The sequence below is a fragment of the Nicotiana tomentosiformis genome, chromosome 1 (genome assembly GCF_000390325.3).
Source record: "Nicotiana tomentosiformis chromosome 1, ASM39032v3, whole genome shotgun sequence".
Taxonomy (NCBI): domain Eukaryota; kingdom Viridiplantae; phylum Streptophyta; class Magnoliopsida; order Solanales; family Solanaceae; genus Nicotiana; species Nicotiana tomentosiformis.
The window spans coordinates 84,552,288-84,624,376 of NC_090812.1; the positions used below are offsets into that span (position 1 = coordinate 84,552,288).

Here is a 72,089-nt window from a genome sequence, read left to right on the forward strand (position 1 = left end):
CGATTTGTTACTTGAAGAAGTTGGAAAATAGCTAAAGAAAGGTTATCATGTTTTCCACCTGAAAATTCTCCAAAGCTGATTTGAGTTATAAATATCAGCATCCTCATCCTTTTTTTTTTAGAACAAAAGGTTCTTCAATCCCAATTTTTGCTCACATGTTGAGCTTTTTCTTTATTATTTTTTTGCTCATACTCCAGCTTCCTGTTTATTCTATAAAATAAAATGTGGTTTATTCACTTTTTTCAATTGTCAAATGGAAGAGCACAGGAGATAAATTGCCCCTACAACTGTGGGGGTTCTTTTTTTCAAAATTTTAGTTGGGATTTGTTTCACCAATTTATATTTATAGTCATTTATACATACAACCGTTTATCTTTGCCAATTGATTCTTGCTATTTGTGTACAGTGTGTTTTTGAAAATCACTAATGTATCATGTGTGGGGTGTCTAGAGGAAGAAGAAGCAATGAAAATCGGCAAAGTGAAGAGAGGAGTGGCAGTAGGTAAGTGAAGAAATGACAAATGTATTTGCACCGTTAAGTTTAACATTATTTAACTTTTATACCGTTAGTTTTAGGGCATGAGACCAAAAATATCCACTCTTTACATACATTAAGGATCATTTCCGTTAAGGGGCATATATCAAGGACCAAAACTGTCCGACTCCTATACATTAAGGACTATTTTGATCATTTCCTCAATTAAGGAGTACTGATTTGTTTATCTTTGGCTGACTTTTTATGCCAAGTAGCTATGACTAGGAATCTAGCATTTGATAAGACTGTTTATTTTAAGCTGGCATGTTTGACCTTGTTTTAAACTATAGTTGAGTAATGAATCACGAAAGTAAAAACGTGTTTTTTTCTAAAATCTATAGTTGAACAACATAATTTTATATATTTTAATAGTTGAACTAGCATAATTTGGATTGTATGTTTGTTGTATACAGCAGGAAAACAAAGGTAAATTCCCCCATACTTAGCCTTGTGTTTTGTTTACCCACAAATCCAAATCGTTACTATGGGCTTTGGAATTAGGGATTGTTACACAAAAAAACCAGCAAGATTCAATGTTTACATTTTTTTTTTATTTTGGGAGAAATTCAAAAATAGTCAAATTTACAAGTGGTAATTAAAAAGTAGCTATAATTTCAAAAGTAATCGAAATTTTAGCCACTTTTCTTGTAAAGATAAATTGAACGAAAACACTGTTCAAAATCCGAAAAATATTGTATATTATGCTGGAACTTTTTGCTTGTTGGAGTTCCAGCATATTAATACACATGTGCACCAATCTCCAGTATATTATGCTGGACCAGTCCGTGTTGCAGTAAAATAGTGGCTATTTTTCAATAACTTTGCAAACGCTGGCTATTTTTGAATTACCAGTCTGAAAACTGGCTAGCCCGTGCTATTTTTACACTTTTTTTAGCCTAAGCTCCAAAGGCTTATTTTAATGGGTTTTTTTTCACTTTTAGCAAGTGCCAAAAATTATTTACATTGATAGCCGAAAAATGTATAAGATTTGTATATTTTTGTATATAACATACAATATATATATATTTCGGTTATTATTTTGCGAGGGGCTATACAGTGTCATATTCCCTTTTAATTTCAGAAATATGATTTTGTTCCCATTTTCTTTTCAAAAATTCTGGGGCACATTTTAAAAGAAAAATAAGCTGAATAGTAGATAAATTTCATTTACACCATACGAATTCATATTTTGTATCTTAGAGTTGTGAAATTGTGGTGATAAATTTTCTTTATATTGCATAATCCAAATCCAAGCTCAAGAAATTTTCTTTAAACTTATTTTATAATTAAATCAACAATGCATAATTGTTTACTGAATAACTTTAATCAGGACGTGCCTTGTGATTTTATTTGGGAAATTGAGAATTAAATATTTAAAATTTTAAAATGAAGAATAGGAGCAGGGAAAAAAAAAAAAGAAGATGCCACGTGGCAGAAGGCTTTGGATTGCGTGAGGAGAAGAGAGGGTAATAGCTTCTTGAAGTGAGAGAAGCCCAATGAATGCTACATTACTCCTATTTGCATAAAATAGTGAAAGTCCTCAGCTTAGGATCCTCGATACGTTCGATATCTCAAGAACAGGCGGAGGAACGATTCTATTGATACTATTATTTTCAAAAAGAATAGATAGAGACTATGAATATGAATAAGCTAAAAACATCAAGCTCCGAATTGGACTTGGATCGACCCAATCTCGAAGATTATCTTCCAACTGGATCCATCCCAGAACCCCATGGCAAGCTTCGCCTGTAAACCCCCCTCCACCCTTTCCTCTTCCTTTTTCCTTTTTCACATGTTCCTAGTTTTGATTTGCTTCATTAATATATATTTCAGGCGTGATTTAATTGATATTTCTCCCACCCTAACTGAGGCTGCTGGTGCCATTGTTGACGTGAGTTCCCTCTTCATTTCCCTTTTGATTTACACTGCAAACTTACTGATTGTTGCACTTCCATTGAATAAAAAAAATTGGGCTCTACTTCTTTTGTTGGTTTTGGAGCTTGTCCTTATTGTCAGTTGCTGAATTATGCAATGACCGTGACTTCAAAATTGCAGACTCTTCAACTAACAAACAACAATTCGACCTCTACTTCGTTTGGATTTTGCCATAAACTTTATTTTGGAGCTTGCCTTTTCAGTTTAAGGAAGTTTACTTGTACCCATTTTCATTTAGTTACACTCATTCTCATATTCTTTTTTGGCAGGATTCTTTCACCAGATGCTTCAAGTCAAATCCACCAGAGCCTTGGAACTGGAACATTTATTTGTTCCCTTTATGGTGCTTGGGGGTTGTTGTTAGATATGGGATTCTTTTCCCTATAAGGTTTAGCTTCTTTCATTTCTTTTATTTTTCCTCATTTGGGTCCTAATCATGAACTAACTTTAATCACCTACCATGGCCGTGATAAGTGCACTTCCTCTATATGTAGAAGATGGAAAGTTGTTCACTACCCCATTGAAAGAAGCTCACTTTTGTCGTCCTTTGCTTCTAATGCAATTGCAGAGTTATTGTCTTGACAATAGGATGGATAATATTCCTCTCTTGCTATATCCCGGTGCATTTCCTGCTGAAAGGACACGATAAGTTCAGGAAAAAGCTTGAGGTATCTCTCTTGCTATCTGGTTACTTCAATTTTCTCTTTTATCTGCACTAGTTAAGGACTACGGGTTGGCATTTTCTCAGACTCTACAAGGTAATGTTTGCCTTTATCCGTTGTCTTACTGTGGAGAAAGATTATATTCATCGACATTGAGACAAACATCACTTCACCAGGAGTATGATAAATTGGCAATATGTTTGGATATTCTCTGCTATGAATAAAATGTCTAGACTTGCTTCTGTTGCACTTTTGTTATTCTCTTGAAGAGTGTATACATATTAAGGTTTCTAACATCCTTGGCTTGGTTAATTTTTTCCAGAGATGTCTGGTGGAGCTGATATGCAGTTTCTTTGTTGCATCTTGGACTGGGGTTGTCAAATACCATGGTCCACGGCCTAGCATACGACCTAAGCAGGTATGTCTGCCACCACAATTTATATTTCATATGTGAACCATCTTCTCTGATACATCTCAAGTTGACTTATGCATGTTATTGACAGGTTTTTGTGGCGAATCACACGTCAATGATAGATTTTATTGTCCTAGAGCAGATGACTGCATTTGCAGTGATCATGCAGAAGCATCCTGGATGGGTTGGTAAGATTTTATTGTATTTGCATTGGTTGCTCTTTCATTTTGTCTCTCTGTCAAAAGTTGCTGAGCCTTGATATGAAGACATGTATATTAACAACCAGACCTTAATATACCATCACGCCATGGAGCATTTCTGAAAGTTAAGGCCTAATTACACCTTCAACAGTTTAACTTCAAGTTTTTGGATTAGAACGTATAATTCAGTTAATGATTCAGGACCAGGGTGTTGGATAGGAATTTTGCAGATCTTGATATGATAAATGCATAAGCTAATTACCAAAAGTTTGGTGCAGAGTGAGTGCATTGATCTGAATTGGAGTTGAACTTGGTTTGCTAGTAAAAAATATATGGAAGACAAATATTGAATCTTAGCATAACTATAAGTTGGCTATGTAAACCCTCTAACTTCTTGCCATGCCAATTGGACCACTTTTTAGAAAAAAATGATTCTTCTAAGGTAGGAGTTTGTGGATGTTGTTCTGCTAACTGCTTTAGGTAATAGCAAAAGTTTGGTGCAAACTGAGTGCATTTGATGTGGAATTAGAGTTGACTTGATTTGCTGGTGAAAGAATTTATCGATGGCAAATATTGAAGCCTAGGGTAACTATAATTTGCCTGCCTATACCTTCTAATTGCTGTCGTGCTATTTGGCTTTCAACCAACAAAACCAGATTTTTTTTTGATTAGTACACATAAATAGAACTCAAATCTAAAACTACCAAGGACAGATGGTAGCCATGTCTGGACATTGGGTACATCTTCAATGCCACCTCCGCCAGATGCAGCAACATTAGCTCCAAGATCTGCACGCAAGGTGTAGAAGTGTAGTATGAGTACAACCGATCCCGTGAACTCAGTAAGTAACAAATCTAATCTCAGGTTGAAACCAGTGACAAGCTCGGAAGAAGGTCAGTGTCCGACACTAGTAATCAATAATGACAAATGTTGACGACCAATTTTGACCCTCCATTTTAGAATTTATTTATTTATTCTTAATAATTTATAATCAATGTTTTGAAAATATTTTCAATAAAAATACTTATTTTAACAAAATTAATTTAGTATTAGTGGTTTTGAAATTGATAGTTGAATGTTATAATTATAATTATAAATATACCATGCTCACTATTTTTAGATTATTAAAATAATTTTTATGTACGTCACATAGTCTTTATAATTAATGTAATGAATTATTCCTTAATTTCTAATTAATTAGATTATTATGCTAATAATTCGAAATTAGTGTTACAATTTAGAAAACAGTATTTTATAAATAATTAATTACAATATTTAGTAGTATATTTGTTAAATATAATTTTACTACATTTTATTGAAAATAATTAAGTTTGTTCAAATTAATTTCAAAAGGGTTAAAATCCAAAAGGCTATAATCGCCGTTCTTAATTAAACATGGATTGGCCATCCTTTAAAATTAACTTTGGCCAAAATACAGAGATCCCAGTCCGAAAATACCCAACCCAAACAACCCCTTTAATCCCTGTAATCTAGGGGTGTTCAAAACCGAACCGAAACCGAAAACCAAACCGAAACCGAAGCTTAATGGCTTATTGGTATCGGGTTAACGGTTTAACAGACGGGGAACGGATTGAAATTTTTTTATTAACGGCTTATCAGTTTGGGGGCAGATTATTCAATTTTCTAAACGGATAATCCGTTAACCCACTAAGAATATATATATTTATATATCCTAATGATATAGCTTCTGTCAAGTGTCAAGTATCAATTCCCAATTTCCCATTAACAAGTGTTGGTATTGGTAGACAAAATACATGCCTTTTGTTTTCTATTTTTCCCGGTTAGTGCCTTAGTGGTCATCTCTCACCATTGTATTAAATATAGAGAAAAAGATGTATAGTACAATTTACTCTATTAGAAATTTAGAATTTAGAAACCCTAAAATCTAGACTTCCCAATTTCTCCAGCCGCTGCCTCTCGCTCTCTCCTCCCATTCTCTTCTCAAGGGTCTTTCCTCCATAGCTCTATAGCTCTTATATCAACTCTAGATCTCAGACTCTCAGTTATGGCCATAGTCAGAGCATCAGATGATAAGTTTCTTTCTTCTCATTTTCGAATTTTTACTTGATGGTCGAATCTTTAGTTCTGCTATTGATAAAATAGACCAAATCTATGTAAAAATTTGGGAAAATGTCAAAATTATTCTAGGGATTAAAAGAGGAAATTTGTGCCAGAAGAATGTCATTTTCCTCGTCATACTTTGTCAGGAAATTAATTTACTTTCTAATTCGATTTCGATTCAGTTCTAATATATCTGGTAAGAATTCGAACACTAGCAAGCTAGCCTGCTACCTCTTTTTTGTTGCTATTTTGTTTTTCGAACACTAGTTTTTTTTATTTGGTTTTCCTAAAGCTTAAGTGAGGATCAGCCTAAACCAACTCACAAAGTGAAAAACAGAATTTAGTTAGTTCTGTAGTTGTTTTATACTGTTAATTAAGGTAATAATGCATCTCATTAATTCGGTGGATGAATCAGTAACAATTCCAGTCAAGTCACTAAACATCTAATTGCATAATTGTTTTTCTAAAAGTCAAAAGAATATCATATGCATCTCCAGGAAAATATGTAAACATACATAGAAGATATATAAATAGACCGATAAACCGCCCGATAATAGCTAAACCGATACCAATCCGCCTGATATCTTATCGGGTGACTAGTAGATTAATACATTTAAAAGCCGATAACCGATAAGCCGAACCGTTAGGCGTAAATAACTGCCCGATCCGCCCGATAAGCAGCCCTACTGTAATCCTTGCCATCTCTTTTAAGCTAATCACGACCTGCCACATCACCCGTCTCATCCTCTCACAAAACAAACACATATAATCTTAGACGTTGATCCATATTATTAATGGATCAAATTTAATCCCGCTTTTCTGTTTATTTTAAAGGGCGAGTCACGTTTTATCTCCGCCGTTGGATCACAAGAATTCAACGGCCATCGATTTTCCTAGTTTAATTATTTAGAAATCCCTAATTATCAAAGCAATCAGAGCTTTTGATTAACAGATCCAATGGCTCTCGTTCCATCTCCCATTTTTAACTCCGAGATACCCCCCAATCCTAGCTCATTCATTGCCAAAACAACCGCCCTAGTTTTCCTTTTCTCTCTTCCGTCTCTCAAACCCCATCAACCCTAATCAATAACAAACCTTGCACCAATTTGTGCAAGGTCACAAATTCAGTCTTCAAATCATCCCCTTCCCCCTACATTCGCTAATCTAGCCGATTTCCCCATTTCTATCATTAAATTTAAAAGCCCCAATTTGAAACCCTATACCTAAAAGATGAAACTTCAACTCGTCTGATTTTTCCTTCGTCCTTGCAAATCTATGGCATGCATGGCTATATCTTTAGTGTTATCATCATTATTCTTGGTCCAGAGATCATGCATAGCGACCTCTGGACATTGGTGATTTATCCGGTGGCTTTTGATTTCAACGGACAGTTCCCCTATCTTAGGTAAAAACTATCACTTCTCTCACATCTGTCTTCTCTGATTTCACTTGATGTTGCTCACATAATAAGTTCATCGTCACTCTCCATTACCATTACTTGAATCTATTGAAACCCTAAGGCTCAATGGCCACTATAAATAGCAGCCTTCAATGCTCTCAACAAGAACACACCAACACCTAACATCTGAGAAATTAATACAGTATAGTGTTGTTTAGGAATTTTCGATTTAAGTTCGAGTTCTTACTCAATCTATGCTTTTCTCTCTCTTTCTGGTTCTTAGTTTGTTACTGGTTGAAAGCTTAATCTTTTGGCTACCTAAACGGCTATTTTGAATACCCGTTTGGTTTGGTGCTCCAAAGGAGGTTAGCAAAACCTCGATCCTATTCTTCTTTTGTTAGTTTGAATTTTCGAGCATAAATTGTGCTATTACCTCTTGCTGAATGATGTCGTTAACAATGTGTTCATTCTTGACTATTTTATGTGTTTATTAATGACTGTTAAATAGATTCTGAGATCATGAACTTCCTTTAGTTATAGAAATTAAATTATGTATTGTTCCTAATGGCATTTGATAACCTACCTTTCTTGTAAGTATTAAAAATAGCCTAAAAACTCCCAAGGCCTCCTGATATTTAGTTTCTAATGTTCTTTTAATAATACAATGACAGTTATGCTAATCTGCCTCGAGTGTTAATTGCATTTCGTGATGGTTCACTTAATAACCTAGACTTAAACAAAGTGTGTACTTGTTTAGTGGGGAAAACCAGATTGTTATCTTAGTTTAGGTACACTGGCTCATGACCTTTAAGCTAGTTTTATCTCTTTGAAATGTCTTTGTGGTTCTGTTGATTTTAGAAGCTTATTAATCATCTGATTGAACTCATGACTGCTCATGTAAGCATGCCCTAAGAAGGTTGGATCTTTGTATCACTTTTATGTATATTCTGAGATTGTTATACACTTAGCTTAAGCTATACGGTATGGATAAGATTTTTTATGTTATGATATCATATTAGTTAAGGTAAAGTGTTGCTGTTAAGTTCCACTATACTTGAAACCCCTTACTTGACATGCTTAAAATATTTCCCCAATATGATGATACCTCTACCCGTTTCCTAAAGCTCATATGATGACACTGTTAGCTTGATGATGATAATTCTTTCATTTTGAAATACTATGACACATGCTAAATGTCCCCTGTGTGTTCTTGTGATGCTGCACTTATCTTGATTCTTCAATACTTCTACTTGCCTTCCATAGCCATGTATATGTCTATGTTGTCCTTAGAATTTCACCAAACTTATATGAATGATGGTTATAAGAGTTTTAGCTTGACTAAACTCTAGGTTATCTTGTATGGCTACCTCTCATCTCCTTACCTTTCTTTTACTGGGCAAGCAAATCTTGTTAGTGTCCTGTACAGGCAGAATTAAAACCTCCTCTCATCTCCTTACCTTTCTTTTACTGGGCAAGCAAATCTTGTTAGTGTCCTGTACAGGCAGAATTAAAACCTTGTTTATACGTGACTAGACTCTAGCTAAGACACTTTGCCAGCTCATATTTTGGTAAAGTGGTTATTCCTGTGATTTAGAATCTTGTATGCATCGAGTCTTGTTAAATCGCCGGGCCAATTATAAAAACAAGATACCCTTTTCATCTTTGCTGCCCTGCTGGTACAGTCTAGGCCAAAGTTTAGTCTAACTTGCTTATCACTAGCTTAATTTCTAGCACCCCATTTGCTTAAGTAACCATAGGATTATAAGGTGCTATACCCATCCCCGCTGAAGTGGGTCAACAGGGGCGAAACAAGTATGTCTTCTTGTACTGTCCTTCACCTTGTCATTAATGATGGGGTGTCATTCGATTGTTTCAAAGTATTTGAATTGTGTGGCTCAACGTCATCTGCATTATTAGTTGCCACCTTTAAGGGTGTTAAAGTCACCTTTCTATGGGCACTTGAGAAGAGAAATGACACGCATATTTAGGGAACTTTGGGCTGCAAACCTGTCTTTGTATAACTTCAAGGCAAAATTTATGAAATTGTATGTAGCCTGTTCGGTACATTAATTTCTCATTAATTTTAAATATTTGCAGGACTACTGCAGAGTACCATTTTAGAAGGTGTTGGATGTATCTGGTTCAACCGCTCAGAAGCCAAGGATCGTGAAATTGTAGCACGAAAGTACGTGATGTCAGAAGAATCATTCTGGACATCTCATTTTCTACTGTTTTTCTTACAGATTTTAATTTTCAGGTTGAGGCAACATGTTGAAGGGGCCGATAACAACCCTCTTCTTATATTCCCCGAGGGAACTTGCGTAAATAACCACTACACTGTCATGTTCAAAAAGGTTGGTCCAATGAATTCACTCGTTATATAGAATTTTAAAAGGTTGAGCTCTCCTTGACCCAAATTATAGGTCTTTTTTGAGTATTCCCCCTTCAACTGTTAGGAGTTCTTTCTTGTGAGTAAGTGGTTATAGAGTGAAGCTGAAAAGTAAATTTTGTGGTGTTTCTAGTCTTCAGTATTATTTTAGTATCTTTAGGGTAAAAAGGGTGCGATTACAAGTTCTCTTTTTCTTTTTCCCCAAGTGTTTAAACTAATGGTTTTGATGCCTCTATCCTTTTTCTTGCATGATGAATAGGGAGCATTTGAACTCGGTTGCACTGTTTGTCCTGTTGCAATCAAGTACAACAAAATTTTTGTTGACGCCTTTTGGAATAGTAGAAAGTAAGGTTTTCTTAATGCCAAATTGCTTATCTGGTGTATTTGGTGATATTCATCTCGTTATATTCTCCTCTCCTGTTTTCTGTTTGCTAGTTTGAAGTATGACTTTCTTCTATTAATTGCAGACAATCCTTCACAATGCACCTCTTGCAGCTCATGACATCTTGGGCTGTTGTCTGTGATGTTTGGTACCTGGAGCCTCAGAACATAAGACCTGGGGAGACTCCAATCGAGTTTGCAGAGAGGTAAATTTACCATTGGGAAAAGCAGTAACCACTGTTCTAACAGGGGCATTTATCTTATTAGATTTGAGATATTAACTTTTGGATAGTACTCCTATTTAAGGAATCCTTGGCAATCTTCTCTTTTCAGGGTGAGGGACATCATTTCTGCTAGAGCAGGTCTTAAAAAGGTTCCTTGGGATGGATATTTAAAATACTCTCGTCCTAGCCCCAAGCATCGAGAGAGGAAGTACGTTTCCTATATCCCCCCCGAAGTAGCATAGATGTAATACTTTGTGTCGCTTTGTGCTGTTTACGTTTACTTTGATTTGTGGTAGTAACAGATCTAATACTTTACCTGCTATGGTTCCTGTCTTAAATTGTTCTCTTGATCATTTTACATATTTTTTTAATCATGTTTGTGTGTATTCTTTTATCTGCGGATGATGGTAGCTAAATCTAAGTTAATCTCTCTCTCTCTCTCTCTCTCATATATGATGTTCCCAGGACTTTTATGTTGATGGTGTTACTGTCTACTATCCTTTTTCTTATTCTTCTAAAAGCCAGTTCCGTAGTTCTCCTGCCACTGACATTGTTGTCTTTGTTTGAATTTTCTTTAGGCAAGCTCTAGTGATACTAAAGTTGCAACTCAAGCATTTAGAGGTTATGTAAGTTTGAAGTCGCTGCTTGTTTGTTTTGTGTCTGCAGGCAACAGAGTTTTGCAGAATCAGTGCTGCGTCGCCTGGAAGAGAAGTAGAGAATTGGATGTATGCTTTGTCTCCATGTTCACTTTAACTTTGAGTTTGATTTTATTCGTAAGTTTAATTTTTCCTGTGGCCTGTAGCCGTTCAATTTGGAATAGTTGACATACTATTCTTCTCAACTTAACATTTTGGCTTTCATCATTTTCATTAACCACAGTTAAGAGAATATTAGTACAAAGTTGGCAGCAATTGTCTATGAAGCCCGTAGTCTTATTGGTTTATACTTTGGATGTCCACGAATATACAATATTGTTTCTTGAGGCTGTTCAAAGTGTTAAAACTTCCAGTCTCTTTTTTACTCTTATGCACACTATAGAAGCCCTTTTGAGTGGTGTGTGGAGGAGTTGTTTATTGGATGTAGGGACTGATATTTTAACGTTTTCCAAACTTTGAACGGGCAGATATCAGCCATTCTGAAGAAATTTCTTAAGTGGCGATTACTCTTTTGATGAGAATCTTTTTTGCACTTGTGGAATTTTCCTTTACGAAGAAGAATCATGTTTGGATGGATGACTGCTAAAACATCCGATGAGCCATTTGATAATGGCATAGTACCACTGTACTATGGCAGTATCTCTTTAAAAATAGATTGTATATAAAAGAAAGGCTTATGAACTAGTGGAATTTTTTTTACTGCAGTAGATCCTTCCTATGAAGATTGAGGTTCAAATTCCATTAGACAAATGCTAAGGTAGCAGGTAAGTGATGAATATTCGAGGTGTGCAAGTTGAAAAAAAACAAGCTTAAACCTCGGTGGATAGAACTAACATATTTGAAACAAAAAAAGGAAGTCCTTATTAATAGATTTAGGTGATGCTTAGGTAGCAGGTAAGTGACTGTTACTGTTGCAAAAAACAAAACAAAAAAATTAACGCTGAAATCTCCTGCACGTGGCTATCCCAGTCATTGCGGTTGCCTCCACGTTAGTGAAATTAATTGTTGGCTGCAGATCTTGAGCTACACATGTATTAAGGTATCGGGGGCCTTACAATATAAGGGAATCCGAGAAGAATTATGACCAGAGTTATCTGAATTGATGTGGCCTCAAGTGTTTGTTTCATTTTCGAAGTTTAATATAATTCTTTTTGGTGGGACTATGTTTAATTAATGTGGCTAAGTTTGAAACCCAAGGTAGTCTCTGCCTCGTGTTTTGAAGTGGTAGCTTGTCTTATGCTTGAACTTAGCTGAGCAACAAGCGCTGCAGCCTTTACATTACAAAGGCATTTCTTACTAATTCCAAAGACAAAAAAAAAGCTTGAGGTCCAGGATATGAGTTAGAAGACAACAACGTCCTGGACAGAGGTTGTCGGCTGGTCAAATTTTCACATATGTTTGGCCTTTCACTATTCTGCTAATATTCCAACCTTTTCTGTGTATACGTGTTTGATATTCCATCTTGTATCCTTTCTAAAGTGTGGATTTCCTTTCTTTCCCTAAAAAGTAGTTGTAAATGAGCTTCAATTTTTTTCTGTATCTGGCTCGTGATGTGACACAAGTGCTCTGGCATTTTGTAGGAGAAAGTAATTCGGATTGACCTTTATATATAATCTTTATGATAGCATATTACCACGTTTTGGCTTTCGGTCAGAGGGAAAATTTCAAAATCTCGACAACTTTGTGGCCCTATTTGTACTAGGACTATTGATCTTTTAGAAATTTCATTTCCACGTGAATGTGGGGTTCGTTACATTTTCTTAACGTCTATTGCTCGAATTTAGAATACATAATGTCCCACTCTCTGTCACTATTAAAGAAGGAATTCAATGCAGTTTTATTATCCTATGTTCAAGGGTGGTGGGCTTGGTTGATATTCCCTCTTTCCCATTTTGTTCACTTACGTTACATTTTATTATGTTCAACGGTTTTTGGGTATTTGATAATTTCTTCTCTCATTTTAGTTGACTTTAAATAGTCTATGAAATGATGGTTATTCGAATAATTTAGATTGACAATAATTGAAACAATAGTTGGAATTGTGAAGTAGAGAAAGTTATGAAATGATGACACACTAAATTTGAATTGATCGGAATGAAGTTGCTATTTCAAAAGATATATTGCTATATTTTTCTAAACGGATCAAAACAAAGAATACGCTAAGTATAAATGAAATGTACGTTGTACCTAATTATTATGACGCTTATTCATAAGGAAAGGATAGGGTAAGACGTTATGTGGATAAATAGAAACTATTCAGCTTCACTCTGCATAATTTATCAATGTGCCTGCCCTTGAATGATGATGACCATGACCAAGTGAAAGTTGCTTCTACTATATTATAAATATAAATCTGTTATTTGATTAGAAATGTATTTCTTGAGGAGAAATATAACTTCTAACTAGTGTAAAGATTAAGATGTGAAATGTAAAATTCTAAATATATTACAGTATAAAGAAAGTTAGGTTATTGGGTCTGGCTTTTCCTCATCCAAAGGATCGGAGTAGAATCCAGTCTTCTTCAAGTAATCTGTGGACGTGCGCCGATGCGGAGCCTAGATTTCAAACTGATGTGTTTCGGATGATAGTTCTTTTAAATTATTTTATTTTAAATTAATAATTTATATATTAATAAATTTTTTAAAATAAATTTATGATTTGAACCAAATTTACTGGTGTGGTTCCATATTCAATTTTTCATAAAGAAAAATGAATTTGTGCTGAACTTATTTGTTACTAATATATTATTAATTAATGTGTTAAACACATAAGCGTCTCTTTTGACCCAATCCAAAAAAAGTATTCTTGAAAAATAAATTACTTAAGATTTTTTTTAAAATAACTAATCTATAGTATTTTCCCAATTTCCATAAACCTAATAACTTTTTAAGAGAATGAAGTCTACACTATTCGCACTCCTTTCACTTTCACTCTCCCCATTCTTTGTTCATTCGTTGTGCAGTAAACTGTTTCCTTTTTCGTTTTCTCATATTCAGATTTCAGACCCTACTATTCCTTAGTATTAGCTCCTCATTAATTTCTATCCCCACCCCCACGCAACTATAATACACCCAAACCTCTCTCTACTAGTCATACCTGTAACGCCCACTAATTACACATACATACATACTCTGTAACTCACAGAACAGTTCATTTCTTGCTTTTCCTCTTTCCCTTTTTCCAAGTTAAGCTTCCTCAGTGACAGAGAATACACACAACACAGGAAAAATGGTTTCTTCTTCTAGGCTAACTATTACACTTGCTTCCCTGTTATGCCTTGTTTGGCTGCTCATTGTTTCATCTCCGGCAACAGCTTCCTTCACTTGCCGTTCCGGCGGAACCTGTGACGCCATTATTGACTACACTTTACCCAACGCCACCACCTATAACGCCGTTAAAAAACTGTTCCACGTCAAGAACCTCCGTTCCCTCCTCGGCGTTAACAATCTCCCTGTCGACACCCCTGCTGATCAAAAACTCCCTGCTAATCAAACCATCAAAATCCCCTTTCCTTGTCTCTGTAGAAACGGTACCGGAATATCCAACAAGCGACCCACTTACACCGTCGTCTCCGGCGACTTCCTTACACACATCGCTTTGGATATCTTCGCCGGTTTATTTACCGTTCAGGAACTCCAGACGGTTAACAATATAACCGACCCGAATGTGATACAACCCGGAGATAAGCTGTGGGTCCCACTGCCTTGCAGCTGCGATGACGTTGACGGTGAAAAGGTTGTTCATTATGGTCGCTTGGTGGCCACCGGCAACACCGTCGATGACATTGCTCAGCAGTACAATGTTTCCCAGGATACACTTTTGAAATTAAACGGTTTATCAGATCCTAAAGAACTTATAGCTGGCTCTGTTCTTGATGTTCCCCTTAAAGGTACTCCTTTTTTACTGCTATTGATTTGCCTTTTCATTTCCTGAGCCCCACTTTTATTAATTTGAGAGAGTTGAAGAAAGTAAGAACTTTTTACCTGAGAGTCAGTTTGCTGAAGAAAGGTAAAGACATATTTAACGTGTTTTCAACAACTGAGATAAGCTTCATTTGATTTTCAAAGTGCAATATTTTTTTTTCCAAGTATATTGCTACTGTGCTATTTAGCATTTATTGCCAAATCTAATTGGGAGATGCATGTTCTTCTATTTTATTTGTATTGATTTTGCTGTCTGTTGATATGGGGATAAAAGAATAAGCAAAATCATAAACGTACTTTTCACTTTGGAGGTTTGCTTTAAGTTCTGTGGTTGTCGTTGCATATGTTGGCTAATGTTTATTGCGATTTCTCACTAGTCACTGCCTTGTATTCCCGTAAACTCTGACCAACTCGTAATGTTGGATTGACATATGTAGTAGCAACACAGCTTAGTCATCCTTTTAGTCCCTAGGCTATAGATACTCCTGGACTCTGGAGTTCAAGAACATTGTGGGCTGGTGTCACAGGAGTGTTTCTGATCTGGAAGATCTGACTGACATTTCACATGGCCCATATTCTTAGAAGCATATGCCTAATGAATCATCAAGTATTTTCTGAATGATGGAATAAACTAGTTTGTGCTTTTATTAGTTTTGAAGATGCTTGTTTTCCTATACTTAAGTAATCATCATGCCTTGAAAAGCAGAATAACTGAGTTCAAAAGAAGATACCTATGCATGGATAGAAGACCACGACAAAATGATAAGAGAAGATTGATTATCAAGATTGCTAGTGCTAGTTTTTTATATCATTCATTAACCATATTTTGGAATTTTTTCTGGCTGGGTGCTGCTGCATAGCGGACTAATAGCACGTCTTGTTGAAACATGTTCTCAACAAGCAAATCATGACTCTGTCGAGCCGTAAGCTTAACCAAATCACGGATGTTCCAATAAGAGTATCATAAGACAATAAGTCACATAAGTCGACCCCTCTTTCAGATTGAAGCTATGATATACCGGCTCATTTAGTCAGTGTGTATTACAAGATGAGTACCCTTCTTTTAAGCAGAATTAGATAGTTTTCACGGAAGTGCTTGTGTATTGAAACTACTAATTTTCAACATGCTCATTTGAAAATGGCACACATTGGTCACACAGGGTTAGGTAGTTCTGGTTAAGATAAATAAATTCAGCAATATCTGACCAATTGAATGTTAGATATGCAAGGTTGCATAATAGAGGGAAAATAATGTAAATAAGGTACTTATAAGTTATAATAGCGAAATGAAAATTGCACTTTTCTCCAAGAGTAGAGTCAGGTATAAATCTACTTCCTTTCTGATTTGCAAATCCAAATTGGTCGATTTCAAAATTGTGTGGTTGTGTGTATATTTTCAAGTGTTTTCACTCTTTATTTTTTTTTTTTACTCCTTTGGCCTATACCATGATTACCATGATGTTGAAGTGTTTGATTTGCAGCTTGCCAATCAATGGTGAGCAATACCTCACTGGACTATCCTTTGCTCGTCCCAAATGACACATATGTCTTCACTGCTGCCAATTGTGTAGCATGCAAGTGTGATGCTGCAAGCAACTGGACGTAAGTTGCTGAACTGATGATGTTGATTTTTCACTTCTTTTTACACTTCGACTCCCAGTGATCTAATCTTGTTGCATCATACGTCCTTTTTCCCAACCTGCTTGCTCAGCTTGCAATGCCAACCATCTCAGATAAAGTCCTCTCTTTGGAAATCATGCCCCTCTATGCAGTGCCAAGGTCTGGATAGCGTTAGCATTGGGAATGCCACGTCTTCAGATTGTAATTCCACAGCTTGTGCTTATGCTGGATACAGCAACCAGACCATTTTTACCACAAGCACTCAGTTCACTTGTCCTGGTGAGTTTATACAGTTTCTGAACTGCCCATGACATACTAAAATTTGGTTCATAATAACACTTATGCGCTAAACTGAGAAATGCTTTTGTCGTTTGTACAGCCAATACTGCTTCTTATACGAGGTCAGGGACATGGAGGTGGAATATCATCCTGGTTGCTATCCATCTGGCGTTGCTATCTGCTTCTTATTTGAGATAACTCCCCGGTTTATAGGAGACTCTACATGGTGATGTCTGTGAAAGGGTGTAGTTTTTTTTAGCTTATAGTACTAGCATTTATGCTGCTGGGGACAAATCTTCAGTTCTTCCACGAACATAAGTAGTTCTTCTCTAGTAGACATTATTTAGACAAACCTTTCTCTTCTCCCTACTTTAGACATGGTTCTTCTGCTGTCATTTTGTCTGTCTTCTGGATTTTAACCGTTAAATTTGTCATTTTGTTGCACTAGTATAACTACACAGTTTGATTAAATTTTAAATGAAGTAATTATTAAAACTTAAAAGTTAATATAATAAATATATTATATTAACTCATATTTGACAAAATAAATTCATATTTATAAATATAATATCATAATATTATTCAAATATTTGACAAAATTAATCTATCAATTCTAATAAAAAATGAACAACATGCAATGTGAGCCAATGCTACTAAAAGAAATAAATTGGAACCAAGAATATAATACAATTTCAAAATCCCCCCCCCCCCCCCCCCCCAAAAAAAAAAATATTTTAACATATGACAAATTCCAACCTAACTTTAAGATTAAGGAATATAGTAAGTTTATAATCACATTCAACAACGAAATTATATTTTAATTGCATCACTCATTATATGCCAAATTTATTAATGACTAATTATTTCTAATATTAAGAGGTGTAGTTTCAAAAACTAGAATAATAAAACAAATAACAACATCAACCCAGTAGAAATTCACTAGTGGGCTGGGGAGGGTAGAGTGTACGCAGACCTTACCCCTACCCCGTAGGTAGAGAAACTGTTTCCGGGAGACCCTCGAATCAGAGAGAATAATAAAACAAATAAGAAATTAATATAAGCAATTACATGAAATCACAAGAAGTGAAGGTAGAAAAATAAAAGATAAATAATGTAAAAAAATATACTCCATATTTTAACATTTCAAAAGAAATTTTAAAGTAAAAATAAAATAAGAAAAATATAATAATAGAAATAAAAAGTTATAAAGAAAATAAATTAAAATAAAAATAAAAAGAAAAAAAATTAAAAAGCAACCTTGTAATTACACAGTGTAATTACCGTCAATTATCACCTCCCCTTGAGAATTGGAGAATGTAATTGCACCCCTCTAATTACATCCAATTTTATGGACCAAGTAATTAGTTGGCCAGACAAATATGACAACTGTGTAATTACATCCAACTGCACCCAAATTCAATTTCTAGTGACTTTCCAAACTCTAAGATTTGTCTTTGTTGTTTTAAAATGATTCGATAGACCGTAGTAGGAAACAATTTCTTATTATCGAAGTAAATCGTTGTGTGGCATATACGTGTCTTCTTGAATTTTTTTCAAAACACAATTAGATAGTAACTCACTTTTATTTTCACCAAAAAGAGGAAAAATCAACTAAATGAGTTTGGTGGAAATATAAAATGAAAATTACTTAGTATATCCATATTTAGATAGCAATATTTTTAACATACCTTTTGTTTGAGGAAACTACAAATGAATGCGTGGGTTTTCTTTCTATGTTATTGGGGGAAAAAGAAAAAAGAAGAGGGCAACACTCCTTGTAATTCCCGTATTTCAGAGCTGAACTCAATGTATTAAACTTTTACCTGCTATTTGATCAATAATAATAGGAAAAAAGTATTTAACCTGTGAAATTAAACTAATCGAAGAGAGTGATATTATGATACTAGTAACAGTTGTGTTTTTTGAAAATATTTTGGAATGAAGAAATATATTTCTTTTGCTGAAATCTTTTTCAGTATATTTAAGTTTTTTTGTCATTGAAAATCTTTTTACAAGGAAAATAATTTCGGTCAAAAGGGAGAGAACAATTAATTACTCATCACTTACATATGGAAGTAATTTTCCTTCATAAATTTCTCCACTTATATTACATATCACTAATGTTACCTATTTTTATATCACCAAAACACTAATATATCATACATTATAGTCCACTATATGTTTATCAAACACCTGGAAAAAAGTACTCAAAAAATGAGAGATGTTATGAAAATAATTATATTGTGGATGTTTATTTATTACTCCGCTATAGATAATCTTCCTGAAGAAGATTATCCATTTAGTATTCAGTTGAAGTTTATCTACAAGCAGTTGATGCAGGCAGGTTGCAAGCAGCTCAATGAAATTATTTGCAGCAACTTCTTATTAAACATGCAGGTTGCAAGCAGCTCATACAGACAACTTACAAGCATCTAAAGAAAAGCCTTGCAGCTGCTTCCTGAAAAGCCTCGCAGCTGCTTCCGTTATCAGCACGAGACTCTACCATCTCGAGAAAATACTTTGAAAGTATCAGAGGTACGAACTTTCTTTTTCTAAATAATGTCAAATCTTTTCTAAACTTGAGTTTGTAGTCCTGGATATATCGGGCAAAAGCTACATGTCTTGGGTGCTTGATGCCGAAATTCATCTTGATGTGATGGGTCTGGCAGACACCATCAAAGATAAAAATTAGGCATCAAACCAAGATCGTGCCAAAGCAATGATATTCCCACACCATCACCTTGATGAGGGCCTGAAAATAAAATATCTTACTGTTAAAGATCCAGTCATACTGTGGAATAATTTAAAAGATAGATATGACCACCTGAATATGGTCGTTCTTCCACATGCACGTTATGATTGGACTCATCTAAGGCTACAAGATTTTAAATCTATCAGTGAGTATAATGCTGCTATGTTCAGAATTATTTCTCAATTGAAACTATGTGGTGATAATATTACTGATCATGATATGTTGGAGAAAACTTTCACCACTTTTCATGCCTCGAATATGCTCATACAACAGCAATAACGAGAGATGAGATTCAAAAAGTATTCTGAACTTATCTCACATCTTCTTGTAGCCGAGCAACATAATGGGCTATTAGTGAAAACCCATGAAAACCGACCTACTGGTTCTTGTCTATTCCCTGAATTGAATGAGACGAACTTCCACCAAGCTAAGCGTGGAAGAGGACGTGGACCCAGTTGTGGTCATCGCCGTGGTCGGGGAGGAAACTCTAATCGTGGTAATAACAATACACCAAAGAACCCTCCTCACAACCAGCAGTGGAAAAGGAAGGAACAAAAGCATAAAGCGGTGCAAGCAGCAAAGCCAGAAAATGCATGCTATAGATGTGGAGGAAAAGGGCACTGGTCACGTACATGTTGTACGCCAAAGCACCTGGTAGAGCTGTATCAAGCCTCCCTGAAGAAGACAGAGAAAAATGCTGAAACAAATTTTATTTCTGAAGATAATTTAGACTTCATGCATTTGGATGTAGCTGATTATTTTGCACTCCCAGAAGGAGAAACAAGTCATGTGATCGGTAGTGAATCTGTAGAAATATAAATATTTTAATTTTTGTTGTTTGTAGTAGATAGTATGGTTATGTAATTGTTGTACATAAATAAAAGTTACGCTTTGATAATAATGTTTACTATCATATTTATTTTGTTTATATCATTTTGAAGAATATGAATAATCCTCAAATTATGTTTGGATCAAAGACCAATCATGAAGATATTTGTGTAATTGATAGTGGAACAACTCATGCTATATTCAAAGATCAGAAATACTTTTCTTATTTGCATAAGGAAAAAGCAAATATTTCTATAATTTCTGGTAATATAAGTTTGATTGAAGGCTCCGGAAGAGCTATTGTATTTCTGTCTAAGGGAACAAAACTTATTATAGATAATACATTATTCTCCTCCAAGTCCCGAAGAAACTTGCTGAGTTTTATAGATATCCGCTGAAATGGGTATCATGTTGAGACAATAGATGAAATGAACGTGGAATATCTTTATATTACAAAGAATATTTCTGGCCAGAAATGCATTATAGAAAAGTTACCAATTTTATCTTCTGGCTTATACTATTCAAAGATTAGTACAGTTGAAGCACACTCTATCATAAACCAGAAGTTTACTGATTCAAATTCTTTTGTGCTTTGCATGGCCGTTTGGGCCATCCTGGATCAATAATGATGAGACAAATTACTAAAAGTTCAAATGGGCATCCATTAAAGAACCTGAAGATTCTTACAAATGATGAATTTTCTTGTGATGCTTGTTATCAAGGCAAAATGATCACTAGACCATCACTAATGAAGGTTGACATTGAGTCCCCTGCCTTTTTAGAACGTATACATGGGGATATATGTGGACATATTCACCCACCAAGTGGATTGTTTAGATATTTTATGGTCCTAATAGATGCATCTTCAATATGGTCTCATGTGTGCCTACTATCATCTCGCAACCTGGCGTTTGCAAAGTTATTAGCCCAAATAATTCGATTAAGGGCACAATTCTCAGATTATTCTATAAAGGCTATTCGCCTTGATAATGCTGGAGAATTCTCATCTCAAGCTTTTGATAATTACTGTCTATCAGTTGGAATAAAAGTTGAACATCATGTAGCTTATGTTCATACTCAAAATGGCTTTGCAAAGTCATTTATTAAACGACTGCAATTGATAGCAAGACCATTACTTATGAAAACAAATTTTTTCACTACTGTTTGGGGCCATGCTATCTTGCACGCATCATCACTTATCCGTCTCAGACCAGCACATTATAATAAATATTCTCTGTCACAATTAGTTTTTGGTCATGAAATAAATATTGTCCATCTATAAAATTTTGGATGTATTGTATACGTGCCAGTAGCACCACCACAACGCAGTAAGATCCCCCCCAAAGAAGGTTAGGAATATATATTGGGTTTGAATCATCCTCTATTATTCGCTATCTTGAACCATTAACGGGAGATTTATTTACTGCTCGATTTGCAGATTGTCGATTTGATGAAATAAATTTCCCACGATTAGGGGGAGAGAAAAAGGAAATCAAAAGAGAAATTATGTGAAAAGTTTCATCATTATCTCACTTTGATCCACGTATCCCTATATGTAATCAGGAGGTCCAGAAGATCATCCATTTATAAAATATAGCAAATCAAATGCCAGACGCATTTGCTGATTTGAAAAGGATAACTAAGTCGCATATCCCTGCAGAGAATGTGCCTATCCGAATTGATGTCTCAGCAGGACCATCTACTAGAATGAGAGCTAGTGAACCTAAAGCACGCCTGAAGCGTGGTAGACCTTTGGGTTCTAAGGATCGAAATCCTAGAAAAAGAAAATCGATAAATGATCAAAATGTTATTATGAAGGGATCTCTTGAAGAGACCCAAGATCTGATTAGTTCTGAGGTTTCTGAAAAAATCAATGAACCCGAGACTCAAGTGCGTGAGGAACTTTTAATAAGTTCTACTGGTGATGGGATTCATTTAAATAAATCGATCTGAAATAGTTGTGGATAATATTTTTGCATATAATATTGCACTTAACATTATACAAGATAGTGAGAATCTTGAACCCCGATCTGTCGAAGAATGTCGACAAAGATCCGATTGGCCAAAATAGTAAGAGTCAATTCAATTGGAATTGAAGTCACTTGCTAAAAGAGAGGTCTTTGGACCAGTAGTCCAAACACCTGCTGGTATAAAGCAGTTGGTCATAAATGAGTTTTTGTGCGAAAAAGGAATGATAAAAATGAAGTTGAAAGATACAAGGCTCGCCTTGTTGCACAATGATTCTCACAACGACCTGGAGTCTATTATGAAGAAACATATTTACCAGTTATGGATGTCATAATATTTCGATATCTCATTAGTTTAGCCTTACCTGAAAGGCTTGAAATACATCTAATGGATGTGGTTACAACTTATCTGTACGGGTCACTTGATAATGAAATTTACATGAAAATCCCTGAAGGATTTAAAATGCCTGAAGCATATTCAAAATCTCGGAAAATGTACTCAATCAGATTACAAAGATCTTTGTACTATTTAAAGCAATCTGGGCGCATGTGGTATAATCGCCTCAGTGAATATTTGCTGAAAGAGGGTTACATAAATGTTATTTGTCCATATATTTTTATAAAGAAAATGGCTTCAGAATTTGTTATACTCGCTGTTTATGTTGATGACATAAATCTTGTTGGAACTACAAAAGAGCTCCAAAAGACAATTGAATATCTTAAGAAAGAATTTGAGATGAAAGATCTTGGAAAGACAAAACTTTGTCTTGGTCTGCAAATTGAACATTTAGCAGACGGGATCTTTATTCATCAATCTGCCTATACAGAAAGGGTCTTAAAACGCTTTTACATGGACAAAGCGCACCCATTAAGTACACCAATGGTTGTTCGATCACTTGAAGTGAATACAGATTTGTTCCGACCTCCAGAAGAGGATGAGGAACTCCTTGGTCCCGAAGTACCCTATCTCAGTGCAATTGGTACACTAATGTATCTTGCTAATGCTATAAGGCCTGACATAATATTTTCTGTTAATTTACTTGCAAGATATAGTTGTTCTCCTACACGGAGACATTGGAACGAGATTAAGCATATATTGCGATATTTAAAGGGAACTCTTGATATGGGTTTATTTTATTCTAACAAAGGTAGTGCAGATCTTGTTGGTTATGCAGATGCAAGTTATTTATCTGATCCCCATAAAGCTAGATCTCAAACCGGGTACGTGTTTACATGTGGAGGTAATATCATATCATGGCGCTCCACAAAGCAATCTATTGTTGCTACTTCTTCAAATCATGCTGAAATAATTGCTATTCATGAAGCAAGTAGGGAATGCGTATGGTTAAGATCAATAATTCATTTTATTTGAGAAAAATATGGTTTGGAATGTGAGAAAAGACCTACAATCTTATACGAAGACAATGCTACATGCATAGCCCAATTGAAGGGAGGATTTATAAAAGGAGATAGAAGGAAGCACATTTCACCCAAATTATTCTACACACACGATCTTTAGAAAAATGGTGACATTGATGTGCAACAGATCCGTTCAAGTGACAATGTGGCAGATTTATTCACTAAATCTTTACCAACTTCAACTTTTGAGAATATGGTATACAAGATTGGAATGCGGAGACTCAAATATTTGAAACAAAATTTTTATCGGGAGGAGTAAAATATGCGATGTGCTCTTTTTTCATTACTAAGTTTTTTTTCTACAAGGTTTTCCTTATAATGCGTATTACTAAATATGTGTACTCTTTTTCCTTCACTAGGATTTTTTCCCATAGGGTTTTTTTCGAGTAAGGTTTTAACGAGGCACAATACCTTTTAATGAATATCCAAGGGGGAGTGTTATGAAAATAATTATATTGTGGATGTTCATTTATTACTTTGCTATAGATAATCTTTCTGAAAAAGATTATCTATTTTAAAGTTTATCTATAAGAAACTGATGCAGGCAGGTTGCAAACAGCTCAATGAAATGATTTGCAGCAGCTTCTTATTAAACAGGTAGGTTGCAAGCAGCTCATACAGACAGCTTAGTTAAAGAAAAATCTTGCAGTTGCTTCCTGAAAAGTCTCGCAACTGCTTTCTTTCTTCTATAAATAGAGAAATTTTCGATTCATTATGTACATAAATTTAAAGTTTGAATAATAAATCAGTTTATTCCTTTGCTCTCGAGTGTATTTTTACTTATACGAGGTTTCGTAAGAGGTTTCCCGTCATATCGACAAGGCAGTTAGAAAGCGGTAGGGGAATATTATGGCTACCTAGTACCTAGGCAAACTTGATTTTGCCGCCTCTGCTGCTTCTTCTTCTTCTTCTTCTGTGCCACGTGTGCTACGGTACCCGCCTTCATTGCCTCGTTTTCCGGCGGCACCCCATCTCGCAACCGCCCGCCGACGCACCAGCTATCAGTAATTAATTTCACCTTTACTACTACTTTTTCTGTTTGTTACTGCCTTAACCATATCGGAAGTAATTCCCCCTTTCGCTACTTACTATTCCACTCACACTCGACTCTTTCTTCATACTGCCGTCTAGCTTTTATTATGGAGTATGGGCATAGCTGGGGGTGGTAGAATAAGAATTAGTACGAGTTTTTGTTGAGGGTTCGGTTCGCCTTTTGTTTCTCTGTTTCTTCTGATTACTGAATTTAAGGGGACAAAAAAAATACCCTTTTGCATTTTACTGAAGAAATCATCATAGTTTTTAATTATCACAAAGAAAGAAAAAAGTTGCCACCCTACATTTTTGTGATGGATATCATCCTAATTTGCAAGTCATCAAAAAGAAAAGTAAAAGTTAACATCTTGCTTAGAATTTTACGCTTTAGGGGCTTAGAGCTTCAGGTATCAGCTGTTTTTCAATGTTCTGAAAACTGTACCATTTGTCCTGTCCTTGCATATCAACCTGTTTTTTCCTTCTTATTCTGTTACTGTTGTTAGGTTATAAGGTTCTTCATAAGTTTCCTGATTGGAAAGAAAGGAAAAGCCAACAAAAAGATAGTGCATGTTTTAGGATTGAACACTTAACAATGTTTTTCTCAATTTTCCAAGTTAAAGTGCCCCCTCCCCCCTTCTATGTATTTCTCTCTCCAGTTGCTTATTCATTCTTAAATTTCTGTATGATTATCAGATTCATTGACATTGATAGTGAAGTGAGGGAGGCTAAGTGATAAAAATGACAGCTGCACAATTGACTAGTAAGGCGATATATAATGGGTTTGCTGAATTGGAAGTGAAAGAGGAAATATCCAAAATCTGCTCGTTAAGATATTCGCATCGGGGTCGTAATTCCTTTTCAAGAGTCAGTCAGAATAGCTTGGGATATGTTTATGGTAGCAACAATTGTTCATTATCTATTGAAAGAAGCAAACGTTTTTTAACTCCACCTGTCATTTGCCCAAGGACGCGGAAATTTTTAAGGTTCCGTAATAAGCTCAGTTCAGAGAGTGGTGCAGAAGCTTCTGATTCACGGGATACTACTGCTGTAAAGGGAAATGATTATCTTACAAGCTCGATCGGAGAAGTTTTGTAAGACCCTGGTCTCACTTCAGTTTTCTGCATTCTAGCTTTTTCCTGATGATAGGCAGAATTTAGGTATTGGTCGTATTAGCAGTCATTCCCCATTGTTGTGTGCATTTATAAGTTGTCTTTCACTGAATCCCTTGTCGGGGTCACTTCTTGAATATCTGTGTCTAACTCAGAGCGCGCGTTTCTGTGACTATTAAGTATTGTCTAATTAAGATGCTAGTTAGAATTTGAAAAATAAATCTCAACTAGATATTTTCCTGAGGTAGATTCTTGCAAATGAGTATCTTAGTAGTCTCTGCCAATTACATTGTTAATAGTGTGAAATAGTTGATGCTTTACAAAGCTTCTTGACATTGAAGTGGGCTGCTCGGAAAAGAGAACTCGGTGCTTCCCCTGATGATGTGTCGCAGCACTAACAGAAGTGCACTTTGTTACATCTTATTAAACTTTCATATTACCAATATATCTAGCTTTGGGCTTTCCATTCATGCCGCATGAAAATATTTGCAGTGTTATAACAGGTTATTACCTGTCCAAGATCTTTGTACTTTTGTGAACTTTGGTATCTCAAGTAGTAGAAGGCTCTCCTAGAATGGGCAAGGACAGTGAGTTGTTTGGCTTAATTGCCTGGGTTTGGGAACTCTAGCATCTAAATAAAACATTGGAGTTATGCAGCTCTCACATTTCTTCTCTCTGTGCATACACAGTTTTTTTTTTTGACAAAGGTAACAGTTATGTATTATAAAAAAAGAAACCCAGCACAAAGGTTGTGCTGGTAACCATTTACAGATTCCAAAAGAAGCAAAAACCTATCCTTGTTCTTCTTACAAGGATTCTATGATGTCTAAAATCGATTCTTCATCATTCACATAATTTTCTTTACACCAAAAATGAAACAACAAGATACAGTTCATCTTTAACTTCTGAATAGGACTGCTTCTGTCTTCAAAACACCTGGCATTCCTTTCCTTCCAAACTATCCACCATATGCACACTGGGATCAAATTCCACCAGGTTTTTTGCCTTACACTGCCCTCCTGATTATGCCAGTATCTCAGTAAATCTGTTGTGGTTTTTGGCATAGTCCACCTAAGTCCAATCATGCTGAGAAAAAGTTGCCACAACTGGGAAGTAACTCTACAGTGCAGAAACAAATGGCTATTGCTTTCTGAATCTGTAGAGCACAGATAGCATCTGGAGCTCAGTTGAAATCCTCTTTTCATTAGGTTCTCATGAGTTAGATAGGCCTGCTTAGCAACTAACCATGAAAAGCATACCACTTTGAAGGAGCCTTGGTTTTCCAAATTTGTTTCCAAGGCCAATTGTTGTCTCCCTGTGATTGTTTCCCGATAGTAAGGTGTAAGCTGATTTGACTGTGATTGTCTTCTTGCTAGTCCCCTTCCATATCAAAGAGTCTGTTGTAGTTGTTGTGCCCTGAAATAACTCCAAATGCCTCAATAGCTCAGCTACTCTGTCCATTTCCTAGTCATTTAGAGACCTTCTGGGATTGAAGTTCCACCCCTGCTGACCCCACATCTCCCCAATTGTTGCTTCAGAACTGGATAGTAAGTTGTGTAAGTCAGGAAATAAATCTTTGAGAGGACCGTGCCCAATCCAATTGTCATGCCAGAAAGAAATTCTACTGCCATCACCAATATTGAAGCCACAGTGGGTGATGAAATTGGGCCAAAGAGATCTGATAGCTCTCCAATTACTAATTCCAAAAGTAGCTTTCACATTTTTGGTGCACCAATGGGATAACTGGCCATACACAGTTTTTCCCCCCTAAATGTAACTATTGCAGAGGTTAGGTTCGTTGATGAAACTTAGAGATCTTAACTGAATCTAGTACGTATTCTAAACTTTGAATAGGCCATAATGTGGACTACATCCATTTTTTTATGTTTGTCTGCCACGGGGTGGGGCAAGAGGTGGGAGGGAGGGGTTTTAGAGTCTTTTCTATAAACAGATGTTTAGCATATTAATTGCCTTTGTAGATTTTATGGCTAGCTACAATACATATTTAGGTTATAAATTAATTCTTGGCAAAGTGGCTGCATTACTAATTTGCCTTTTCGATAATTTTCAAGTCAGATCAAGTTGCTACTCCTCATCGTTTTGGTGACATCACGATCATAGTTTTTTTGTTTAATTTTGGTTGTACTGGCAAATATTGTGACAAGTATGAATATTTTACCCTCCACATCCCTTTGCTGATCTAGGTTTCTTTTCCCCCTTCCTTTTGTCACTTTCAGTGAGTTGAATGAGACTGTTCCCATAACAGAAAATGTCGAAAGTGACTCAACAGAGGCTCCTACAAGTTCATCTCGATCTTCCGAGGTCAGGCGTGAGCTTGTGATGCTGTCTTTACCAGCAATTGCTGGACAGGCCATTGACCCTTTGGTACAATTAATGGAGACTGCTTATATTGGGCGCCTGGGTAAGGTGGAAATTTTACACATTAAGCGTTTTTGGAACTTATGCTTATTTAATTGAATTTTACAATCTCCTGAGATCACAGATGAATTGGTATAAACAACCTCCTATTGTTGTGGGTGGGGTGGGGGGTGGGGTGGGGGGGGGACTACCTTTTAGTAGAGCCTGATATTTGAGGATCTTATGTTAGCAATGAGCCTTAATTCTGGTAGCTGGAGTTGATGGTGGTAGTTCAACATATTGGGATCAGTAGTTTGTCTAGCTAGTTGTCATGGTCCTGCATAATGCATTGTGTTTGAATCGATTTCACATATATATCTTAACTATCTATTGTGGCTTTCAGATGTACTTTAGTCTCTATACTGTTAAAATGCATGCCATCCTTCATCTTGTGGAGTAGAAGAAAATAATGTTTTCTTTGCTGTTTTCCTACTTAGAGTACTTTTAATATTTTTGTAGTGTATTATCTGAGTTCAGGTAATGTATATCAGTCGAAATCATCTTTCCTTCTCTTTTCCTTTCTTGATGGGACGGGGTGGGATAGAGTTTTCTTTTAATGTCTTTGTTCCCTCTCAGTGTTCTTTAAAAGGAATTTGATTTTCTTCACTATGTCCAGTTTTCACTGGACTTGGGTCTTTTGGTTTCTTCCAATTTTCCTTTTTGAGGGATACCATGATGGGGTGGAGGAAGTGTTGGTTTCTCTATGTTTACTGTTACTCTCGTGGAACTTAAGAATTGTTTTTGTTTTACAGGTTCAGTGGAGTTAGCTTCAGCGGGTGTCTCCATATCAGTTTTTAACATCATTTCAAAGCTATTTAATGTTCCTCTACTTAGTGTTGCTACATCTTTTGTGGCTGAAGACATTGCCAAGAATGCGACCAAAGTTTACATGTCAGGTAGATGTTGTATTATTTTGTTGTCATTCCTTGCATTGTAATTGCTTAGGCATTCAACTGACCTAGAGTTGAGGGTCCTACTAAGTGCTTTATGATTCGTGCTCTGACTTTTATCACACACATTTATCTTTATGTTGTGCAGAGGAGGCAGAAGGCACCAATGGTAGACTTCCCATAGGGGTAGCAGAAAGGCATCAGTTTTCTTCTGTGTCTACAGCATTATTTTTAGCAGTTGGCATTGGCATCATTGAAGCTTTGGCTTTGGCTTTGGGATCTGAACTACTTCTTGGTTTGATGGGCATATCATCTGTATGACGGCAAATTTATTTTGTCCCTTCCCTGTTTTCCCTCTGGGTTTCTTTGTTTTTGTGCTTGCTTTCATTCTATGAAGTATGTATCCAGAGCATCAGTACACATAGTATCATGAAGAAGGAAAAAAGCGTTAAAGTAAGGCTCATGAGAGGCCATTTCTAGATACATGCTTCTATAACGCCTCATCCTGGCTAATCTAGAACTGATATAACCTTTATGGTTATTTTTCAGTAACAGTATTTGTTTGTTTTTGTCTGTGTGACGTCTTTTTATTTTCATTTTTTTCCGGGAGGTATGGGCCCTTAATAGGGAAAGCAGAAGCAAAATGAGGGGCAGACCTTTATGAAATTTGTACTATACACCACTTGGGTGCAGAATGAAGATGCAATCATTAGGCTAGGTTGCAACTTCAATATCAACCTGTGCAACTTGATGATGTCTACTAATAATCTGATAGTGTGAACAATAATATTGAATTCCCTAATCAAGGAACATAATAATGTTGTCTCAGTTTTTCATTTAGTGAACTCACATTCGCAAATTGAGTTGTTTTTGTTATTTTGATAATCTTAGTTAGTACAACAGTTGTAATTCTTGACAAAGAGAGACCAGGTTTCTTCTTAGCATAACTAGATTCCCATATGGTTTGGAGGAGAAAAACTCCTGATGACCTCTAAAGCAATGTTTTGGGGTAGGAAACTGCGAAAACAGTTACTTGTGGGTTATAAAATATTTCATTGCAATTATCTTCTAGTGCATGCAAGCCCCTCAATGCACAGTTTTGTATGTGTACGTACATAAAGATTTTCCTATGAGTTCTTACTAAGAAAACTGTTTTGTTTATAGACTTCACCTATGAGAGCTCCAGCAAAAAGATTCCTTTCTCTGCGTGCTCTTGGTGCTCCTGCATTTGTAGTTTCCTTGGCCCTTCAAGGCATATTCCGTGGATTTAAGGATACAAAGACTCCAGTCTTCTGTTTAGGCAAGTCTTGAATCCGTTGCTGTTCAAGTGATAATAGTGCTTGCCAAAGATTCTTTCTGCTGGTTTGATTTTTGCAGTTTTGACATATATATTCCAGCTTCTAGGTATCAGTCCATAGAAGCTTCCCTAGTTAAGGGTGGTTCTTGCAGGAATAGGGAAGCAGACAGTTTATGAGTACCTATTTATCTTTTAAGTTGATAGTTGGATCATTATTAGTTAAATTGTATGGTTCTTTTGTGAACACTGCAAGTCGGGGTTATTCTCTCTTAAGAAATCTGCATGCCTGAGTTTCAGGAATTATACCAATTAGTGGAGTGAGTGCTACTACTTCACTGAGAGGATAAATAGACTACCCAATTTATCTCCAAAAGGAGCTATATAAAAACCAACAGGATTATCGTCCAGGCTGAGCTAATCTTTCTTGACAATATGATATAAACGGAGGGAGTAAAATCTAATGCAACGAGAAACTTATCGAGTCCCATATCTAGTCGCTCTTTTGATTGTGAAAGGAGTACTATCTAATCGATGTTTATAGTTACAGAAAGTAATTTGATAGTGAAAAAGGATCTTATGTAAGTGTCCTACGTGACAGATGTCAAAAAGATAAGGTTTCCACTCCTTAAAGTTGTTTGTTAATGCAATTTTATGAATTAACAGTGTGATTCTTTTGTCCTTCCTTGATATGTTAATGGAGCTAAAGTCATACCTTTGTATTGATGTTACATATTAATTTGTGCAGGCATTGGAAACTTTATAGCTATATTTTTGTTTCCCTTACTTATGTATCATTTCGGCTTGGGTGTATCCGGAGCTGCCATATCCACTGTCATTTCACAGTATGTACTTCTCATTGCTCGTTCTAATCATGTTTGCTTTTCTTGTCCACTCTCTATTAGTTTTTTATCAAGTCTCTATATCTTAATATGAATGAATTACTTATGTGCTTCGATTTTTCTAGATACCTGGTGGCCTTTTCTATGATCTGGTATTTAAATCAGAGAGTGATATTATTACCGCCACGATTTGGGGAGCTGCAATTTGGTGGCTATTTAAAATCTGGTGAGTGTTTATTCTTGAGATGGGTATTCCAGGATTAGTCCTATTTGAAACACAAACTCGCCTTTTTGCTTGTACCACAACAATCTCTCCATGCTTGTAGCATTTCATGTCTGTGTATTTTTCATGGCAGTTAAAGAGTTCATCTGATTTTGTAATTTGTATTTGTGTTGCCTTAGGTGGTTTCCTCATTGGAAGAACACTTTCTGTCCTTTTCACAATGACACTTGCTACATCAATGGCTGCCCGTCAAGGTGCTGTAGCGATGGCTGCTCATCAAATATGCTTACAAGTTTGGTTAGCTGTCTCCCTCCTCACAGATGCACTGGCTGCATCTGCACAGGTAAATTGGATATAAATGAAATTATTTTATCCCGTCTGATATGGTTCTGATTCTCCTCGTAACTTCTTTCTTCTCATGTATCTCCTATATCGGAACCTTTCTTGTTTTTGTGCATGTATGTTGCTTCACTGTACTTGCCTCTATTCTTTTTCTTGTTTAGCAAAAAAACCATGTTCGACTTGGCAACAACTTTGGGTGCTTATCGAAGCTTTCGAAGAATATATATCAGATGACATATTATTGGATTTGACCAGTTATAGTTGTCATACATCTTATCACGCTTTTCTCAATTTGACGCAACTATTCCTACTTTGTTTCCAGGCATTGATTGCTAGTTATTTATCAAAAGGCGATTACGTGGTAGTAACCGAAATTACACACTATGTGCTAAAGGTTTGTACTTCCTTTTTTTATCCTGCAAGTTGTGAGACGCTCTACGCTAATTTAATATCGGATTGGACTCATAATTTGCAGATAGGGCTACTTGCTGGTGTGTTTTTGGCAGCTGCATTAGGTGTTTCTTTTGGCTCTTTATCTACTTTATTTACCAAGGATGCTGAAGTGTTAGCTGTGGTTAGTACAGGTGTATTGGTATGTCTCTATACCATTTGGGGAATCTTTCGTTAAAATTGTCGATTTAACATATTTTTCTTATCTTTAACTGATTTTCTGAAGAGTGTGGTTATTGCTAATTAACTAAGTTCAAAACTTAAAATTGCTGCAGTTTGTCAGTGCCAGTCAACCAATAAATGCTCTTGCCTTTATCTTTGATGGCCTCCATTATGGTGTTTCAGACTTCCCTTATGCAGCTCGCTCCATGGTAAGTTTGTAGTGCATTATGATATTAATGCTTACCAAGTATATATTTACACCACGTAAAATCCCTCTTTTAATTCTGCATAAAGATGCTGGTGGGGGCAATATCATCGGGATTTCTGCTTTTTGCTCCTAGACATCTTGGTCTTCCTGGTGTTTGGTTGGGCTTGACCCTGTTCATGGGATTACGCATGATGGCTGGGATTATCAGGTAATGGATATCTTCCATCTTCCTCCCTTTCGCATGCAAACTAAAACTGCATTTTATGGATTTAAGTATGTGGGTCCATGTTTTTCCTGGACAAGATTCTTCTGATGCTCTGTATATTGTTCCTTGTTTGTGGTCTGAGAGGTATTTTCCATTGATTCAGCAATAAATGTTGTTGTTTTAATTGGAGGCTGGAGGTGCTTACTGTCAGATATCCATATTTGTTACAGGAATTCTAGATAAGCAGTGCTTTTGTTAGTGTGTTTGTAGTTTGAGTAACTGAAGTCTTTGAGATTCTTGTAATATTATATACTTTATCACAAGGTATTTTTGCATTCAGGTTACTGTCAAAGAAAAGTCCTTGGTGGTTTCTGCATTGTGACATTAATGAAGCCAAGGTGAGTAGATTTCTCATTTCATAGGTATAACAACTAAGTTTTCCTTAAAAGTTTTTATGGAACTTCTTTATTCCCTGGAAAAACAGTTCCTAAATTATTGTCCCTGCATGACAATTCCTGTATTATAATAGTTCCAAAACTAATCATTTAGGACACCCCTAAAAATATATGATAACCTTGCTTTCGGATGAATTGAACCTAGAACCTCGAAGCCATAGTAATGTCTGCCAAATGGCATAGTAGGTGCAGTTTTGAAGTGGTCTGCTATTTTAGTGCTAAAGCAGTGAATATGTTTCCTGAAAAAGATGATGTGAATGTTTACCCGTGTTAATAATTTTAACTGAATACTTGGTAAATTGAAGTGAAGCAATAAGATGCTTTATATCTACTGGGAAAAAAATATTATTGTCAATTTTGAACTACAGAAATCCTCTTAGAATATAATAACCCATTGGCTTTTTTCATAATTTATTTTAGGTTTACCTTGTCCAAGATTATTAATATGAAATTTGTAAGATAGTCTAGTTCTGCTATTAAGTTGATAAAATTATTTGCTGGTTATTAATTATCTTATTCCGCATTCTCTTTCAGGTAATTAGTTGAGTGGATTCGATTTTCAAGCCTTCTTTGAAACTTATATAAACCTCCTTTTCATATGCTTGATCAACTATCGTTGTTGGATGAGCCTTTTCCTCTAAAAATAGGATTACTGAGCCTCTTTCCTTCAGGGATACTTGCTCACATAGTTATTGCTCTTTTTCTTTTGCTTCCACTATCTTTTTTTGTGGCTCCTATCTTTAGATAGGTTTATACAACTACGGAACAAGTGTACATTGAATTATTTACACTACTTCCCTATGTAAATATGTTGGGCAATATGTTGGATTCTATAATGTTGGGCATCTTGGTTTAAGGAGGCAGCTTGCTGGAACGGAAAGGAATGAAAAAGTTAATTAGCATATCTTGAATTTACTCTCTAGAGTCATTCCTTTAGTTTCTTGAGGTCAATCAATCCCTTTAAGGTCTTGCAAACTTTGTAGCGGAATTATCTTTTCTACAACTTTTTATTAGCAAGACTTTGGATGTATACAAGCTTCGGGGCGTTTTAATTTAATGTTTAAATGTCTATGTTAGTCTAGCTTCTGATTCTTATACCAGCTGCTTGTCATAGATGCCGAGAGATGATTATTGTTGCATAATCTTTCTGCCGAGCTTCTTAAAGTTTTGCCTAGATTAAGAAGAAGAGTATGTATGAATGTCAAGCTGATGTATAAAGCTTTCAGCCCAAATTAGGAAGATCTATAGTGTTTCGAGCAAGTCTCACTTGTCGGCCTTAAATAAGAAAAATCACGCAGCAGAATGTAAGAAAAGCAACAAATTAAAGGGAAATCTTGAATTAGCCGGCGTAGTCCGACGGACCATAAGGTTCGAACCACTCCGCCACGAGACCCTTTATCCTCTTAGGATTCCAACCCATGTCCCAAATATGCAATGCACCAAAGCATGATCTCCTGTAGTACTTGTTGCTGTATCTTTTCTTGTATTTATCCCATTCTGCTATGTCTTTCTCCATCGCCTTGACATTAGGTAGTTTAAACTTCCCATCAAGAAGCTCTGCCAGCCATCGACACCTTATTTCTCAAGTGTATAGGTTTGCCACGCTTTCTGAGAATCCAATTATTGCCAGCTGTGGTGTTTTGGGATGAATGCATTCCCTGATAATAATAATAACAATCCAGAATGTTATATGACAATTAGACACATGGTTAGTTTAGTTCCAAATATACGAAACTAATACAACGTTTGATTTTCCTATTAACTAAATTTTGCATAAGTTATGTATACGGAATTTAATAATGAAAACTAAACTCTGTATTATTGGTTTTGATAAAACTAATCATATGCAAATTCATGTATTATTTTATAAGGGAAAGGTGTATACGTGGAGTATGAGCATAGTGTTTAATTCAGGTCATGAGGTAACAATTCCGCTATTATTAGTTATCGCATAAACAAGTGCTACATTATTATTCACTGCATAAACAATCCTTTCATCCCAAAGAATGTAAGGCTTTTAATTACGTACCTATAGAGAGGAACTGCAGAATGTATTCCTGAAAAACTGTCGATTCAAATACGTTTTTGAGCTTGTCAATTCCCTTCCAGCCAGTAACGAGTATGACCAAGTCCGACTTAATTGGTTCACGATTCCTTCTTTAGTAAATCCAAAACTCTTTGCTTTCTTCAGCTTCAGATGCCCTTCCTCAACTCTGTCTTAGAAGCCCTCAGGCACCGTAGAAACTAAACATGCGCTCAATTCGTTTAAGAAACTATGCTCTGGAACCATTTCATTTTTTGAAAGCTTGAGCTTGTGTTTTATATGGCTTTCCACAAATTTTGAGAATCCCCACCTCTGTAAAATATGATAGTGAGAAATCGATTATGCATTCATGACTCCAACAGCCATATTAATTTTGTGAGTTTATTCCACACGTACGATATATACAGGGAGTAACAATTACCAGAGGTGAAAGAATAGTAGCCACGGGATACAAAAGAAGGCCTTCACTGGGCTTATGCACCATAAGTTCGGAGAATCGACTTAGATAGAGTTTTGCCAGAGGGAACCCCCACGGAAAATAATCTGGAAGGTTCCAGTGTGGCGTCCTGATTATTACTGTGCATGGACGTTCAATCCCTGCAAAATCATTAATTAGTGCAAACAACAACTGGATTTGTTAGGATCAGGAACCCGGGTAGTGCGGAATTTAGCCAAACAATGTTATAATGATAATAACAAAGACAATGCAAGTTGGTAGCAGTGACAATTAAAGCATATAAAGAAGATATCAATTTAACGTGGTTCGGTCAGTGTGACCTACGTCCACAAGCGGAGAAGAGCAATTTCACTATAGCAACAAGAGTACAAAAGAGCATACAAAATTAGAGTAAATACTCTAATTAATCCCAAAATACCCCCAAGAGAATAACCTCACAAGATCACTCCAAAGAAAGGGGATCACACAAGCGTTTCCTAACACTCAACTCTCTTACAAAATACTCTCAATTACTAGACGAGAAGAAACAAGAAATGAATACTCAAGTCTTGTTGGTGTGTTTCAAATGAAAAAAAGTCTTGGCCTCTTAGTTGTAAAAGAAAAGATACAACTTGTGCAAATGATATCCACCACACAATGCAATATTTTTGGGTCTCAAAGAATATTGCCAACAAAGTCTACTTTGCAACTAGGCTTGAGATGGACTCCACTAGCCAAAATATTGACCATAATTATAATTCTCCACCTTGGCCTAATTTTGGCTGATATAGTAAATTTGCTTCACCTTCTCCGCAAAAGTCCCAATGGACATATGTCAAAATTTAATGCCATCAAAATCAGACAAGTTGTCTGATACCAAAACTGTAGTAGGGCATATAACAGTGGATCCCAATAAAGTATACATCGAACCAGATCTCTGTGCTTTCATGATCACAAGAGCACCTTGAAATATTTTTAGAACTCCACCTTCGCCAGTGAATTTGCACCCAAGGGATTCTAAAGTGCCCAAAGAGATGAGCTTTTTCTTCAACTCAGAAACATGTCAAATATCGGTGAGAGTTCTCACCACACCATCGTGCATTCTGATTCGAATTGTACCTTTGCCAATAACGTTACAAGTAACATTGTTACCTAGTTGGACAACTTCACCTTCAACTGAATCATATGTAGAAAATAAGTCCCTGCTAGGACACATATGATATGAACAATCAGAATCTAAAATCCACTCATTGTCTGATCTGAAACTAGTTTCAGTTGCTAAAAATATAGTTCCCTCAATCTCATCAGTTGCTACACTAGCTTCGGCGGTGTAAGTATTTTTGTGCTCATTTTTTCTTTCTTTATGTTTTTCTTTATTTTTTAGTTTATAACATTCAGAGATAATGTGGCCTTTCTTATGACAATAGCGACAAACTAAATTTATTATTTCTGGATATGGAGTCAGATTTGCCCCTAACAAACAAGCTAACTTCCGCTTGAGTTCCACTAGCTTCCCCAGTAATATCAATATCTATCTGTTCTTTTGATTTTAAGATAGATTTAATATCTTTATAAGAGATACTATCCTTTGCATAAAGAATATTATCTCTTATATGCTTAAAAGATGGGGGTAGAGAACAAAGCAGTAACACGGCTTGATCCTCATCTTTAGTTTCAGCATCTATATTACTCAAATCCATAAGAATGGAATCAAAGGTGTCAAGATGAGAGAGAATAGAGGTACCTTCACCCATACGAATTGTATAAAGCTTCTCCTTCAAGTAAAGTCTATTTTTCACCGTTCTCTTCATATACAAGGTTTTTATTTTTTTTCACATGCCTTTGGCTGTGGTTTCTACAGAAACTTCACGAAAAACCTTATTTAAGAGATTTAAGATGATACATGATTGTAACGACCCGACTTGTCGTTATGAAAATTTACGTCCCGTTCAATGACTTAAGGTCTCGAGCAGCTTTGTAATATGTGATATGACTTGCGTACAAGGTCGAGTTTGAAAATTTGGAAATTCATAAGTTTCTTAGGCTTGAATCGATACGCGATTCGTGATTCTAGTATTGTTGGAGGATGTGAGGCCCATCGAATTTCCTATTAGTCCGAGGCCATAAGCACGCTCACAAGTCGCTTAAGTGTCGTCTTGCCTTTCCACGAGAGGTTAAGGACTAGAATAACTTAGATGATCATAATATTAAGTGTAGGAGGTGTATTGGATATTGTTAGGGTCTAAGGAGATCCCTAGAACTAAGACAAACGCATGTAACTACCAACATATAAAGGATTAGGTGGTGATATACCTATCAAATTAAATCCCTTTGAGTCTAGTTTCCAGTGCATCAAACCGTTTGTCATTTCGATGTTTCTATAAAAAGTTATAGGTGTTTTATTAAAGATTATCATGTCAGAAAAATGGGCCGCGTTTTGGGCGCTTATGGGGGCGCCAGGCGCGAATCAAAACGATAAAGTCAGAAGTAAAATTTTTGGGGCGTTTTGGTTGGCGCTGGGCACGGACCGGGACGCCAAAGGTGTGAAATTAAAATAAAAGGGACGGGGAGAGAGAAATAGTCTCATTGTTTAAAGATTAAACCTCCCCTCTCATCCTCAAGTCATCCAAGAGTTCTCATACTACCTAAGTTGAGTTTTTAAGTTTGTTTTTATGATGATTTCACTTCTCAATCACTAGTTACAACAAGGTTTTGATTGGATTCCATAGGATTTCTTCAAAATCTCAAGAACTCCCCAAAAGTTATCTTTTAAATTGGTCTACAAGAGGTATGTCTACCATCTCTAACTAATTCATGGTGATTATTTATGTACGAAATATGTGTTAGGACTTATGAGATGGTGATTGGAAGCAATAAGTGCCCAACCTAGGTGTATTGGTATTGTAGAGATTGTAAAATGAATTAATTGATAAGATTTGTAGGTTGAGAGTGAATTGTTGGACATACATGTGCTAAGGGAAGTTGTGGATGGCCTAGAGACGATTGTGAGGTCAATCATTTGTGTAGAAAGTGGTTGTTAGGTGAAGAAACTCCATTGAAGGAGGTTGTAGAAAAATATGCACATTAGATGTTTGATAAAATGTTTAAATAACTTAAAGTATAGAAATCTTGCTAATATTGGTGCAATTGTATTGCATTGTTATAGATTGAAATTTGTCTAGTGTGGTGGACCATCGTAGTATTATTAAGGGGTGAATTTCAAATTTGAGCCGTCCAGAGGTGGCTTCACTCGCGAAGATCATTTAAAGTATCGTTTTAGTTTCGTCAAGGTAAGTATCTTGCCTAACCTTGGTTGGGAGAATTATCCCTTAGGCATTGAGTCTTATGTGGAAATTGTGTAATTGAAAACCATGTACGCGAGGTAACGAGTACGTACTTGGTTTATATGCGCAAATTATATAGGTTGAAATTCGTAGAGATAATTTCATTATGGATTATTCATTTGCAAATAATTTATTAAATAAATTTAAAAGGAGGCATTAATCTATTTGCCAAAATTTTGGATTAAAGAACGTGTTGTTCCTTGATGAATTACTTTTCAGTTCATATTGTTGAAATTGGTATTGAGTTATAAAGGCCATAAATCATATTGAGGCAAAGTGTTAAATTGTAAAATAATATTTGGTTGAGTTGTTCACTTCCGGATATTTTGTTAAGATTTTGTGCACATTATGGTCGAGTCATGGGCTCCTTATTGTGAAAAATGATGTATTGTTGATTTCTATGGCAAGTTGTAATATTTGAGCACTTGTGGTGCAATATATGATATGTCGTGATATTGTTGGGAGGTTTGTTCGGGTGTTTGCACGAGGTTTTTGCCGTGCTATTGTTACTATTGATATATGCACAAGTGACGTGACAAGGCGGGCTATATATGTGTGGTTTGCGCATGTGGCGAGACAAGGTAGGAATATTATTATGCACGTGCGGCGAGACAAGGTGGGCATATACTTTATTATTGCGCACGTGGCGAGACAAGGTGGGCTATGTCGGGGATTTATTTGTGATGACTTGCGATGGCTTGGGGGCATTGTTGTTTGTTGAAATTTATTTATGATTTGGGACTACGAGGCGGTACCTCGGGAGTGCCCTTTTGTTGATATTTATCTATGGCTGCACTTGCTTTTGGTTATTTTATTTTTCTGTAATATGTAAATTCCTGTGTTCTCCGTGATGTATTATTTGACTTAATATTAAGTGTTTTGTAATTCTTGTAGTATTGTGTTGGCTTTGGCTTTTTCGTACGAGAATCTGAGTGTTTGTATGTCTGGTTTGTACCTGTTCTTGATGATTGAGTTGTTTTAAATAAAAGAAATTACTATTATGTTTTAATTTAATAAGTTGTACATCCAAATCAGTAGCTTATTTGATGCTTTATTTAAATTGAAATGTCATTTTCTTCACTCAAACTATTTCTAAAATAAACTCATTTCTTTATTGAATTCTTACTTGGTTTAAAATATGTAACCTTACTTTATTGAAAATAAATTGATCGTGCGGATTATATATATTGACATATTTGGCACAAGAGTTGTCCGTACGGTTGTAATAAAATATGTGAACGAGGTACCGTGAGAATTTGAAAGAGGGCTGAGACCCATATTTTATGATTATGATATAAGATATTTATTTAAAAGAGTTTTATATTCGAAGGCTATTTATTTGAAGAAATATATTTGGAGGGTATTTATTCCTAAGACTAGGTGCCATCAAGATACCCAAACGGAGGGAAAATTAGGTCGTGACAGAGTTGGTACCAGAGCTCTAAGTTCATAGGTGCTACGAGTCATAAGCGAGTTTAGTAGAGTCTTGCGGATCGGTACAGAGACGTCTGTACTTATCTTCGAGAGGCTACGAGTCTATTAGGACAATCTCACTTCTTTCATTCCTATCGTGCGATTTTATTGATCTCGGACTTTGAACTTTTATCATTCCATTCTCTCATAGATGGTGAGGACACGGGGTGCAGTTATCGACGTCACTGCTCCCGGAGCAGGTATCGCTAGAGGTAGAGGCAGAGGCCGACGAGGAGTAAGTGCCTCAGCCAGAGCACCTATTAGAGCAGCAGTTGAACAGCCGCCAGTAGTTCCAGTTGGGGAGCAGGTACCGTACTTCAGGAAGGCGCCTGTTGTTACCCCTGGACTTCAGGAGACTTTAGCACAGTTCCTGAGCATGTTTGGTACATTGGCTCAGACGGGGTTGATTCCGGTTGCAGCAGCTATTTCACAGACCTGGGGAGGAACCCAGACTCTCGCCGCCCACACGCTAGAGCAGCGAGTTCATGTTGGTCAGGTTCCAGGTGTCATGGCGACACAACCTGTGATTCCAGTTCAGCCCATGGTTAGGGCAGCAACATCTGAGGAAGAGCAGCTTAGACTTGCAAGGTTCAAGAAATATGACCCTCCTACATTTAGTGGTTTGGCTTCAGAGACTGCAGAGGGTTTTCTGGATGAGTGTCACCGCATTCTCCGTACAATGGGTATTGTGGAGACGAGCGGGGTTGCTTTTACTACATTCCAGCTCAGGGGAGCGGCTTATCAGTGGTGGCGGGCATATGAGTTGTGTAGCCCAGCCGAGTTAGCTTCACTTACGTGGGTTCAGTTCTCAGAGATGTTCCTGAGAGAGTTTGTACCTCAGTCTCTTCGAGATGCCTGGCACGCGGAGTTTGAGCGGCTGCGCTAGGGCACTATGTCAGTGTTAGAGTATGTCGTTAGATTCAGTGATTTGGCCAGACATGCACCTGTTTTGGTCGCCACAGTTGGAGAGCGTGTGTGTAGATTCATTGAGGGACTCAGGCATGATATTCAGTTCAGCATGGCTCGGGAGTTAGAGTCAGATGTTTCGTTTCAGCAGGTAGTAGGGATCGCTCACCGTGTAGAGGGTATGTGTGATCAGTAGAGAGAGGACATGCGTGGCCATGAGAGAGAGTACATGCGAGATTAGGAGAGAGAGGGCAAGGAGGCGAGGAAGCCTTGTACACCGGAGAGATCTACTGGTTCTTATTTTGGAGGCAGGTACGACATGGTAGAGGTTTTGTGGGTCAGCCAATTCAGTTTGCACTTCAGGCTTCTCACAGTGTTTCAGGTGCTCATGGGTCTCAGAGTACCCATACCGCACAGTTCCCACAACCACGCTAACAGAGGGGTTGCTTTGAGTGTGGTGATACTAGGCACATTATGAGAGATTGTCCCAGACTTGGGAGGGGTGGATTTTATCAGAACACTCAGACTATGGGCCCCAATGCAGCTACTACCCCACGTGCACATCCAGTTAGGGGTGGAGGACAAACGGGTAGAGGGCGCCTAAGAGGTAGAGGCCCGACCCGTTGATATAATCGCTATGATTTGGCTGAGGCTAATACACCAGATGGTGTCGTTACAGGTACAATCCTGATTTTGTTATAAAAGAATAATTTCCCTTAATTCGATTCGGATCTGATTATTGAGGTGAGTCCTCCTATTATGCTCCGCTTATGTGTGAGCTTCGTAATTTTGTGACCCACTTATATGTTATCCCTGTTGGGAGAATTGAGGATGTGAGCCCGTGTCAGTCATTTTTATTTTGTGCACCATTGAGGGCTATAAGTCCCAAAAGTAAATTTTATTATTCATCACAGTGGGTTTAATGTGTTTTGGAATAATTGATTCCAATTTTTTTTCTTATGAATTATATGCCCTACTGTTGGGATCAAACATACTCACGCAAGTATACGTGGTCGTCAAGTAATAGAGTAGTGAATAGAGTATCGTTCCCACGAGGACTTATGATTAACTTTTGACTAATTCAAACTCAAATAGCTTATCAATTCAATCGATTCCTTATAAAATAGATAATTGTCTAATTTACTACCTAAAGACTATCAAGTAATGGAATACCAGAAATCAACACAACACTTAAATAGTTTTAAATAACAATCAATGGGAGATAATATTCCAGGGTCACGGGTTATTTAACAATCATGTTGCATTCTTAGCTTAAAAATAACTAATTGATTTATCTGGATTGTTGGTTCACAGGGTTGATATTACTCATAAGAGTCTGTCGAGCCCTTACTAGCCTATTCAAGCTAACTTAATACCTATATGTCTATGGAATTAAACTTAACAAGAACGCATGTATAATTCCTGTATTGCAACCGAGCAAGGCAATTAGGTATATGTCTATCCCAATTGCGAATCCTTTCCCCTATGCCCGAGTTTAAGAACTTGCTCTATTTAATTCTATATGCAATCTAGAGTTCCCACTTTCGAGTTCAACTCTAGATTCGTAGATAGTATTTCATTGTTAGCTACTCAGCAAAATAATTGAAAACAGAATTAAATAAACAACCCGATATGATAAAATCAATTTCGTCAATTTACACTTCAAACATCAACATTCAAGTATACCCATGACCCTAGAACAATAGGGTTCTTAGCCACTCATATTCAGGCAATCATCAAAAATTCACAAGAGTGCATAAGAATCAATAAAAGAAAGAGAGAATAGGAACTCAAGACGAATTCTGTGGTTTTAGAACTTTGTTGTGCCTTTTTCCTCTTCTCCAATATGTTAGATGACCTAAAGGAGGCGTTTTTGGCTTATATATTGCGTACAAAAGTCGTGGGCCAAAGCTCTCCTATTCCTAGTCCAAATCGGCTTCAGGGATTGATGCTAAGGTGGATGCGATGCATCCACCTCGTCCTCCATTTCAGTTTTGCCTGCGAAGGTGGATGCGACGCATCCACCTTGTCCTCTGTTTCTCAGCTTTGCATGCGAGGGTGGATGCGTCGATGCGATGCATCCACCTCGTCCTCCATTTCAGTTTTGCCTGCGAAGGTGGATGCGATGCATCCACCTTGTCCTCTATTTCTCAGCTTTGCATGTGAGGGTGGATGCGACGCATCCACCCCTAGTTCCTCCATCTCAGCTTTGCCCAGGTGCGGATGCTATGGCGGATGCTATGAGCTGACTTCACTGCTAAGGGTGCGCGAAATCTGATCTTTTTTCTAGATTGGATGCGACGCATCCAATCTCTCTTCCTCTACCTAGAGCACCTTTTCTTCATATTTTTGCACTCCAAACACCCTAATTCACCACACACAACTCAATTAGTCATAAAACCAATAATTAAACCATGTTGGGCATTTTGAAGATCAAATAACATCAAAAAGCGGTTAAAACATGGGTAAAGTAATATCAACACATATCGAAATATGCCAAACATCACTACCCCACACTTAAACCTTTGTTCGTCCTCGAACAAACCATCCTATAGTAGACGAAACAAAATTAAGCTCTTATCATTCAAAGCACATTGCACCTATGACCATGGTTATTTGCAACAATTAGGCTCTAGACTATGCATCACACACACTTCCCTTTACTTATGCCCTTCTTTAAACATATTCGAACAAAGACAACATGCTCACAACAATCCTAACCTCAAAAACCGACTCAATATCACAATGCACTCATGGCTTGAACAACCAACATCATAGAGAAGTCTAATAATGTTACCTATCCCTCGTGAAACCATGTGCCCTCACAACAAGAACAAGAGAGCGAGCTCAATCCACACATTCGAATCTCATGATCAAATAAATTTTAATGACTCACATATATCAAAGAAAATCGCTCACTCTCACAAAGAAGTCACATGCATGAAATTGGTACCATAGGCTTGCCCTTAATGTAAATCTCTACTAATGTAAGCTTGCTCGATCTAAAATCAATTAGGACTTTTTCATGGTTGTACTGTGGGCTAAGGGACGGGTAGGATATATTTAAGGAATAGTGACTCAACCTCCTAAGCACTTTAACACATCATCAAATAACTTAAGCGCAAATTCTTCAACACCACTTCAATTTCACAAATAATATCACCCCCAATAATATTTCCTCTTTCTTTAAGCACTACTTTAATTCATACCCACTAGCAATAACAAGACAACAATTTATTCCTCTATATTTTTTTTTTCCAATTTCCGCTAGTGGTGTATTATTTTACAAAATAAGTGCACCCTTCTTTCATTCATTGGTTCCACTCAAAAGTCACCCCACACTTAGTCCCTTCTTACTTCTTTTAGCGCTCATCTAACAATTAAAGTGCTTTAAGAGGTAAAAGGATCAAAACAATGTCAATTAAAAATAAAAAGGGTATAGACTTGTAATGTGGGTACAAAATAACAGGTCTACAGGCTCAAAAGGGTTAACTAGGGATAGATTTTATTTGTGATAAGCAATAAGCTCAAAAAGATCAAAGAAAGCCTAAAATCATTTTTCAAACCGAGCATCACCTAAAATTTTGCTTCAACTCACATACCGGGCAAGTTCTAGACACAAGTACAATACATGGACAACACAAAAACCTCACCACACATGGCACATGACTCACTAAGGACGATCATATTCCGACTCTCAAGCAATGCAAGTATTCACGGAGCCACGAGATATTGAGCATTAAGCACAAAGTGAACACAAGTCAAGAAAACGAGAAATAGGTGCCACAAAACATGCTATCCAATTTATAAAGGCTTCATGATCAATTTTAAAATATAGGAAAGGCACTACACATGCCAAAGCCTGAACATGCTATTATCAAACAAGTCAAGAGCCCCTATGAATCTCATATTTCTTCCTCTATTTATTTTCTAAACTATAATCTATTCTCAAAGGAAAGGAAATTTTTTTTTAGTACCCGGTTCAAAATACATCCCATGGAAAAGAACCGATGCACAAAGAAAAACCACAGGGGATTATTACTACCTACACAAAAATTTTACTAATTACTCAAGGCTACTACCCTAAATTTTTTTTTTTTTTTTGTCAATCTCCTAATACTAAACTAATTTCAAGAATCAACTGAGAGTTACTCCATATAGATGAATTTACTACTATTACATGCCATTAATCCTTACAGCCCCCAACATTCAAATTGTAATAGTTTAGTACATTCATCCATACAGAAAAATATGAATAACCTCCACCCCACACTTAGAACTGCGCGTTGTCCCCAATGCACACAAATAAGGTAAAGTAGGGTGAGAAGAAACTCCCTCAAGTCAAGGTGGAAGGCGCATCCGCAGTCTGTGGAAGAGCATCGGCATCCATGGCATTTATCAAGACCCCCTCCGGCCTTGCAACATCATCCTCACGCATAGGGAGAGCTGTCATTGTCCTGTCATCACCAACTGGAGCTGATTCTGTAGCAGGTGGTACATCGACCTCAGTAGGCCTGGTGTGTGGAGCCTCAGGGACTATAGGAGGAACAGGAGTGGATGGTCCGGCAGTGGACGATGCAATCAGCTGTGAGATGTCTATATTTGCACGTTGAACCAGAGCTCTGAGGAGTAATGATATCTCCCTCATCATCGTTGCCTGCTCAGTCTGGACTCGGCTTAGATCCGCATGAGTCTGACTCAACTCATCACTGGTGGCACTCAACTCGACACGAGTCGCTATCAACTCAGCCCTGTTCTCTTGCATATCTGCTTGCATATGCTCAAATAACTGTTGAATGGTGAGCTTAGAAGACCTTCCCTTGTTCGGCTCTAGAACATGAGTGACATCGTATGGTCCTGGAGCTTTAGCCTCAATGTCGTCATTCTCCTTGTCCCATAGTACTCCCATTTCTGTCAAGAAAGCCGATAGGGTATTTGCAAAGAACAACCTCCACTTGTAATTCATCCTGGTGCGCTGCATTTGGTCATGCATGATGGCTCCTAAGTTGAGCGGTATCCCCTCCAATAAAGCATACAATACTAGTGCGCGGTGACGAGGGACATCAGTTTTGTGTTGGCATGGCATCAGGCGGTTGCATATGAAATTTAGAGCCACACGTGCTAATGCACTCATGAATTCCTTGGCTATAGAATGGTACTCCATACTCCCATGCTTCCAATCTGCATCCTTCCTGGTAGGGCATAGGATAGACTTAATGTGTGCATAATCTGGTGTTTTGCCTATGGAGTCAAACCTATCTGTTAGTGTGTGTGGCACCCCTAAGAAATTATTCAGAGCTTCAGCTGACACATTAATATCTATCCCTCTTACTCTCACAATGTTGCCCCTGGCGTGACGCCAATTGGCGTAAAGCTCTCTAACAATAGTGAGGTTGGCTTTGCCGTGACCCTTCAAGATGGGTCCCCATTGTTGCACCTCGCGAATTGATTTCAGAAACTCTGGGTACTTTTTCTTAAGTGTTCCGATGTTGATCGGCTTTTCTGGAATGTACTTCTTTGAACCCAGTATCTTATTATAGGCTCGGAATGCCTTCTCATTAACAAAGTTCTTCTCCCAAGCAACTCGGTCTATGGGTTCACCCTCATCTTCATCACTCATGTCGACATGTAGAAGGTCATTATCCGAATCGGATTCGGACTCAGATTCTGCAGTAATCTTCTCCTTTCCCTTATCAGTCGGATCACTCTTTTTGGAGGCTTTTCTCTGGTATGTCACAGGCTCTCTTATCTCTATCCCTTTGCTTGGTGGATTTAATGATGTTTTTGTAATACCCTTCTTCACTGTCCTCCTGACTAATGGTTCCTCTTCTTCTTGCTCTGAATCATCACTTAACTGCCTAGGCTGCAGTTCCTTTTCCTTCTCCATCCGCTTCCTTTTTTTTGTGGATTTGGGGCACGTGCTGCCTTTCCGGTAGGCTTTTTGGGCGGTTGCTTGTTATTATCTTTGTCTTGTTGCTTGGATGGTTTATTCGTTGCTGCCATTTTACGAACCTAATTACCTGCAATGCAAAGAAATCAACAATTAGTGTATAAAACAGTGAAGTTCAGCTCTAAAACAGTTGCAACAGCTTGCACTTCCAATTATTCGCAGAGTCATGCCATTCAATACTTCATGAAACTATAGCTCATGGCTATATAGATATCATTATGCCCAACATGAGGTTTATCCGAGCGACGCTCACTAACCATGTTCAATTGCACATAGCACCTCACTCGACCCCACACTTATTCTCACGACATATCATTACGCATATCGCTCACACAATGTAAATCGAGTAACACTTTATAATTCAAGATGTCTAGCATGTGCCGGATGTTCAATTCATTTAGACAATATATCATAGGCTCAAAACATTGCTGTACACAATCAACACAAAAAACCTCACACTTATACACAAGCATATACCAATGTTGCTCGGTTATTCAGACTTCACTGGCGCCCAAATTTACCTCACGGTCAATTCATCGAACATGTGATATGCAACAGTTGTGCCTAGTTCATTCTATCAGTTGGGGTGATGCGACTACCCTCCCCAAAATTAACGAGATGAAGGGAATTATAGTTTATCATCTCACAACCACTACAACTAACAAGAATGACAGCCCTAAACCTCAGGCTTTTTCAGTCCCTCTCTTAATCACATGTGTGATATTTGAAATTGGCAAAACCTAACTTGTTGCTACCATTGAGAGAGGGAAGAGAGGAGAATTAGGAGAGAAGAAAAAGAAAGAACGAAGAAGATGATGTGTACCTGTCGCGTTTGGATGCGTCGCAATTGGGATTAAAGAAAGAACGAGGAAGACGGGCTTTTTATGTTAGGGTGTCGTGTTTGTTTTTATGTTTGAATTTTGTTTTTGGCCTAAGATGTGTTAAAATATAGCACTTACCTGTGCGTGCGAGCTTGGACGCGACGCATCCCCTCTGCTTTCTCCAAAAATTGGTTGGACGCGACGCGGACGCGATAGACAGACTTCACTGCCTTGAGCAATTGGTCCATCAATTTTTTTCATGCTGAGAGGGATGCGACGCATCCGCCTCGTTTTCCCATATCTGGATTCCCTTTTTTTTGGACGCGACGCGTCCTAAGTGACTTCTCTGGACGGAACCATTTTTTTTATACATACAAGATCTAATTCCTACAAAATAATGAACTAACTAACTTGGGTGGCCTCCCAAGAAGTGTCTGATTTAACGTCGCGGCACGACGCAACACGTTCTTCATGCCTCCACTAAATCCATCGAGGTCTTGTGACGTGCAATGTCACCACCCCAATAGTGTTTTACTCTCTGGCCATTTACCAAGAATGTCGCATTGGAACCTGTATCACGCAATTCTACCGCACCATGAGGTTTCACACTAACCACTTCAAACGGACCCGACCATCGAGATTTAAGCTTTCCTGGAAAAAGCTTTAGCCTTGAATTAAACAAGAGAACTTCTTGACCTGGCTCAAACTCACGATGTTGGATGTGCTTATCATGCCACCTTTTGGTCTTTTCTTTATACAATTTGGCATTTTCATAAGCATGCAATCGAAACTCATCAAGCTCGTTGAGTTGTAGCAATCTCTTCTCACTGGCCAAGTCTATCTCCATATTTAGCTTTTTAATCGCCCAATATGCTTTGTGTTCAAGCTCGACGGGCAAATGGCATGCCTTCCCATAAACCAACCTGTACGGAGAAGTACCTATGGGGGTCTTGTATGCAGTGCGATACGCCCATAATGCGTCATCTAGCTTCCCGGCCCAGTCCTTTTTATTCCCACTTACTGTTTTTTCCAAAATCTGCTTTACCTCTCTGTTGGAAAATTCTACTTGACCACTCGTTTGGGGATGATAGGCAGTGGAAACCTTGTGCTTAACTCCATATTTTGCAAGAATATTGTTCAGTAATTTGTTACAAAAGTGAGTTCCCCCGTCGCTTATCAACACTCTTGGAGTCCCAAAACGTGTGAAGATATGCTTCTTTACAAAGCTTACCACTACCTTTGCGTCATTAGTAGGAAGAGCAATGGCCTCCACCCACTTAGAAACATAGTCGACCGCCACCAAGATGTACCTGTGCCCATTAGAATATGGGAATGGTCCCATGAAATCAATCCCCCAAACATCAAAAAGCTCTACTGCCAGAATATTTTGCAAGGGCATCTCGTGTTTCCTCGTGATAGTTCCGGTTCTTTGGCATCTATCACAATTTTTAACAAAGGCAATAGAAACCTGATTATAGCACTTTTTGGGCGGTTCTATCCCCGCCGTGATGACCTCCATATGGCGAAGCATGGCAGTCATGCAGTATAGCGTTCATCTCTTCCTCAGGAACACACCTCTCACCAACTGATCTGCGCACTGCCTATATAAGAATGGCTCATCCCACATGTAGCGCCTTACATTATGTAAGAATCTTCTTCTATTGTCAGGTGTCAATTCTAGTGGTGTCACCCCACTTGCAATAAAATTCACATAATCTGCATACCATGGGGCTTCACCTGAGGTGACTGCTAATAATTCCTCATCAGGAAATGTTTCTTTGATTGACCTTCCTTCAGTTACATGGTTCCGACTTTCTAATCTGGACAAATGATCAGCCACTTGATTTTCTGTCCCTTTTTGATCTCGGATCTCTAAGTCAAATTCTTGCAAGAGGAGGACCCAACGAATCAGCCTCGGCTTGGCGTCTTTCTTTTCAAACAAGTATCTGATAGCTGAATGATCTGTGTAGACGATGACTTTGGTTCCCACTAGATAGGATCTGAACTTGTCAAACGCCCACACCACTGCAAGCAACTCCTTTTCAGTAACTGTATAATTCATCTAAGCTGGATTCATAGTTTTGCTCGCATAATAAATGGAGTGAAAGATTTTATCCCTCCTTTGCCCCAAAACCGCTCCGATTGCTATGTCACTTGCATCGCACATCAACTCAAATGGTTGTGCCCAATCTGGGCCAATGATAATTGGTGCAGTCACCAATCTTCCCTTCAGCTCCTCAAATGCTTTCAGACATGCATTATCCAACTTGAAGGTGACATCTTTCTCTAGAAGCCTGCACAAAGGAGAAGAAATTTTTGAAAAATCTTTAATGAAACGACGATAAAAACCTGCATGACCCAAGAAACTGCGAATGCCTTTGACGGATGTCGGTGGGGGCAATTTCTCAATCGTCTCCACCTTTGCTTTATCCACCTGTAGACCATCTTTTGACACCTTGTGCCCCAAAACTATACTTTCACGTACCATGAAATGGCACTTTTCCCAGTTTAACACCAAGTTCGTCTCTTCACACCTAGCAAGCACTTTATCAAGGTTCATCAAGCAATTATCAAAAGAACATCCAAACACAGAAAAATTGTCCATGAATACTTCTACAAATCTTTCAACCATGTCAGTAAAAATAGCCATCATACACCTTTGAAAAGTCGCCGGTGCATTACAAAGACCGAAGGGCATTCTCTTGAACGCATACGTGCCATAAGGACATGTAAATGTAGTTTTATCTTGGTCCTCTGGGGCTATAGCAATCTGATTATACCCCGAATAACCGTCCAGGAAACAGTAGTATTCCTGGCCAGCTAACCTATCAAGCATTTGGTCAATAAAGGGAAGGGGAAAGTGGTCTTTCCGGGTGGCATTGTTCAATTTTCTATAATCTATGCAAATTCTCCATCCAGTGACAGTTCTTGTAGGAATTAAGTCATTATTTTCATTAACTACTACAGTCATCCCCCTTTCTTCGGCACACATTGAACGGGGCTTACCCATTTACTATCAGAGATTGGAAATATAATACCTGCATCAAGCCACTTAATCACTTCTTTTCTTACCACTTCTTTCATGATTGGATTTAGTCGGCGTTGATGCTCTACACTTGGCTTGTGTCCGTCCTCCATGAGGATTTTGTGCATGCAGAAAGCTGGACTAATGCCTTTAATGTCAGACATTGTCCACCCAATTGCTCGCTTGTGCTCACGTAGCACCCTTAATAGCTTTTCTTCCTGCAATTTAGACAAGTGAGAAGAAACGATAACAGGTAAAGTGTCAGAACTACCCAAATAAGCATATTGAAGGTGAGGGGGTAGGGGTTTAAGCTCCAATTTTGGAGCTTCTTCAATTGACGGCTTTGGAGGGGGGCCACTTGGCCTATTCAGGGGCTCAAACGGGTGTATTCCTTGCATGTAAGCACATGATGCATCTAGGATATGCATTATTTTTTCAACTTCATCATCAATCATCAAGCTATCAAACAACATGATTGCTTTTTCTAGAGAGTCCTCTAGATATACACTCGTGTCGAGAAGTTGTGCATCCACCTCCACAACAGATATCATAGAGAGCTCCTCATAGTGGCGGGGAAGTTGGATTACTTTGTAGACATTGAAGACTGCTTCCTCGTTGTCCACCCTCATAATCATTTTCCCTTCCCTCACTTTAATTATTGCATCACCAGTAGCCAAGAGAGGTCGTCCCAATATGATTGGAACTTGTTCATCAGCCTTGAAATCTAGAATAATGAAGTCAGCTGGGAAGATAAATTTCCCAATTTGCAGCAGCACATCTTCAATCACTCCTTCGGGGTAGGCTATGGACCTATCAGCTAATTGCAACATCACCGTGGTTGGTCTCGGAGCTCCCAGACCCAATTGCTTAAACAAGGACAAAGGCATCAGATTTATGCTTGCACCCAAATCACAAAGAGTACGACCCACATCAATATTACCGATTCGCACTGGAATGGTGAAGCTGCCAGAATCCTTAAGCTTTTGGGGAAGCTTGTTTTGGACCCTTGATATGCACTCCTCAGTAAGCGTAACCATCTCGAACTCAGTCAATTTCCTCTTGTGAGTCACTATATCTTTAATGTACTTAGCATACTTTGGAATTTCACGAAGTACATCCACTAATGGAATATTTAATTGAACCTGACTAAACATAGAGAGAAATTTGTTGAACATGCGATCGTCATTCTTTTTCTGCAATCTCTGGGGGAAAGGTGGTGGTGGCCTTGTAGCCTCCATTCGCTTTGAACTTGCATCATTTTCCTTTGACTCGTGTATTGCCTTAGGTGTCAGCTCCCCCTCAGGTATAGGTTTTTCCTTTCTCTTATTTGGCACTTCCTCTAGTTCCCTCCCGTTTCTAAGTGTAACTGCATTAACTTGAGGGTTCTTTTCTGTATCACTAGGAAGAGAGCATGTAGGTCTAGTATTTTGATTTGCTGCTAACTGCCCCATTTGCCTCTCGAGGTTTCTGAAATCGGTCCTGAGCTGTTGATTGTCTAGCAACAACTTTTTCAGCAAGTCATTCGTACTCTCTTCTATTTGTTGGGGTGGCTTCTGAGGCTGATTAAAATTTCCTTGAGGCCTATACTGATTCTGTTGATTTCTGCCCCATGAGAAGTTAGGATGATTCCTCCAATTTGGATTGTAAGTGTTCCCATATTGTGCATGTTGATTCATAGAGCCTCTGTTTTGTTGCCCCATATAGTATATAGATTCAGGATTCGTGGGGCACATGTCACTCATATGACTGTCACCACATATTTCGCAACAAATAGACATCTGTTGTACATGTTGCATTTGTTGTGTTGTCATTCGGTTCATCTGATTTGCTAGCTTTGCAATATCTGCTCTCATGGCTGAGAAGTCATCAAGCTCAATCAACCCGGCTGACTTCTGTTTAATTGCTCTTCTTGCATCCCCATCTCCTTGCCAATTATGGTCATTGGCAGTGAAGTTATTTAGCAAGAGTTATATTTCACTATACGGCCTCGCCATGCAACTACCCCCACAAGCTGAGTCAAGATTCATCTTTGATGCTTCATCTAACCCATCAGCAAAAGTGTGGCCCAATACCTCATCAGTCTGACAATGATGCGGGCAGTCTCTGAGTAGCTTCTTGTATCTTTCCCAAGCTTGACGAAGTGTCTCGCCATCCCGTTGTTGGAACCCAAGAATTTGGCTTCTCAGCGATTTTGTCTTCTTAGTAGGAAAAAACTTGATTAGAAATTTCTTTGCTAAATCATCCCAAGTGTGGATTGAGTTTGCGGGCTCCTTTTGCAACCATTCCTTAGCTTCCCCCAACAGTGAAAAGGGAAATAGTGTCAGCCTGACATAGTCCTTAGAAACATTCGGATAATTGTAAGTGTCCGTAATTTCCAAGAAGTTCTGAATATGCCTCTGCGGGTCCTCATGAGATAGACCCACATATTGTCCTGTGGACTGAATCAGCTGTACCATGTACTGTTTGAGTTCAAAATGCCCAGTGATATCAGGCTTCACAATAGCCTGAGTCATATTCGCTGCCCAATCTCCGGACGCTCTTCATTACATGCCATCTCTATTGGCTGTGGTTGAACTACGATGTCCAACTCTCTTTCTATTCTCGTTCTAGCTTCGACTTCCTTTCTCACTCTATGAAGTGTTCGTTCAATTTCTGGATCAAAAGGAAGTAGGTTGTTTGCACTTCTGCTCCTCCGCATTCAAGAGAAGAGCCTGTGAATACAAACAAGGCAAACTGAAAATTAAAACTTGAACAAATAAGTAATAACAGCTTAACTCAGTCAAGTAGCTAATTTCTAGGTCCCCGGCAACGGCGCCAAAAACTTGTTGGGACCAAACACACTCACGCAAGTATACGTAGTCGTCAAATAATAGAGTAGTGAATAGAATATCATTCCCACGAGGACTTATGATTAACTTTTGACTAATTCAAACTCAAATAGCTTATCAATTCAATCGATTCCTTATAAAATAGATAATTGTCTAATTTACTACCTAAAGACTATCAAGTAATGGAATACCAAAAATCAACACAACACTTAAATAGTTTTAAATAACAATCAATGGGAGATAATATTCCAGGGTCACGGGTTATTTAACAATCATGTTGCATTCTTAGCTTAAAAATAACTAATTGATTTATCTGGATTGTTGGTTCACAGGGTTGATATTACTCATAAGAGTCTGTCGAGCCCTTACTAGCCTATTCAAGCTAACTTAATACCTATATGTCTATGGAATTAAACTTAACAAGAACGCATGTATAATTCCTGTATTGCAACCGAGCAAGGCAATTAGGTATATGTCTATCCCAATTGCGAATCCTTTCCCCTATGCCCGAGTTTAAGAACTTGCTCTATTTAATTCTATATGCAATCTAGAGTTCCCACTTTCGAGTTCAACTCTAGATTCGTAGATAGTATTTCATTGTTAGCTACTCAGCAAAATAATTGAAAACAGAATTAAATAAACAACCCGATATGATAAAATCAATTTCGTCAATTTACACTTCAAACATCAACATTCAAGTATACCCATGACCCTAGAACAATAGGGTTCTTAGCCACTCATATTCAGGCAATCATCAAAAATTCACAAGAGTGCATAAGAATCAATAAAAGAAAGAGAGAATAGGAACTCAAGACGAATTCTGTGGTTTTAGAACTTTGTTGTGCCTTTTTCCTCTTCTCCAATATGTTAGATAACCTAAAGGAGGTGTTTTTGGCTTATATATTGCGTACAAAAGTCGTGGGCCAAAGCTCTCCTATTCCTAGTCCAAATTGGCTTCAGGGATTGGTGCTAAGGTGGATGCGACGCATCCACCTCGTTCTCCATTTCAGTTTTACCTGCGAAGGTGGATGCGACGCATCCACCTTGTCCTCTATTTCTCAGCTTTGTATGCGAGGGTATATGCGACGCATCCACCCCTAGTTCCTCCATCTCAGCTTTGCCCAGGTGCGGATGCTATGGCGGATGCTATGGGCTGACTTCACTGCTAAGGGTGCGCGAAATCTGATCTTTTTCTAGATTGGATGCGACGCATCCAATCTCTCTTCCTCTACCTAGAGCACCGTTTCTTCATATTTTTGCACTCCAAACACCCTAATTCACCACACACAACTCAATTAGTCATAAAATTAATAATTAAACCATGTTGGGCATTTTGAAGATCAAATAACATCAAGAAGCGGTTAAAACATGGGTAAAGTAACATCAACACATATCGAAATATGCCAAACATCACCTACCGGTATGAGGGTTCATTATGTGCTGTGAAAACTGTTTATGAAATATATTGAAAAGAAGAAAGGAAGGAAATTAAAAATTTCAGTTGGCACCATGTGCAAAATACTTGTGATTCGGAGTTGAGGACGAGATCCTCATAATTTTTTTATATGATGTGAAATATTTAAACCGGGCTACAAGCTACGATGGAAGTTATATAAGGATGAGGTCCTTGTGGTGAAATATTTATGAGTTTAAAATTCTCCCCTTGTGAAATTTAATTTTTACAATAATATTAATAGGGAGTCATGCCTGTTAGGATTATTTCATAATTCTTGTATATTTTCTGTTCATATTCAGCCATTTTCATGTTGTAAACATTGAGTTTTAGCCTATGAGTTGAGTGCCCAGGTGGCGTTAAATGTGACTCATTAATCCAAGTAAGTAATCATGAGGTCTTCATGCCTCACATTCTGTTGTCGGTGTTGTGAAAATTCAAAACGAGGTGGTGGTTAATATGAGATTAATTGATGATGCTGGAATTACTTATGAACAACTTTTAAAACCAGAGATGTGGTGATGGACATACATATGATGTGCTTCATGTCCTGATATCATTATGATAAGGCAATGCTTGTAATGCTGAGATTAATGTTATTGATATATACCTTGTGGTATTTTATTGGGTTGTGGATGTATTGTTAGGAGTTGTTTTGGTGTTACCCTGGCAGGTGGATAGGCCTATTTACAGGGAGACTTTGTAGAAATTTCTAAAAAATTTGGGAGTTAGTAAAATTTGGGGGAGTGAGATTTGCAAAAGGAGAGATAAGTTATGTTATGTGTTTGGGGGCGAATGATCCTAAGCGGGGGAGAATGTAATACCCCAGAAATTTTTAAGTACGTCAACACTATCAAAAAGTTGATGTGTGCGTAGACACGAATTGCTATAGCTAGTTGAGACTAATACCTTGCGTTGTTGTGAAAAATCAGGTCTTTTGAAAATATTTGGAGTGTAAGAAATTGGTCTTAAAGTTTACAAATATGGGTAAAAGAAATAATCTCAATTGAGATGGATTTGTCGATCTTATCTCAAATGCGGTAACGTGGGATCAACCGTGAGTATACATGTAAAAGTAAAATCATCAATTTGGTAACCTCAAAATAATTCTTAGCACGTTCGAGGACGAACGTTTGTTTAAGAGGTGGAGAATGTAACGACCTGGTCGGTCGTTTTGAGAATTTAAGTTCCGTTCGGCGGCATTAGGCCCTGCGCAGCTTAGTATTATGTGTATTGACTTGCGGGCATGGTTGAATTCAGTTATCGGATGATTCGAAGTGATTTGGGATACTTAGTCCCTAAAATATAAGCTTAAGTCTTAGAATTTTGACCGTAATCGAAACTGTGTGAAGATGACTCCAGAAAGGAGTTCCGTCGGTTCCGTTAGCTCCGTTGGGTGATTTTGGATTTAGAGCGTGTCCGGACTATGAATTTGATGTCTGTAGCTGATTTAAGCTTGAAATGACAAAAGTTGAATTTTAGAAGATTTGGACCGGAAGTGAACTTTTTGATATCGGGGTCGGAATGCGATTCCGAGCGTTGGAACAACTCTGTTATGTTATTTGGGACTTTCCTGTAAAATTTGATGTCATTCCGGGTTGGTTTGATAGGTTCCGACATAAGTTTTCGAAGTTGGAAGATTTGAAAGTTCTTAAGCTCGATTCATGGTGCGATTCGTATTTTCAGCTTTGTTCGATGTGATTTGAGACCTCTAGTGAGTCCGTGTTAGGTTATGGAACTTGTTCGTGTGTTTAGATGGGGTCCCGGGGGCCTCGGGTGTATTTCGGATAGGCCTTGGGCCAATTTCTTCTATTTTTGGATTGCTGGTTTCTGGTGTCTGGTGCTCTCTTTCGCGATTGCGTAGCTCCAGTCGCGATCGCGTAGTGTTCTGTTAATCTGCCCCATTTTTCTTCATCGCGTTCGCATAGTACCTCTCGCGATCGCAAAGGTCTGCTTTCTTCTATTTCGCGTTCGCATCTGTTCCCTCACATTCGCGTAGTAGAAATTAGGAGCTGGGGACTGTTGGCTATTTCTTCTTCGCGTTCGCATCATTTGCCCCGCATTCACGTAAGCTCCCGCCCATTGTTCATCGCGTTCGCGTCCCTTCACTCGCGATCACGAAGGGTCTTTCTTGGCAGCCTCAATTTTCTTCTCCATGATCGCGACCCAATCTTCGCGATCGCGATGCATAGTCATCTGGACAGAATATAAGTTTTTCAAATCGAGGGTTAGGCCATTTTCACCATATTTTGACTTATAGAGCTCGTTTTTGAGCGATTTCTTGTGGGTTTTTCAAGCAAATCGATTGGGTAAGTGTTCTTTACCTAAAATTTATTTATTTCCATGATTCTACATTTATTTTTATCATTTAATTTGTGTTTTGAGTTGAGAAAAATGGTGGTTTTTGAAGCAAAGTTTCAAAATAAAAAATCACGATTTGAGGGATGAAATGGTATCAGAATTTAGTGATTTTAGTATGGTTAGACTCGTGAGTGAATGGGTGTTCGTATTTCGTAACCTTTGCCGAATTCCGAGATGTGGGCCCCGCATGCGAGTTTTGGGTTAATTTCGGATTTTTATTAAAAAATATAGTATTTTCTTATGGAATTGATTATATAAATTTTGTTGACTGTATCAAATTAATTGTGACTAGATACAAGGATTTCGGAGGCCAATTCACGTTGCAAAGGCACAACAGAGTAAATAATTTCACGGTTAGAGGTAAGTATCTTGCCTAACCTCAAGTGGAAAAAATTTTCCCTTAGTCATTGAGTCTTATGTGCAATTTGTGTAATTGAAAACCATGTACATGAGGTAACGAGTACGTACTTGGTTTATATGTGCAAATTTCATTGATTAAAAATCCTTAGACGCCCTTATTGGAAATTATTGGCACTTATTAAATCCTCTATTTGTCATGCCTAGATCCTTGTTTGTTGAAATTATTTTTATATGATGATTTGGTGTGATTGTCACCATGATTTTTATGTGAAATATTATTTTGTTGAGTTGTTCACTTTCGGATATTTTGTTAAGATTTTGTGCACATTATGGTCGAGCCATAGGCTCCTTATTGTGGAAAATAAGGTATTGTTGATTTTTGTGGCAAATTATGATATGAGCACTTGATGTGCAATCTGTGATAATTTGTAATATTTGAGCACTTGATGTGCAATTTATGATAAGTTGTAATATTTGAGCATTTGATGTGCAATCTGTGATGTGTTGTAATATTTGAGCACTTGAGGTGCAATCTGTGATGTGTTGTAATATTTGAACACTTGAGGTGCAGTTTATGAGATGTTATATTGGCACGTTATTTTGTTGGGAAGTTTTGTTCGGGCGTTTGCACGAGGTTTCTGCCGTGCTATTGTTACTATTGATATTTGCATATGCGGCGTGACAAGGCTGGATATTATTGTGCGCGTGTGGCGAAACAAGGCGGGCATTCACTTTACTATTGCACACGTGGCGAGACAAGGTGGACTATGTCGGGGATTGATTTGTTATGGCCTGACTATTATTAGTCATCGCATAAACAAGTGCTACATTATTATTCACTGCATAAACAATCCTTTCATCCCAAAGAATATAAGGCTTTTAATTACGTACCTATAGAGAGGAACTGCAGAATGTATTCCTGAAAAACTGTCGATTCAAATACGTTTTTGAGCTTGTCAATTCCCTTCCAGCCAGTAACGAGTATGACCAAGTCCGACTTAATTGGTTCACGATTCCTTCTTTAGTAAATCCAAAACTCTTTGCTTTCTTCAGCTTCAGATGCCCTTCCTCAACTCTGTCTTAGAAGCCCTCAGGCACCGTAGAAACTAAACATGCGCTCAATTCGTTTAAGAAACTATGCTCTGGAACCATTTCATTTTTTGAAAGCTTGAGCTTGTGTTTTATATGGCTTTCCACAAATTTTGAGAATCCCCACCTCTGTAAAATATGATAGTGAGAAATCGATTATGCATTCATGACTCCAACAGCCATATTAATTTTGTGAGTTTATTCCACACGTACGATATATACAGGGAGTAACAATTACCAGAGGTGAAAGAATAGTAGCCACGGGATACAAAAGAAGGCCTTCACTGGGCTTATGCACCATATTTGGCACCATGGCTCGACCATAATGAGCACAAAATCTTAACAAAATATCCGGAATGAACAACTCAACCAAATAATATTTCATAATTTAACACTTTGTCTCAATATGATTTACGGCCTTTATAACTCAATACCAACTTCAACAATATGAACTGGAAAGTAATTCATCAAGGAACAACACCTTCTTTGATCCAAAATTTTGGCAAATAGATTAATGCCTCCTTTTAAATTTATTTAATAAATTATTTGCAAATGAATAATCCATAATGAAATTATCTCTATGAATTTCAACCGATATAATTTGCGCATATAAATCAAGTACGTACTCGTCACCTCGCGTACATAATTTTCAATTACATAATTTTCAAGAGAGTTGTCCGTGCGGTTGTGATAAAATATGGGAACGAGGTACCGTGAGAATATGAAAGAGGAATGAGACCCGTATTTTATGATTATGATATAAGATATTTATTTGAAAGAGTTTTATATTCGAAGGATATTATCACGACCCAAAATTCAACTGGTCGTGATGGCACCTAACCCAACCCGCTAGGTAAGCCAACTTTCAACTATCCAATTCCAATAACAATTATTAAAGAAATTTAAGTAAATAATTATCTTAACCTTATACATTCCCCAAGAACTAGTAGTACAAATCATGAGCTTCTAAGAATAGAGTATACAAAGCGAAAATGAAATAAATACATAGTCTGTCTGAATAGTACATAAACAGAGCTTTTATAAAATCTAAGGCTACCCTGAACAAGGGGCAGTTACAGCAGGAACGCAGGTACATCTTCAAGTCCTGCAACCATCGAGCACAGCAACAACAACAGCCAACATCTGCACGCAATGTGCAGAAGTGTAGTATCACTACAACCGACCCCATGTACTGAGTAAGTAACAAACCTAGCCATAGGTTGAAAGTAGTGACGAGCTTCTACCAAGGTCGGGTCCAAAATCAATAGTCCACAACAATCCATAACAACATAAATCAAATAATTCCAGAAGTAACTCAGGGATAAAATACTCAGCCAAATAATGATTTAAAAAAAATAGTAGTTCTTTCTTTCAAATACATCAGTGAAAATCCAAATCGTTTGCCGAAGTTGCCAATAATATGAATAGTTTGAAAACAATAAATTTCTCCAAAAATCTTCTCAATAATAAATAATATGTTTCATTTTCCTTCTGGATAACCCGTGTAAAACAAATGCATCACTATGCCCATCTGTCAAAATATATGAGAAATCATGAATGGTGTGATGTTGTACAACATGAGGAAAAAAATACATCTCTATGCCTGTATGTCATGTGTGCATGCCAATGCGATGCAATTCAGTGATACAATAATAAACAGCCCCTCGGGCAGAACATCACTCATATACAGCCCCTCGGGCAAACCTCACAGTCACTCGTGCCACTCGGGCATACCTCACAATCACTCTTGCCACTCGGGCATACCTCATAATCACTCTTGTCACTTGGGCATACCTCACAATCACTCTTGCCACTCGGGCATACCTCACAATCACTCATGTCTCTTAGTCACTCAGCACTCGGCACTCGCACTCAGTAGGTACCTGCGCTCACTGGGCGTGTGTACAGACTCCGGAGGAGCTCCTTCAGCCCAAGCTCTATAATCTGCACGGACAACTCACGTGCTGCACGGACAACTCACGTGCTATAATAATAAAGTATGCTGCAGGCGGGCAGCCCCGATCCACACTCATCCTCACAATCAGGCCCTCGGCCGATATCAAACATGCTGCGACGTGCAGCCCGATCCCATAAATATGTAACATGATGCGGCATGCAGCCCGATCCCATAAATATGTAACATAAATCAGGCCCTCGGCCTCACTCAGTCATAAACCTCTCAAGCCACTCGGGCATTTCAGTAAAACAGGGCATTCGGCCCAAAACATTTATATGCATCAAAATAGAGTCATAAAACTGAGTTATGATATGCAATGCAATGAATATGACTGAGTATGAATTTTCAATTTAACACTATAATTCACAACAATATGACCTCTGAGGGTCTCAATAATACTGGCACATAGCCTCAACATGATTTTTAATATGCTTTTCAGCTCAATTTCTTTAACACATAAAACCGCATGGAAAATGCCAAGATTATTTAACTATAAAATTCCACAGAAATAATTATGTCACAATTTCTATAGTGCACGCCCGCACGCCCGTCACCTAGCATGTGCGTCACCTCCCAAAATTCACAAAATACATATATTCAGGGTTCATACCCTCAGCTCCAAGATTAGAAGAGTTACTTACCTCGAACAAGCCGAATCCAATGTCGAGCAAGCTAAACAATGCTCCAGAAATCCCATAATGCGCGTATAAACTCCTGAATGGCTCGATTCTACCATAATTAATTTGATTCAGTCCACACAATCTATAGGAATTAATTCCATATCAAAATGCTAATATTTTCTACAAAATTCGAAATTACGCCCCAAAAAATTAACTGTGGGGCCCATATCTCAAAATACGACGAAACTCACAAAATACGACAACCCATCCAATTACAAGTTCAACCATACTAATTTCACTCAAATCCGACTCCAAATCGGTATTCAAACTAGAAAAATTCGTTTTGTGACATTAGAGAAATTTTCTTCTATTTCTCTTGAAGATACAATAATCTTAAACCAAAAATTAAGATTAATTCATGAAATATAATCACAAGGGAGTTAAGAACACTTACCCCAAATTTTGTGGAAAATTTTCTCTCCAAAATCGCCCAAACCGTGCTCCAAAATTCGAAAATGAGAAAAATTCTCGGAATCCTCGTTTTAAACACTGCCCAGGCATTTCCGCACCTGCGGTGCCTGGGCTCGCACCTGCGCATCCGCTTTTGCGGACAAAAATGCGTGCCTGCAGAAACAGCCAGCCTCCCAAAACCTCGCATCTGCGGGCTCGCAGATGCGCAAACCCTTCGCACCTGCGTTCGCCCTAGGCCAGCCCAGTCCGCATGTGCGCCAACACCTTCGCACCTGCGGCCTCGCAGATGCGGCAAATTCCTCGCACTTACGAGCACTGCCCAATCCCAATCTTGGCCACTTCTGTGACTGATCTCGCGCACATGCGGCTTCGCACCTGCGATTAAAAGCTTCGCATGTGCGATCACATCAGTAGGCAGCAATTCCAGAAATGTTTCAAGTTGAATTTGATCCGTCAACCATCCGAAACTCACCCGAGCCACTCAGGACCCCGTCTAAATACACCAACAAGTCCTAAAATACACCACGGACCTACTATTATATTTGAGCAAAATTCATTACTAGCCATTTGGTAAAAAGTAATATCATCCGCTAGCCATAAATTATAATATGCCCTTTATAGTCCAGAACCAATTCTAATGGCTAGCCATTAAAATTAACAAACCCTTAAAATTAACAAACCCAACTGACATGATAATTTTGTAACATATGCTGTTCAGTAACCAATAAGTGTCTCTCAATGAAGTCATATCGAATTTAGAGTTCAGGTTTCAAATCTAAACATTTCTTGCTCAACAATGATGACGGCTAAAAGGACCAAAAAACTATATTATCTGCTAACTTATAACCAGATTTACCACAAACTGTTGAGCGTCAGGCCATGACTGTCTGGAGAAGCGTTTGATGGCAACTATCCAGTTGCTCCGAAGCTTATAGAAATAAATATGGCAAAAGAAAAGGATAAATCTTGTCTAAAAATCAGTGAATGGAAAAAGAAGCAGCATGACAAGTTGACAAACAATGACTATTCCGCAAGAATCATGCATTCAAAAAATATACAATTTTGATACAACAAAGCTAGAATCTTTCAAATATTTTACTATACTATAGTTCATGTGCACACTAGTACAAAACGTATATATATTTTTTACACATCGTAGTCATTCAATATACAAAAAAGACTATCACTATACAAAAAATATACAAATAGACTGCCACTATACAATTTATATACTAAATAGAATGCTACTATACAAAAAATATACAAAATAGATGTCACTATCAAAAAATATACAAAAAAAATTGTTAATATACAAAAAATATACAAAATAGATGTCACTATACAAAATATGTACAAAAGACTGTCAATATACAAAAAATATATAAAATAGATGTCACTATACAAAATAGACCGTCACTGTACAATTTATATACAATAGACTGTCACTATACAAAACATATACTAAATAGACTGTCACTATATAAAACATATACAAAATAGACTATCACTATATAAAAAATATACAAAATAAACTGTCACTATACAAAAAATATGCAAAATAGATATTTTGGGCTATTAGATGTAATATGTTTGGGTCGGATGGCCATTTCGTGTCAATGAGAAAAAATATGGGGTATTAAAATTTTGAGAGGCCATAGAGAGTCATTTTCTCGTTATATTTCCTTGTAGCTTGGTCAAGAGTCTCAGACCAGCTAACTGCACACAGCCAAGGCCCAAGCCATTGTCTTACAATTCGGTAGTTGCAAATTAGCTGCGCATTCAAAACTAATTCAGATGTAGCCACTTTTTAGGCGGAAATAATATTTGGACAAAACGATCCCCACTCAAAAATATCCAGAAGAGATCACCCGATTCCACGACCTAATAGGGAACGACACCAACCATATGTCAGGGCGGACGCCACTCCCTCCCTCCGCTATGAAGAAGGTCCGCCCAGACCAAAGATAGGGACTCATCGGAACGAAAGAAGTATGCCTCATTTATTATCTACTCACAATTTTTGTGAATCGCCTACAGAAATAGTCTACCCCCTTGATAAATCAAATCACATCCGATTGACTTCAAATTTTGCATACAAGTCACATTTCACATTACGGACCTATTTAAATTTCCAGAATCGGATTCCGACTCCGATATCAAAAAGTCAACCCCCCTGTCAAACTTCCCAAAAATTCAACTTTCGGCAATTCAAGCCAAATTCCACTACGGACCTTCAAATAATTTTTCGGACATGCTCCTAAATCTAAAAGCACCATACGGAGCTATTAGAATTATCAAAATTCAAATCCGAGGTCGTTTACATCTAAGTCCGCATCCGGTCACTATTTTAACTTAAACTTTAAACCTTGGAACTAAGTGTTCCAATTTCTTCAAAAGCCTCACTGGACCCGAACCAATTACCCCGAAAATTTACACAACAACTGTAAAGTACAATTCAAGCAGTAAAGGGGGAAACAGGGTTGTAATACTCAAAACGACCGGCCGGATCATTACATTCTCCCCCACTTAAACATAAGTTCGTCCTCGAACGTGCCAAGAGTTGTTTTCAAGCCATCAAATCACTGTTCCATCTTACCACACACATACCCAGGGGTGAACCCACGTCACCCTATTCCATATAGGCTTGACTACACAATGCAACTGAAAATCATTAATTTAACCTTAGCCCATAAACCTTTAGAATTAAATTTCCAACCTTTAGAATTTCTTTCAAGACACGAATCCTACATTTACACACTGTATGAGTCTGAACAAGTTGCATCGAGCTATAACTATAACCACGGATATAATCAACCAACATATTACACAACTCGCATGCTCGCAACACCATTCCTGATCGCAGTGACTACTCCAAAGTCAACCACATACTAGTATTAAACCCATATCGAGCCAAACCTCATCCTCAAAACCTTCGTACACTGTTGATAATAAAAGAAACATGCGAAATTTCATGACCACTTACCAGATCAACAAGTCACAGAACTCTCTGTCCCCAACCAGAACCATAATCGCTTTCTGAGCCGACTTTCAATATCATCCTTCCGAACATACCGTAATCGAACCTGATAGTACCCATTCTAGGTCCAATGACCTTATATTACTAAACATAACTATTCCATGGACATGCCACACCAATATAACTCAGAGCCACAACCCATGCCATCCGTGCACCAATATGCAACAATTCAAATATACTCAGTCATAAAAATGACTCAAATGAGAGAACTGCCTCGCAAGATTAACAAGTACCGCCACAACGAAATGCTGAAAATTCATCATACACCGTAGAACCATCACCCGATTCTAACACAAGGTTCATACCTTAACATAGCTCCGCTGCAATAGGTGTCCCCATCCAAACGTTGGTCCATATTATATACCCCGAGCCACCCTGCTCAAAATCAATAACCACGGAGAGGCAAATGACAAAAATGCCACACAAAACCTGAATGAACATAACCATTACGCAATTGATCATGCAATACCCAAATAGTCATCATACTCAAATTCCACTATAAAGCTCAAATAGAACCGCACCATCTGTGCATATAGCCAATGAATCGCAACTCCTCGTAGCATAAAAGAGTAACTCACAGATCATCTCAGAACACGAATAAGCTCAACATCAACCGAATGACACATCCCTCAACAATAGCAGTATGGAGCCAACCATTCCGGCTCGATGTAGAATACACATCTTAATTGGGCCTACCAATGGACCGCCAAATCAACTCGGGTTACCCACAAATAGATAAAAATTCTTTTGAAAATCAGTAATGACTGAATCATAACACATTCTATCATATGGCTAGCTCCAGCCACAACTTCACAGTCCACAACCATAAAACAATCCGCTCTTGAGAAATCCCAATCTCCAAATCCATAGAACACGCGAATCACCATATTTGATTCTATCTCCACCGCCCGAATATCTAACACCTCTCTCATACACGATCATCCCACGAGAAATACTATAAAAATTCTTCTGTGCCACTTGACAAAATTTGAATATCAGCAGTCTATCAACCATGTGAGTACCGCAATACTAATTTATACATCCGTAAGTCAAAAATACAATGTGCCTTCTGAAGTCCGCCCCCTTCTCATACAACACCAAGTAGTAATAGTATTCATCTAGACATCAAAAAATGTTCATGCCTCTAAGAATTTATGACCTCCCTTTCAAGGCTAAACCGTGACCTTGCACACGCCAACCTTAATCTCACACAACTCACCGCAGCTATCACGCCATCATTTGAAGAAAAAAAAACAAATATGAGAACCTCATAATCATTTTGAGTCACAAGTAAAATACATATCTGATCAGCCAGAAGCCTTCCATTTGATCCCGTCCTGTATAAAATCACAATACTCAACATGCTCCTCAGGCCGGTAGGAAAATACCCGTCTCAAACCGTGGTAGAAAACCTAGAGAATGCTTTGGAATCCATTTTCACATAATCAGGCCATCAGAGTTGAATCTCTCTAAATCAACCAAGCCACGCAGGTCGCCAAGCCCAGGTGTATTGGCACAAAGCACCTGTAGAACACCCCCACATCATAAGTACTCAAAGAACCGATCATATCCATTACCATACTGATCCAACCTACTACCAAGTTGTCCTATTTCTCCAAGTCCCTTCCGAATTTGTCTTGAAATTGATACTTCTCCTTGCTAAAACACCACGATCTTTAACCACAACTCACCCCACAAACCTAGCATAGAACCACAATGCCCTACGGCCCATAAGCAACTGTATTCTTCTTAAGCCCTTTCAAAAATACCACAACTGTGACACTCACTTTGAGAATACCTTATGTGAATTTTAAATTGTTCTTCTTACCTTTCTTACACAAAAATGTAGAATCCATACACAAGTCCGAAAATATTTTCAATTGCTATATATAATTTTCAAACCCACTGGAATTTTCTCGGGAGTCACCCACACTAATTGCACCGCCCAAATGGGTCAAAAGACACGTGCCCCATTAGCACAACAACACTCAAAGAAGTAACTCTACTCTAATACCCCCAATCAAATTCATACTCCGTGTGCACTACGTCATTCACCAATAACAACTCACTCATCCCATGAATTTCATATACTCATACGTGCAATATAATCCTTAACCAGGAATTTCCTTATTTGAGTCATCCTCGATCTCAACTTCTGCAAGTCATAGCTAACCCACAAGTATGCCTCAGACCAAAATTAAAATTTAACACCTAACCATGAAATCAAATTGTCAATAGCAGACTCCCCCACTTGGCTCAAAGCCATAAATTTAAACACTAGATAACTCGTAATATCCATACTCTATTACTGTTATAATACCGTAGTCGGTTCAACGAAAAATCTTTCTCATGCTCATACAACGCCAACCATAAAATACCTCAATCATCCACTAAGCTCGCATTTATTCTCTTGACACTCAAGTCAACTTTATCAGCCAGACTCAAATTCAAATCTCCACCCATACACCCCGTCGGCAGAAAAGAAACTCTCTACTCACATCATAAGGAATACACCTACGTAGATTACCCCGCAGGGGATAATCCACCTTCTTAGCCTCAATCTAGTATCTTGTTATACTCTTTCGCATTCACAATTATTAACCAGACGTGAGAATTTAGTTTTACCCCAAAATTTAACAATGTGAAAGATCATTCAAAACATTCATACTGGAGACTGTACGCCACATCAATTCGAAAATCAAGCACCCAATGGCCTTTCCTTTACATTTCAAGGAAACACTTCTCGTCATATTCAAATCGTCTTAACACATCCCGCATTTACATCATACTCATCACAAAGCCATTCTGCCGCTCATCGAGCCACAACTTCCCCCTATAGGGATATTACCGGACATATGAGTCCAAATGTACAGGTTACAACTGAAGCTACCGAGCCTAAGCTGCGGTCTAAACCTGGCCTCAAGTCCTTTAGACTGGCCCATCACCAAAACACAGAATACACATCTTGAACCTCGTTCATAAAATCACAAGCCGGCGATGCACAGCTGATACCGAGCGCTCATGTGCGCATACGAATACGTGAAAGGAATTCAAAGAGTTATGTCTCAAGTTGAATCAATCTCGCACGATAAGGAAAGAAAGATGGGAAGTATATATCCTAAATGCCCTGTAGCCTCCCGAAGATAAGTATGGACGTCATCATACCGATCTGCAAGACTCTACTAGACACTTTCTCATGACTTGTAGAACCTATGAACCTAGAGCTCTGATACCACCTTGTCACGACCCAAAATCCAACTAGTCGTGATGGCACCTAACCCAACCCGCTAGGTAAGCCAACTTTCAACTATCTAATTCCAATAACAATTATTAAAGAAATTTAAGTAAATAATTATCTTAGCCTTATACATTCCCCAAGAACTGGTAGTACAAATCATGAGCTTCTAAGAATAGAGTATACAAAGTGGAAATGAAATAAATACATAGTCTGTTTGAATAGTACATAAACATAGCTTTTATAAAATCTAAGGATACCCTGAAAAAGGGGCAACTACAGCAGGAACGCAGGTACATCTTCAAGTCCCGCAACCATCGAGCACAGCAACAACAACAACCAACATCTGCACACAATATGCAGAAGTGTAGTATCAGTACAACCGACCCCATGTACTGAGTATGTAACAAACCTAGCCGTAGGTTGAAAGTAGTGACAAACTTCTACCAAAGTCGGGTCCAAAACCAATAGTCCACAACAATCCATAACAACATAAAGCAAATAATACCAGAAGTAACTCAGGGATAAAATACTCAGCCAAATAATGATTTAAAAAAAATAGTAGTTCTTTCTTTCAAATACATCAGTGAAAACCCAAATCGTTTGCCGAAGTTGCCAATAATATGAATAGTTTGAAAACAATAAATTTCTTCAAAAATCTTCTCAATAATAAATAATATGTTTTATTTTCCTTCCGGATAACCCATGTAAAACAAATGCATCACTATGCCCATCTGTCAAAATGTGTGAGAAATCATGAATGGTGTGATGTTGTACAACATGAGGAAAAAAATACATCTCTATGCTTGTATGTCATGTGTACATGCCAATGCGATGCAATTCAGTGATAAAATCATAAATAGCCCCTCGGGCAGAACATCACTCATATACAGCCCCTCGGGCAAACCTCACAGTCACTCATTCCACTCGGGCATACCTCACAATCATTCTTGCCACTATGGCATCCTCACAATCACTCTTGCCACTCGGGCATACCTCACAATCACTCATGCCTCCCAGTCACTCAGCACTCGGCACTCGCACTACGTAGGTACCTGCACTCACTGGGGGTGTGTACAGACTCCGGAGGGGCTTCTTCAGCCCAAGCACTATAATCTGCATGGACAATTCACATGCTATAATAATAAAGTATGCTGCAGGCAGGTAACCTTGATCCACACTCATCCTCACAATCAGGCCCTCGGCCGATATCAAACATGATGCAGCGTGCAGCCCGATCCCATAAATATGTAACATAAATTAGGCCCTCGGCCTCACTCAGTCATAAACCTCTCAAGCCACTCGGGCATTTCAGTAAAATAGGGCATTCGACCCGTAACATTTATATGCATCAAAATAGCGTCATAAAACTGAGTTATGATATGCATTGAAATGAATATGATTGAGTATGAATTTTCAATTTAACACAATAATTCACAACAATATGACCTCTGAGGGTCCCAATAATACTGACACATAGGCTCAATATGATTTTTAATATACTTTTCAGCTCAATTTCTTTAACACATAAAACCGCATGGAAAATGCCAAGATTATTTAACTATAAAATTCCACAGAAATAATTATGTCACAATTTCTATATTGCACGCCCACACGCCCGTCACCTAGCATGTGCGTCACCTCCCAAAATTCACAAAATACATATATTCAGGGTTCATACCCTCAACTCCAAGATTAGAAGAGTTACTTACCTCGAACAAGTCGAATCCAATGTCGAGCAAGCTAAACAATGCTCCAGAAATCCCATAATGCGCATATCAACTCCTGAATGGCTCGAATCTACCACAATTAATTTGATTCAGTCCACACAATTCATAGGAATTAATTCCATATCAAAATGCTAATATTTTCCACAAAATCCGAAATTACGCCCCAAAAATCACCTGTGCGGCCCACGTCTCGAAATCCGAGGGTCCCAATAATTCACAACAATATGACCTCTGAGGGTCCCAATATTTCTCTTGAAGATTCAATAATCTTACACCAATAATTAAGATTAATTCATGGAATATAATCACAAGGGAGTTAAGAACACGTACCCCAAGTTGTGTGGAAAATTGCCTCTCCAAAATCGCCCAAACCGTGCTCCAAAATCCGAAAATGAGAAAAATTCTCGGAACCCTCGTATTAAACACTGCCTAGGCATTTCCGCACCTGCGGTGCCTGGCTCTCACCTGCGCATCCACTTTTGCGGACAAAAATGCACGCCTGCGGAAACAGCCAGCCTCCCAAAACCTCACCTCAGCGGACCTTTTCTCGCATCTGCGGGCTCGCAGATGCGCAAACCCTTCGCACCTACGTTCGCCCCAGGCCATCCCCAGTCCGCATCTGCGCCAACACCTTCGCACCTGTGGCCTGGCAGATGCGGCAAATTCCTCTCACCTGTGAGCACTGCCCAGTCCCACTCTTGGCCGCTTTTGCAACTGATCTCACGCACATGCGGCTTTGCACCTGCAATCAAAATCTTCGCAGGTGCGATCACATCAGTAGGCAGCAGTTCCAGAAATGTTTCAAGTTGAATTTGATCTGTCAACCATCCGAAACTCACCCGAGCCACTCGCGACCCCGTCCAAATACACCAAAAAGTCCTAAAACACACCACAGACCTACTCGAGGCCTCAAATCACATCAAACAACCTCAAAAATATGAACTACACACAGATTCAAGCCTAATAAATTTTGAAATTTCCAAATTCTACAAACGACGTCGAAACCTACAAATCACGTCCGATTGACTTCAAATTTTGCACACAAGTCACATTTCACATTACGGACCTATTCAAATTTCCAGAATCGGATTCCAACCCCGATATCAAAAAGTCAACCCTCCGGTCAAACTTCCCAAAAATTCAACCTTCGGCAATTCAAGCCAAATTCTACTACGGACCTTCAAATAATTTTCCGGACACGCTCCTAAGTCCAAAATCACCATACGGAGATATTGGAATCATCAAAATTTGAATCCGAGGTCGTTTACACCTAAGTCCGCATCCAGTCACTATTTTAACTTAAGTTTTAAACCTTGAAACTAAGTGTTCCAATTCCTTCAAAAACCTCACTCGACCTGAACCAATTACCCTGGCAATTTACACAACAACTGTAAAGTACAGTTCGAGCAGTAAAGGGAGAAGCAGGGTTGTAATACTCAAAACAACCGGCCGAGTCGTTACATTTATTTGAAGAAATATATTTGGAGGGTATTTATTCCTAAGACTAGGTGCCATCACGATACCCAAACGAAGGGGAAATTGGGTCGTGACAGAGTTGGTACCATAGCTCTAGGTTCATAGGTGCTACGAGTCATAAGCGAGTTTAGTAGAGTCTTGCGGATCGGTACAAAGACGTCTGTATTTATCTTCGAGAGGC

The 72,089-nt window shown here is 38.0% G+C and overlaps 3 protein-coding genes across 5 annotated transcripts; all 3 read left to right on the forward strand.

The window, feature by feature from the left end:
- Positions 1-2,027: 2,027 nt before the first annotated feature.
- LOC104112968 (glycerol-3-phosphate acyltransferase 9) lies at positions 2,028-11,161 on the forward strand. The gene is made up of 12 exons (XM_009623018.4): positions 2,028-2,282; positions 2,368-2,425; positions 2,739-2,857; positions 3,038-3,137; positions 3,454-3,549; positions 3,635-3,731; positions 9,322-9,409; positions 9,482-9,578; positions 9,873-9,958; positions 10,081-10,200; positions 10,328-10,426; positions 10,885-11,161. Exons 1-12 carry the CDS (start codon positions 2,170-2,172, stop codon positions 10,931-10,933), a joined length of 1,122 nt encoding a protein of 373 aa, XP_009621313.1. The 5' UTR covers positions 2,028-2,169; the 3' UTR covers positions 10,934-11,161.
- A 2,792-nt stretch (positions 11,162-13,953) lies between these two features.
- Positions 13,954-17,140, forward strand: LOC104112965 (lysM domain-containing GPI-anchored protein 2). Its single transcript, XM_009623017.4, has 4 exons — positions 13,954-14,763; positions 16,279-16,399; positions 16,509-16,696; positions 16,797-17,140. Exons 1-4 carry the CDS (start codon positions 14,103-14,105, stop codon positions 16,892-16,894), a joined length of 1,068 nt encoding a protein of 355 aa, XP_009621312.1. The 5' UTR covers positions 13,954-14,102; the 3' UTR covers positions 16,895-17,140.
- Positions 17,141-24,459: 7,319 nt separating this feature from the next.
- LOC104112964 (protein DETOXIFICATION 45, chloroplastic) lies at positions 24,460-34,203 on the forward strand. 3 transcript variants are annotated; one of them, XM_009623016.4, is made up of 15 exons: positions 24,460-24,666; positions 25,388-25,785; positions 28,041-28,225; positions 28,974-29,117; positions 29,260-29,426; positions 30,276-30,411; positions 31,154-31,250; positions 31,373-31,473; positions 31,650-31,813; positions 32,135-32,206; positions 32,288-32,404; positions 32,538-32,633; positions 32,719-32,840; positions 33,178-33,235; positions 33,827-34,203. In XM_009623016.4, exons 2-15 carry the CDS (start codon positions 25,433-25,435, stop codon positions 33,836-33,838), a joined length of 1,824 nt encoding a protein of 607 aa, XP_009621311.1. In that variant the 5' UTR covers positions 24,460-24,666; positions 25,388-25,432; the 3' UTR covers positions 33,839-34,203. The 3 variants fall into 3 exon arrangements, with proteins under 3 accessions (XP_009621311.1, XP_070042563.1, XP_070042560.1); XM_070186462.1 differs by lacking the exon at positions 24,460-24,666 and adding an exon at positions 24,842-24,861; XM_070186459.1 differs by lacking the exon at positions 24,460-24,666 and adding an exon at positions 24,944-25,101.
- The last annotated feature ends 37,886 nt before the right edge of the window (positions 34,204-72,089 follow it).

Coding starts and splice junctions, on each gene's coding strand:
- LOC104112968 (XM_009623018.4), top strand. CDS start 2,170: ATGAATATGAATAAGCTAAAAACATCAAGCTCCGAATTGGACTTGGAT. Junction 9,410..9,481: donor CGTGAAATTGTAGCACGAAA/GTACGTGATGTC, acceptor TTTAATTTTCAG/GTTGAGGCAACATGTTGAAG. Junction 9,579..9,872: donor ACACTGTCATGTTCAAAAAG/GTTGGTCCAATG, acceptor CATGATGAATAG/GGAGCATTTGAACTCGGTTG.
- LOC104112965 (XM_009623017.4), top strand. CDS start 14,103: ATGGTTTCTTCTTCTAGGCTAACTATTACACTTGCTTCCCTGTTATGC. Junction 14,764..16,278: donor TCTTGATGTTCCCCTTAAAG/GTACTCCTTTTT, acceptor TTTGATTTGCAG/CTTGCCAATCAATGGTGAGC. Junction 16,400..16,508: donor GATGCTGCAAGCAACTGGAC/GTAAGTTGCTGA, acceptor CTGCTTGCTCAG/CTTGCAATGCCAACCATCTC.
- LOC104112964 (XM_009623016.4), top strand. CDS start 25,433: ATGACAGCTGCACAATTGACTAGTAAGGCGATATATAATGGGTTTGCT. Junction 32,207..32,287: donor TTACACACTATGTGCTAAAG/GTTTGTACTTCC, acceptor CATAATTTGCAG/ATAGGGCTACTTGCTGGTGT. Junction 32,634..32,718: donor CTTATGCAGCTCGCTCCATG/GTAAGTTTGTAG, acceptor TTCTGCATAAAG/ATGCTGGTGGGGGCAATATC.